This window comes from Jaculus jaculus, chromosome 15 (assembly GCF_020740685.1).
Source record: "Jaculus jaculus isolate mJacJac1 chromosome 15, mJacJac1.mat.Y.cur, whole genome shotgun sequence".
Lineage (NCBI taxonomy): Eukaryota > Metazoa > Chordata > Mammalia > Rodentia > Dipodidae > Jaculus > Jaculus jaculus.
The window spans coordinates 14,685,111-14,757,199 of NC_059116.1; the positions used below are offsets into that span (position 1 = coordinate 14,685,111).

The 72,089-nt window shown below is 36.4% G+C and overlaps 2 pseudogenes; one reads left to right on the forward strand and one right to left on the reverse strand.

The window, feature by feature from the left end:
* Positions 1-26,396: 26,396 nt before the first annotated feature.
* On the forward strand, positions 26,397-26,878 carry LOC123455115 (annotated as a pseudogene).
* A 2,872-nt stretch (positions 26,879-29,750) lies between these two features.
* LOC101602094 lies at positions 29,751-32,057 on the reverse strand (annotated as a pseudogene).
* Positions 32,058-72,089: the final 40,032 nt, after the last annotated feature.

Genomic DNA, 72,089 nt, shown 5'->3' on the forward strand with positions numbered 1-72,089 from the left:
TAAACTTCATAAAGTCTTATTGTCCTTAGACTGTTTAAATTTCTAGGCAAGCAGTTATTATATTCATCATGCAAGTCTTCATACCAACCAGGTAATTATGCACCAAAACGGAATTTAAAATTAAATCCACTACCAAGTCTTTATTCAAAAAACACCCAGTTTAGATATACAGAATAAAATATCTTTTTAATTACATATTATTTAATTGTAACTTTAGATAAAATAATAATGGTTCAATAAAAGAGGTTGAAAGAGATAATAGAAATACTTGACTGGTATATCGAGTTCTACAGTAGATAGAAATTCTCTAAGATCAGGCAAATGCGATGACATTTTCTATGTAATAAAATATGACTGCAAAGAAGTCATTCTCTTGACTGTATTAGCAAGCTTTATAGTTATGGCACAAAATTTACAGTAATAACTGTCCAAGTAATGAAGTGCAAATAAAAATGATGTCAAACTATTCATATTTAATGGAAACTTAAATGTTTTTGACAAAATTAAATTGACTAAACAAAAATAATGAAGTATTTTCTTTTTAATATGATTTAGGATATCCATATTTAGCAAATCTTCAGAGCAAAATTACAATTCCTTTCTTGTCATAACCATTTTACAAAATAGGAAAATAATATGTGTAATCTTAGCCGTTTCCTGAGGAATCATGTGGAATTTATTCAATTGGGAATTGTTATTATTTTAAATTATATTTTATTTATTTGAAATAGATAGAAATAGAGATAATGATTGGAGAGAGATAGAACAGGCACACCAGGGTCTGTAGCCTCTGCAAAAGAATCAAAGAGGCATGAGCCACCATGTGCATCTGGCTTTTGTGGGTTCTGGAGAATGGAACCTGGATATTGAGCTTCACAGACAAGCACCATAAACACTAAACCATTTCTCCAGCCTGAATATTTTTTTCTTTTTTCATGTGCAGTCATTCTGGTTTTTTAGCAATTAGAAATAGCTCATATGTGTTCTCTTGATAAGTAAGCATTTCCTTCCATTCCACTGTCCCATTAAGATTGCATATTCAGGTTAAATGTTCAGGTTGTGCACATGTTTGCAATTAGTTGTTTCCATGTGTAGTCATTACCTCCAGACAATTGTTTAGTAGAGAGCTCTTTTCCATATCCTTATGGAGTTGTGTTTATAAGACTTGGAAGGCTTTCTGCATATTTTACTATAATTTTGACATTCTGCCACTGCTGTCTCTGTGGTCTGATAAGCCAGACTTCATTTCATGTCATTAAGAAATAAAAGTAATTTGAAATGTTCTATCCCTTAGGGCCCATTAAATTAAGAAACAAACATATATGAATAAATATGGATTTGTAACCAATCTAATGTGTATCTCTATATATATATTTTTAATTTTTGGTGTTTTGTAGTAGGGTATGACTCTAACCCATGCTAACCTAGAATTCACACATAGTCCCATGCGGTCACCTCAGAGTGATCCCCCTGCCTCTGCCTCCCAAGTGCTGGGATTAAAGGATTTATTATTCATATATATTGATTTATTTACTTATTATTCATTTTGGTGGAAATATGGTTGAGCTTAGGGCCTCTTGTCTGTTTGGCAAGCATTCAGCCACTGAGGCATATCCTCTATCTCAACCTCAGAGACTTCAAATAATTAAATGCTCAGGTTAAAGAAAAATGATGGTTTCTTGTTCCTCCTATTTTCTTGGGGAAAAATAAAATACCTTGTTTCTCATATAGAATTAAGAGTTTTAGATAGTCTCTTGAAAAATTATGTTTTTTTGGCTGTGTTACTTAGTAATATCCAAGGGTGGAGATGATCCAGAGTAGTGGTCTTGGGGCTGGAGGGATGGCATAGCGGTAGAGGCACTTGCCTGCAAAGCCGAACAACCCAAGTTAGATTCCCCATTACCCACTTAACACCAGATGTACAAAGTGGTCCATGTGTCTGGAGTTCATTTCCATTGGCTGGAGGCCCTGTTATGCCTATTCTCTCTCTCTCATTAATAAAAAAAAAATATTTTTTAAAAAGCAGTGATCTTTAGTTATGTTTGGGAATACTCCAGTACTCCAGACTGTCCAGACTGTAAGTATAGAAAACTAATATTGGACAAGTCAGCAAAGTGTCAAGGGAAAAGGCAAGTTCCAGAACTTATTCTTCAAATGCTATGTGTCTTTCATGTTATAGCTCATAAATGTATTATATTCTTTATAGAAGGCTTCAGATAGGGTAAGACTTAGGGAAAAGAGGATTAATAGCTTATCCTTCACAACCTCCACAATGTCATGTTCAAGTTTATATTGGAAAAGATCTCTCATGTAATTATATTTATTTTATGTATCTAAGCTAGGGAGCTTACAATGGCATGCTTCAAATCAGAATATGCTGGGTGTCTCCCAATCTATACAAGAGTGAAACAGAGAGTGCAACGTCTCCATTTTCAGTCCTTGCTCTCACAGGGCATGGTCCTTTTTTCCATACATATGACCAAAGGAAATTTATTACTCTTTCTGAGTCCATTTTATAGATGTCACATACATTTGTAAAATTAATACAATGAACACTTTTTCCAATCCAAAAATGACAAAGCCTTTCGATGATCTATTTTGGGGGGGAGTATATGCATGTGTGTGGACATATTCATGCCAAGGTAATTAGAGGATAACTTGGAGTTTAGTGTCTCACCATCTACCATACTGCCAATGTGGTCACGAGGTTAGCAGGTCAATGATCTTGTGGGAGATTCTTGTCTCTACAGTCTTTCTTACCATACAAGTCCAAACTCAGGAACTCATGTACATACAACAAGCACTTGATCCATTGAGTTATCTCTCTAGCCTGGCTTTTATTTTTCTAATGAATTGCACTGTTGTGTAATATATGCACTGACATGTAATCCTGGTCTTTCTCTTTGTCTTCCATTCTTCCCTTTTCCCACTGAAACACTGAATTTTAAATGGCCATCTGCCTGAGGTACTTCTGCTGCTCAGACAAAACTGATTTATTTACCAGGCACATCTTGGCAAACATTCTTAGATCTCACCTAGAGTCCCCTGGAAACCGGGAACACTTTCATCATTCATAGGATCAAATGAAAATACTTCACATCACTGTGTCATGGGCCCTGAGCATATGAAAAATTTAGAGAGTATGATAGAGCTAAAATCCTGGTCTGTCAAATTCTTGGCTCTCAACCATTCATACAGCTAAAGCGGAAAGTTAGAACAGCACCTCCTATCTATCTTTCTGTCCAAAAACAAACAAACAAACAAAAAAAAACTATCAATGTTTGCACCATATGAACTGTAGACACTGCTTTAAGTGGCTTCTGTGATACACAACTGCATAGACGTGAGAGGCGATGGCGAGCCCATGCCTGCTTCAGAAGTGATATCACAGGAAGAATCCGAACCATCTTTCACAAGAAAACAATAATACATATAAATGGTTGCAATTGATCATGTAAACTATTTTTGAAATTGTTGCTTTAAATGTTTCTATGTACAAGCAGATGAATGTTTGTTCACCCAGACAGGACACCCTCAATACATGGAAGGACCATACCACTTTAATAAACCAATAACGATATTTGGCCTTTTATTTAAAAAAAAATGTATTTATAGGTTTAAGAAAGAGAGAGAGAGAGGCAGAAATGGAGAGCATAGGCATGCCAGGGTGTCTGGCCACTGCGAACACATGCATCTGGCTTATGTGTGTACTGGGAAATTAAAGCTGCATCCTTAGGCTACACAGACAAGCCCTTTAACCACTAAGCCAGCTCTCCTACTGAGCCTTTGTGAAAAGTTTTGTGGCAAAGGTGTATTTTACTTTTTTTTTTTAAGAAGCAAATTTTTATTATTAGATATGGACATATTTAGTGTGTGAACAGCACATGTTGGTACCATCCTTGTCCTCCCTCCTGCTCCAAGAGGCCTTCCTGTACTAAGAGATGGCTTAGCAGTTAAGCGCTTGCCTGTGACGCTTAAGGACCCGGGTTTGAGGCTCAATTCCCCAGGACCCACCTTAGCCAGATGCACAAGGGGGCGCACGTGTCTGGAGTTCACTGGAGTGGCTGCAAGTCCTAGCATGCCCATTGTCTGTCTCTATCTGCCTCTCTTACTCTCTCTGTCACTCTCAAATAAATAAATAAAAATAAATAAACATTTTAAAAAAGAGGCCTTCCTCCTTTGGGGTGAAGGTCAGCCCCATGGGGATTGTATATAGGGGGAGAAGGAAGTAATATCTCTGGGCAAAATGTCCCAACTTGTAACTCTAACGTTCTTTCTGCCCCCTTTTCCACAAAATTCCCTGAGCCATGTTGGGAGCACTTTAATTCTGCGTCATGAAGGGTACTTAGGAGCCTCTGGATCTCTGCTTTGGTAGGTGCATATCCAGGTCATTTGTACTCTGTCCATCATTATGATGTTCCCTATTATCTCAGAGATGAGCACAGAGCATACTAATGAGCAGGGTGGAGGTATGATATGATGTGGAATAGAGAAACACTCAATCAACAACACAAACCAAAATATGCCAGTCATGAGAGCTAACCCAGCATTTGGTCTCTTCACTAACGAAAATCTTTGGGGTAAAGCGATGGGCAAAATGTACAGAAGTGGAGTGAGATTAATGAGGGGGCATGACGTAGGTCATCAGTTCACTTATCTGCAACTGAGAACATCTGTGAAATTGATGCACAACTTACAAATACCTCAAGTGTTTTAAATGATCTTTTCCACACTATGTATGCAACAGTATGAAGGCAAGTTAATCTGCAAAGCTCTTAGACAGCAGTAGCTAGAGCCCATTTGAAAGTGGCGATTAAGAATACAAATTCAATATTTTGTCTCACATGAGCCTGCCTGACAAGGAGTTTTTCTCTTTGGCAAAAGGTGAGGTTAAAAGAGGGGTAATAGGCTTCAGAGATGGCTTGGTGCTTCAGGCACTTGTCTACAAAGACTTCAGTTTAATTCCCCAGTGTCCATATGAAGCCACATGCACAAGTGGCGCACACATTTGGAATTGATTTGCAGTAACTAGAGGCCCTAGTGTGCCCATCCCCCCACTCTCAATCTCTGTTTCTACTTGTAAATAAATTATATATATAATATATATATACACACATATATATATACACATATATACACATATATACATATATGTACATATATATATATACATATATATAAAATACAGTACAGGACAGTGCATGCATCTGGAGGAATTGGGCAGTGTCTAGAGACCTTGGTGCTCCCATTAAAAGAGACAAGAAAAGAGTAATATCATTTCCATAATTTCCTTTTTATTCTCTCAATTCACTAAGCAACTCAATTAAAAAAAAATATCTTGCTACTATTGTTTCCAAAAAGGCCAGTGTTTTAAATCTTGGTAGACAATTGGTACAGAGTATTTACTAATCTAATATCACAAAGTAATTTTCCAATGAGTTATTTAGATATTAATACAATGGAAAAAAATAAAATTGTAAAGGTAGTAACAGGCCAACTATTTTCTGATAGTTCCATTAACAAAGGCAAAAAAAGCAACAAGTAAATTAGTGTGTATTTCTACTTTGGAATATTGTGAAAATGTCAGATTTAAAATGTAATTATATAGGAAAATCTTTAAAGTCAACACAGTGAGCTTCATTGAAATGCTTAACATACTCCACTGAGAGTTTGAGTCCCAGTGGTGTGTCTGACTCATAAATGCAAGCTGTCACCAAATTCTATACAGGAGAAGATTTGTTTATCCAAGTGAATGACTGGGAATAGAATGCATAAACTGAACGGGAAGCAAATATTTAATCCATCCTACTATCATTGTGAAATGATTGATTCATATAAATATAACTAACAGATTAAAAATTAAGAAAACATGATGATATACAAATTATTTAAAATAAGATGGTCCATTTATTCCAGACATTTACAGTGTTTGGTTTTTGTACAAGATAACATCAGCTTCTTTTTGTGAGAGTAGATTACAGAAATCTGTGGGGATAGGGAAAGCCTATTAGATCAGAGAAAAAAAATGAGTGATAATGGTCAGAATTTAAAGAAAAGTATTGCCAATCAGAACTCTTAGAATTAAGAGATCTGTAATATTGTGACCTAAACAATAGTCAATTGCAAACGGGTTGGAGAGAGAGAAATAAAAATGTATAAAAGCATTTCCCAGAGTATTTCCTGTGCTGATGATTGCTCACATGAATACTGAAGTAAGGAGTCTTTTCAATGCTCTTCCAACCAAAATAACAATGTGTATCATTGATAATTTTCATAGTGTATTCTCTTACCATCATCTCATGCCATCATGACCTTATTTTAGGGGCTAAGGAGATGCCTCAGTGGAAAAAGCACAGGCAGGTTAAGTCTGAGGAGTAGAATTGTATTCTAAGACCCAATTTTAAAATCTAGAAGCCAGGGCTGGTGAGATGGTTCAGCGGTTAAGACATTTGTCTATAAAGCCTAATGACCCTGCTTTTATTCCCCAGTACCTATATAAAGTCAGATGCATAAACTGTCACCTGCATCTGGAGTTTGTTTGCAGTGGCATTTTGCCCTTGGTTGCCAAATCTTTCACTTTCTCTTTCCATATCTGGCTCTGCTTGCAAACAAACCAACCAACCAACATCAAAGAAATAAATAAATAGCTTCAGTTTATAATCTCTTTAAAAAAATCCAGAAACATTGGTGGGCTTCGTAATCCCAGAATTCTGATGAAAACAATATGGGAAGTAGATACAAGGGAATTTCATTTCATGCAAACTCACTGAGGAAAGAAAATAAAAGCTGGAGTGATGGCTTAGCAGTTAAGGTGGCCAGTGAAGCCTTATGAGCTAGGTTTGATTCCCCAGTACCCCTGTAAGCCAGATGTACAAGGTAGAGCATGCATCTGGAGTTTTTTTATAATGGCTAGCCCTGGTGCTCCCATTCTCTACCTCTGTTCTTCCCTCCCTCCCTCCCTTCCTCCTCTTTCTCTCTTTCATTCTCAAGTAAGTAAGTAAATAAATAAATAATTTTTTTAAATGTTAGATGTTATTAAAAACGTGAGCTAAAATTGAGAGAAGCCCTTCTTCAAATGAGTTGGAACCATGAAGATGAAACTGAAGTTGTCCACTCATGTGCCAGGCATCTGCACACCCACGCTTACACATGGACATATTTATACATCCATACTTACACATAGAAAATCAGTTAACAATGAAGTATTTAAACATGTATTATTTGAAAGCTAGTAGTTACCCAGCAATATCTATATGTTATATACATTGTTGGATTGTTGTTAAAATAGTTACTGTCACCCTGATTCAGTAACCTGCTTATGTATTTCAAAAAATGTTATCAGCCAAGTGAGTAGAACATCTAAAACATGTAGAAAACCTACAGATGGCGTAGTATGTGCTCAGCTAAAATTGTTTGCATAAACGGGGTGTGGTGGCACATATCTTTAATCCCAGCACTTGGGAAGCAGAGGTGGGAGGATCACCATGAGTTTAAGGCAAGCCTGAGACTACATAATGAATTTCAGGTTAGCCTGGACTAGGGTGAAACCTTACTGCTAAAAACCAAAATAAAAACAACAAACAAAAGTTGCATAAGAAACACAGCCTATCCTAAGCTACAACAAATGAAATATACTGATTCTCCTATAGGTCAGAACTTCATGCAGCAGATGCTGGGAAGCTACAGGAATTTCATTAGCACTTATATTCCACACTGAAAGCCTGATGATGGCCTGAGAAAGTGCTGACAGCCCTGAGTTTTCATGTCACATGTAAAACGCACATTATTTCTACTATTTTGCAGTTGGGATAACTTGGGAAAAATAAATTACCATCAAAAAGATGACAAGAGGTCTTAAAAGTTTAAGGAAACAAAAATTGCTGGTTTACTTGGATATATTAGCACTCCAAAATGAGCATGTTAATCACTCTGGCACATTTTACTCTTGTCTCCATGAAATATAAATATTCATCTTCATTCTCTTGATTATGTTGATGGTATTTTTTATATATTTATCTTATGCATTCCATTTTATCCTACACATTTTCACTAAAATGGAAATGGTACATTTAATCATAAAAAACTAAATTAATATGGCCTCAAATTGTTTATATCTTACTATTTTGTGTAGTTTCCCAAGGTAAAAAAAAAAAAAAAATCTGGGCTGGAGAGATGGCTTAGTGGTTAAGTGCTTGCCTGTGAAACCTAAGGACTCCGGTTTGAGGCTCAATATCCCTGGACCCACATTAGCCAGATGCACAAGGGGGCGCATGCATCTGGAGTTCGTTTGCAGTGGCTGGAAGCCCTGGCACGCCCATTCTCTCTCTCTCTCTTCCTCTTTCTCTCTGTGTGTTGCTCTCAAATAAATAAATAAAATAAACAAAAATTTTTTTTTAATCTGTCCAGTAATCTGTCTGTGCAGTTAATGACATTTTTTTTAAAAAATCTCCCTGGTGTTCATGCAGTAAATAACATAGTGTGGAAAATGTCCTTTTTGAGGCAAACTGTATTTAATCTGCATAGATGCCATCTATTTTATACAACAAAGCTTTGTTGGTCTGGCTACAATGGAAACAAGAATATTGAAACATTTGCTTTCATTGTACAGTTTAACATTCGATAAGTTTCTAATAGTCTTCTGGTTGTTTGATCTTAAGAATATTAAGGATTATATTTATCCTCTGTCTAGGGAGTACCTCTGTAGTTAGAATGCTGCAGAGAGAGAGATAGAGAGGGAGGGGGAGGGAGGGAGGGAGGGAGGGAGGGAGGGAGGGATGGAGAGGGCGATCTTGACATATAATTTGGTGGTCAGCACTTTCCAAGCATACTTGAAACCTTGGGTTCAATTCCCAGAGCTACAAGGAAACAAAAGCTGTCTGTAATCCTGCAATTATGGTGCTGGTATCTGCCGTTTTGTTTGCTGAATTCTTGTGTACAATCCCCCCAACAGACCAATCATTCATGAACAACAATTACTAGTTTAATTCAACAGTTTATGATGGAAAAGTTACACTATCAAAACACATCTTTTATATAAAATGCCTAAAGTTAAAAATTCTTCATTCATAGAGCAGTTGTTCAATAAAATGAAAGAAGCTAGGGAAAATGTGTTAGTAATAAATGTTGCACTTTGATAAATTATATAATACTCAGACTCCTTATCCATTGCCTATGTTTTACTGAATTTTGCCACATGTTTATTTGTGTCTGATATTAATGCTAAACAAATTATTTAATAAAACATAGTCATACTAAAACTCAAATGTCTTCATTAAATCAATATTCCACGTAATTTTTATTAAAAGAAGTAATCAAGTATAAAATCAAATTATTCTTGGTCATAGCTAATATCTATCTTTATCCCACTGTTCTGTAACAAAAAATAATCTGACAGATCTATAAATTTATCAAATCTACAAATTTATCTATTCCAGAGAAGTTCATTATATTACAAGTAAATAATTCGATTATCCAAAGGAAAATAATTTACAAAAACACAATAAAACATTAGTAGCAATTTTTGAAATAATCTGGAAATTTTTATCTGGTTGAGATCACTAAACAGTAGGATTTAGGAGAGATTTTCAATGAAATTGCAGTAATATCCCAACATATAAAAGCTTGGAAATGTGACTAAGCATTGCTTAAAATTATATATATATATATTTTTTACGTTTTAGTTATGAGAGAGAGAAGGAAGGAAGGAAGGAAGGAAGGAAGGAAGGAAGGAAGGAAGGAAGGAAAGAAAAGAAAGAGACTGAGAGCAAGAAGGTATGGGTGTGCCAGGGACTCTTGCCACTATAAATGAACTCAAGACCCATGTGCTTCTTGGTGCAACTGGTTTTATTTGTTTATTGGGGAATTGAACCCAGGTTGTTAGTTCTGCAGGAAAGCACTTTGAAACACTGAGCTATCTTTCAAGCCCTACAGACTTTTTTTTATAGCATTGATGTTCCTCCACTATTAAAATAACAACAACAACAAAAAATCCAAAATTACTAATGTTCCAATAAGGTAAAATTGACTACATCAAGGCTGGCGTGGTGGCACACACCTTTAACCCCAGCACTTGGGAGGATGAGGTAGGAGGATAGCTGCGATTTCAAGACCAGACTTCATGGTGAATTCCAGGTCAGCCTAGGCTTGAGTGAGATACAACCTAAAAAAAAAAAGAAAAGACTAACTCATGGTTTATGAAGATAGGAGCAATAAAGTCATAAGGATAAGAATTATAAATTAAGCAGGAAAAAAAATCCAAAAGAGTACTTAGGTCAAATGTTGAATTTCATAACATTAACAAATGACAGGAAATGGTCAAGAATATCAACATAAAAATTCACATTGATGAAGTATTTGATCTCATACAAGTACCTAAAAAACAGCAAATATTATTCAAATGAGATTGTGAAAGAGATCAGTAGAATTACAGTGTGTCAAAATTTAAAATAATAATCTTCTGATTATTCAAATAAAATATTCTGATAAACAATTTAACATAAAAATTGATATATGAAGAGTATCATAAATGAAAGAAAATATTTTTAGTAAACACACGCCTTTAATCCCAGTACTTGGGAGGCAGAGGTAGAAGACCACCCTGAGAATGTTGAGTGAATTCCAGGTCAGCCTGAGCTAGAGTGAGACCCTACCTCACAACACCCCCCCAAAAAGGTTAAAATGCATGGTGAGTATATAAACTAATATGTCAAGAGAGACAACTAGAAGGTTTGTCAAATCTGGTTGAATTTAAGCAAAACTCAAAGTATTCTTGGGTGACAAATTAAAATATGGAGTACAATATCACTTTTTATATTTTTCTTCAAAATAAAAGGTGAGGTTAAAAAGAAACCACTTAAAACAATTGAAGTAAGAAGAAAAAAAACACATTTCATATAGCAAGAACAGGAAGCAATTCACACAAGTATCTTCCAAAGTTGTTATGGATTGATGCTTACATTTATTTCTCTTGATGGTACCATAAATATAAATATCAAGTTTTCCTTAAATAAAATGTAGGCATAATGTAAATTACAGAAACCAGAATCTGCATGGGTATATGGAGTAATGAGTAAACCAGTTTCCAGGAAGTGTGACTACCTATGCTAGAATCAAAAAAAAAAAAAAAAAAAAACAGTCTGGCATCCTCATATTTTCATGGCAAAGTAAAATGAGAGGCAGAGGTGGGATTCCTCCAAGTGCGCTGGTGGGTGGTCTGACATTAGCAGACAGTAACAGGGATGGAAAGAGACTCTGCTTCAAGCAAGGTGGATGACAGAAAGGTGCCTAAAATTAATTGTTCTCTGATCTTCCAATGTGTACAGTGGCAAACATTCACCCATGCACACACACTACGGGGTGGGGAAGAGACTTCTAAAATGTGAGGAAAAAAGCAATTGTTACCATTGAATTCCCCCTCCGTTTTAAACATGGCCAGTAATGGGCATGCTTAATAATTTTATATCCAAAGTTGAGATTTGTGTCCCCTGTGTATGTTCAAAATGGTTCAGCAAGTTTTGCCATCTCGACAGACTTGAGTGAGTTAAGAAATTCAGAATTCAATATGAACTCTATTGTCCTATATGTCATTTTATGATTTTCTCTTCAGTGGTATCATTAATTGCACAATATCATTTCTAAGTAAAAGCCTGAAGGAAGAAAGAAGCTTCCAACAGAGGTGATGAACACCCAGGATGCCTTTCTGCTCAGCACATACCTTCTTCAGTTGCAGATGTAAAACCAAAAATCACCAGATTTTTACCAACAAGCTACTTGCTTCTGCTCTGCAATTAAACTCAGTATAACTTCACAAATTAGATTAATATTAAAATTGGAAACATAAATGTCAAATAACATATTAATAAAAATGCTAAGCATAGGTTGCTGATACCACAATAGTTTATGTCTAGCTTGCATGATTATGTGGTGTATGGATACAGAAGGATTTACCTACATGCTTCTGTCCTGTTCCTTTCTATGAAGCAAGTTTATTATAAAAAGGGGTAGACACACTTGTTACCTTAATTATTCTTAGAAAGTCCTTCATTTCCTCATATTGAAATACATCTCTAATATTCTGTCATATACAGGTGTATATGGAAGGCAAGTAGTACTTGATATATCAGACTTTTAAAATTGAAGCATTTGAGAATTTCCTAGCCAGAGTTGCATTTTTATTTATTTAAAGAAATATTCAGCTTTGGTTGCAATAAAAATAAGCTAGTGGAAAAATAGTAAATGTCTAGCAATCAGATTGACAGAAGAATTGTGTAGTTTATGAGTATAAATTCTATGTAACTATAAAACTTATCTTCATATATATATATATATATATATAATTCTGTTGGATTTCTTTGTTCACTAGTTTTCACACAGCAATTCAGATGTTTACAAAGAAATAATTACATTAAATATAAATAGTTATTTGTTCCTATATCCAATATTGTTTCAGCTAGCATCATGTTGCTAGCTCAAAACACTGGACCAAAAGCCACTGATGGTAACAATAGCTTTATTTTAGCTTACAGATTCCAGAGGAAACTCCAAGATGGAAGGGGGAAGCATGCTATGAGCAGTAGCTGGGCATAACCTTCTGGCCAGCATCGCATGGACAACAGCAACAAGAGATTGCACCAAACACTAGTAGGGGGGAATTGGCTATAATACCCATACCCCCCCACCACACACACACAACAAACCTCCTCCTGCAAGGCTCCAATTCCAAAATTGTTACCATGTTGGTATCTATCATCCAAAACACATGTCTCCTGGGAACATCTGAATCAAACCACCACAAATACATTAGTTAAAAGAAGGCCACACATAATTGAGCAGAAATGTCACAATACAATCTTTGCATTACATATAAAATATTTTGTCCTTTACAAGCACTTTTTTTTTTATTTGACAGTGACAGACACAGAGAGAAAGACAGATTGAGGGAGAGAGAGAATGGGTGCGCCAGAGCTTCCAGCCTGTGCAAACGAGCTCCAGATGCATGCGCCCACTTGTGCATCTGGCTAACGTGGGACCTGGGGAACCGAGCCTCGAACCGGGGTCCTTAGGCTTCACAGGCAAGGGCTTAACCGCTAAGCCATCTCTCCAGCCCAGCATTTTTTTTTTTTGAGGTAGGGGCTCACCTGCACAGATTGGATTTGTCCCTTCTACCTTTGTCTCTGAACGTTGAGTTTGAAGAGATGGCCCACTATACCTAGTTTGCTGGCAAGATTTTTTTTTTTTTTAATGAGAAAATGAAAATAACCAATGAATTTTCACTTAGCTCTTTACCAGTAAGGTATTTAAAATTAAGTCTGATTAGTATTTTCATATGGTTACAAGAATGGAGGGATGAAGAAACAGTGCTGGTAACATTTGACCAAAACCCAAAGTGTTATTGGAAGAGCACTTAAACTATGAAATAAGCATTTATTAATTCTCTCCCAATTTAAGTAAGTTGCTGAATAAATAAATAAGGCTGGGAGGAGGGGCAAATCCACGCAGTTGAACTCCTAAGACATTGTACAGGCAGTTCACCTTCTCACACACAACCTCTAACTGTGTCCGTTATCCGCTTCTCCTTCCAGACAGAGCCTAGATGGAATGATGGAAGTGTAGTGGACTCACAGCGAGTAACATGCCAAGCGCTACCCAGTGATTGCTTTGAGCCCAACACAATGATAGGTCCCATGAACATCAGGACTGGTTGACATTATGTGAATTGAATGACTGTTCTGGACTTCCAGAATCCCCTGATTCAAATCAGGGCATGGGACATATTGGAAAAGAATTGAGGCAGTTCTTTATCATGCCAGTCATAAAGATTTCAGAATGAAGAAATACTTGACAAACTTGTCTTAATCCAGAAACATATCAGCTCAAAGGAATGTGATGTCCTGGGATCCTGAAATGGAGACATGACCCTAGGTTAAAAAATAAGAAAACAAAGCTGGGCATGGTGGTACACACCTTTATGCCCAGCACAGGTAGAAGGATTGTCATGAGTTTGAGGCCATCCTGGGAATACAGAGTGAATTCCAGGTCAGTCTGGGCTAGAGTGAGACGCTACCTCGAAAATTAAAAAAAAATAAAATAAAATAAATAAACAAGGAAACTTGAGTGAAGGATGGATGTTATTTCATATTGTAATATCATTACATTGGGCATAATGTGTACTGCATAATAGCATAATCAAAAATGTTATGTATGTTAGAAGCTGAGGGTACATGAATCTCTAGTATACCTGGTTTTATTGTAAATACTCATGTGGACACATTGTTTCCTGTGCACTAGTTCCTTTAATTCTTGCCGTTTTGTATGGTAGATATCCATTTATCCCTGGGAAGAAAATAAGCCCTGGAGAACTTTTGCATTTTACAGGCCATTCAAGTACTGGGCAGGAGAAGAGGGACTTGAGTTCGATCATTCTGAACCTTTCTGAAACCACCCACATCAGGAGCTCTGTTATCTGGCCATCTGTTGGAAAAGTTTATTCAAGTCCCACAGGGATGTACACATCATTGTGTGGCGATGAGTTCCACGTGTTGTCATTTGTGTAAGATGAAAATGTGTGATAGTGATTGCACGTTCTCTGTTCTGAGAGAGGATGGCCAGACTTCAATTCCACTGTGACATTTGGTTGTGAGGTGTCTGCCTCACGTTTTCTGTGGCTTGATAATTGTGCTTAAGGTAGAAATGATGCTATGACACATATTTCAAGTGAGCACCTTTAACCTCAGAGCCATCATCTCACAAAAATGGTACCTATTTCAAAGGGTTGTGGAAACATGGAGTGAGGACATACCAGTTCATATATTTATCTGTGAAGCCTAAGGACCCAGGTTCAATTCCACAGGACCCATGTAAGCCAGATGCTCAAGGGGCCCATGCATCTAGAGTTCATTTGTGGTGGCTGGAGGCCCTGGTACACTTATTATCTCTCTCTCTCTTTGCTGCTTTCTCACACTCTCTTAAACAAGTAAATAAATCAAAATTTTAAAAAGGCTATTCAAAGAATTAAAATTAATATATGTATCATGCTAACATCAACCCTACAGCAAAGATGTGTTAAATAATTACTAATAATTAGTTAGAAAATATTTTCATTAAAATGTCAAGTAAACTGGGCTCTTTCAAAAATCATCAGTCTGGAAATGTTAAAGAACAGCACTGATGGTAAAACAGTAAGTAAGCGGATTAAAAACACAATTACAAAAAGAAACAGTAGGAAATGTAGTAAAATAGATGTCAGGCTCTGCCTCATAAATCAAATAAAATACTTGGTATCCCAGGGGCAATCAAGAGCTATTTGATTCCTTATTGAAATGAATAACATTATGAATGCTTTGTAATAACTCCAAGGAACGAGATTTTTGACTGTAACCTGTGTCATTTTAAACTTATACAAAAGTGATGATTTTGACTGATATTTCTAATTGAGTCAATTATTTCCCATACAGTAGTGTCCAGAGGATTATAAGGCTCCTACTAAATGTTTGTCTCAAAGGCATTAAAATGCACTTGAACCTGCAGGATGTGCTCTATATTCAATATGCTGACAGTAAGAACTCAAATGGAACTTGTTTGCCCTCAGAGTAACAGCTTTTCACGTGCTAGTCAGCAACTTGAGACACAAACTGATGAGGAAGATGTTTGCTCACCTACCATGATGACATGCACATTAACTGGAGATTCGCTTCTGTGAATGTAATTCCGCAGTAGGATTCATATAGTTAAATTTGGATAAAACTATGCCTGGTTTACTATAATATAACTTGTTAGTTAAATAGTCATCAATTTAGAAAATCCATACCTTTCTCTTCTATTTTCCTATTCATCTTCTGTTGACCCATCATTCAAATATCAACAATCATGATCATATATATATATATATATATATATATATATATATATATATATATATAATTTTCCTGCTAAGGTTGATACCCTTAACTGTGCTTTGTCCCATTTGAAATTACTATTTCCTGAATGCTACTTAAAATTCATTACTTATTTTTCTCATTTTATAAGATTTTCCTGGGATGTAGCGATGACTTAGTGGTTAAGGTGCTTGCCTACAAAGTCAATAGACCCAGGTTTGATTTCCCAGGACCCATATAAGAGGGTGGTACATGTATCTGGATTTTATTTGCAATGGCTTAGGGCCCTGCATCACCTTCTCTCTCTCCCTCTCTCTCTCTCTAACAAAATAAAAATAAGAAAAACTATAAAACTTTGCCACATTCTTATAAACAAGTTATATAACTTCAAATTAATAAACTGATGGCCAATATTTCCTTAACTATTACATTTACTTTAAATTTAAGACTTAATTTGGAATTTGTGTATTTGATAAACTGAATTATCTAAATTTATAACCAAAATAATATGTCCATATTTTTCTTGTGAAACAGGTATTATTTAAATACATCTTCTCAAATTGCTCAAATATATTCTCCACAGGCTGAAAAGATGGATCAGTAGGAAAAATACTTCTTTGCAAAACCTGCCATCCCAGGTTAAATTCTCTAGTACACACATGAAGATAGAGGTACAAAATAATACAAGTGTCTATGTGTCTGGCGTTCATTTACAATGGAGTTCATGTAAAAATATGTGTTTTCTACAGTTGTACATTGTGGTGGTTTGATTCAGGTGTCCCCAATAAACTTAAGTGTTCTGAATGTTAGGTTCCGAGCTGATGGAGATTTGGGAATTAATGCCTCCTGGAGGCAGTGTATTATAGCCAGTTTCCCTTTGCCAGTGTTTGGCAAACTCTTCTGCTGCAGTCATCCAGCTGATGTTGGCCAGAAGGTGATGTCCACCCTCTGCTCATCTCATTGTTTTCCCCTTGCCTTGAGGGGAAGCCTCAAGTCTGTCAGCCAAAATAACCCCCCCTTTTTTCCCCTCAAGCTGCTCTTGGTCAGGCGTTTTCTGCCAGCAATACAAACCTGACTGCAACAGAGATATTGCATTATTATTGTATGACATACACATTTTATTATGATATATAATTGCAACTGTTTGTCATAGCCAAATATATGTTTAATAGCTATTGGATAATTATTCATTCACTTATATACAAATGTCTAGTCATGCATATGCTATCTCATTTTTTTCCTCAGTGAACTCCAGTGTTTGAGAACATACTTTATGGGCTGTGGAAGTGGTTCAGCAGGTAAGAGTTCCATCATGAGGGCTGAATTAGGACTGGCTTCAAACTAAAGCACCTACATGAACATCTGGCCTTTACTGCGCATGCCTGTAATTTCAGTCCTGTGGGGCGCAGAGGACACTAAGCCACCGAGGCTCACTGGTAAGCCAGTCTCAGTGAGAGACTGTCTCAGTGAAACAGGAGGATTAACAATAGATAATCCCGTTTTGGCTTCCCCGTGCATGCACAATCGTTACATGCATCTTCACGTATGTGTGCAAAAAACACCAACATGTATCACCCACACATGCTCCATGTTGTACACACTATGCTTACTTATGTACATGAAACTTCAAACAACTGGTGTAATTGCCACTCAAATGAAACACATCTTGTAATTTATTTATTCCCTTTTTTTGAATTAAGAATATTTATATTTTTCCAACTCTTTACACTTTTATTAACACACTTACAAAGAATAACATTCAAACACTGAAAAGAACTAAATAACTTTGGACGCAGATACGTAGATTTCTGCTTGCATATAAGTGAGAATTCTGGGCCGTTGACACAAAATAATCAACATTCATAAACCCTTAGTATTATATATCAAACATAAACTAAAACCATGGGCACCAGTTTATAAAATCCACATTTCTTCGGTAAGATTAACCACAGTAAATCTTTAAGTTCTCCAAACCAGAAAAGCTGGCCATGCACAAAGGCTTTGTGGTAAAAAGGCAATTTTTCTCTGTAGGAAGCTAAAAGTCAATAAGCGGTGGCAGTGCAACAGGGGAAAACAATGTCCCCAAACTCAGCAATTCCAAAATACATTTTCTTACTTGTTCATTTTTTTTTAAACATTCTTACAGCATGCTGCTTAAGTTGTTTGTGATCCAATGAACTTATATGTAATTAGGGAAACAATTTTCACCTTCTAAGAACTAAGTGAGAGAATATATACCTTGTGTAGAATGGGTCAGCACCTGGTAAATAGTAAAAGGAGTATGATTGAAGTGTTAACATGAAGTGTTAACTAAAGACTATTAATGATATTGGCACTGTGTTTGTTTGTTTGTTTGTTTGTTTGTTTGTTTGTTGTTTTTCAAGGTAGGGACTCACTCTAACTCAGGCTGACCTGCAATTCACCATGAAGTCTCAGGCTGGCCTTGAACTCACGCTCCTCCTACCTCTACCTCCGCAGTGCTGGGATTAAAGATGTACACTACCATGCCTGGCTGTATTTTTATTTTTTAATTTGCATGGATAAAGAAAGAGAGACAGAGACTAAGAGAGAGGAGGAGGAGAAAGAGAGAGAGAGGAGAAAGAGAGAGACAGAGAGAGAGACATAGAACAACTTGCCACAGCAAACAATTTCCAGACACATATGCAACTTCATACATCTGACTTGATGCAGATAATGGAGAACAGAATCCAGGGTGGTTGGCTTTTCAAGCAAATACCTTGAACTATGCATCCATCTCCCCAGTCCTGCATTGTTTTTAAAAATCATTTTTGTGGGCTGGGGAATTGGCTGAGTGGTTAAGGTGTCGGCCTGTGAAGCCTAAGGACCCCGGTTTGATTCCCCAGGACCCATATAAGCCACATACACAAAGGGGAGCACGCATCTGGAGTTCATTTGCAGTGGCTAGAGGTCCTGGCATGCCCATTCTCTCTTTTTCTCTATCTGCCTCATCCTCTCTCTCAAATATAAAATATAAATAATTTATAATATAAATATAATAATAATAATATAATAATATAATTTTTATATAATAATATTATATATATATATACACACACACATATATATGTTAACACATACACATAACACCCAATTTAGAATTAGTCACATTAATTGGGAATTTGCCTATGAAAAGGAATGCATGTAATTACAAATGTACTGAAAATAAAACATTTATCCTGATTCTGATAAAAGTGTAACATATTTTAATGTCTCTAAGTGTATCTGGGCCAGAGAGTGTCAGAAAATGTGTCACTCTGTTCTGTCAGGTAGTCAGATACTGGACAGAACAAGTTGAAGAGCAGTGATGTCTCTCATCCCCATTTTTATTTTTATTTTTTAATTAATTAATTAGTTTATTTATTTGTCAGTGAGAAAGTGGCAGAGAGAGAAAGAGAGAGGGAGAGAATTGGCACACGAGTGCCTCCAGCCACTTCAAATGAACTCCAGATTCACGTGCCCCCATGTGCATCTGGCTTACGTGGGTCCTGGAGAATCAAACCAGGATCCTTTGGCTTTGCAGGCAAATGCCTTAACTGCTAAACCATCTCTCTAGCCATCATCCCCAGTTTTAAACCGAAACCTCAAATAGTACAGTGACCTAGGATCATTTCCTCCATCACTCAAAAAACAAAGGAAAAGGAAAAACAAAGGAAAAGGAAATTCCTGGGAAATAATTCCATCATGATGAATACATGAGGGAAATTCTCAGTGTGCATTTAAATGATGCAGCTACTAGATCTTTTCTGGCTGTGAGAAGTCATTGGCTCAGAAGGGTATCTGTCATGATTGACCCATGACAAAGGCCTAGAATTCTATTACATTGCTTTCGTCTGGCTCCAGGTTGTCCATAAGTCATGGAACACCCTCAGTGAGCTAGTGAGAAAACACATCTTCCCACAGTATATACATAGCCATACCTGAGAACAGATATTGTTTGTGCCAAACAAGGGATGGGATGGTTTGTTCTGCGGAGGTTAGAGGGCACATGGGGGAAGTGATATTTAATATACATTATATGCATGTTGCTTCTTTGGAATGGAGTTTCCTGACTCCTTTAACCTCTTCTGTAACATTTCACTTTAGCACACTTGATTTTATTTCATTTTTCATGGAAGATGTGCATCGACATATAAGCAGTCACATTATTCCTAAACATTTTAAATTTCCAAGAGCCAAATATTTCAAAGGTCAGTTTATGCCTTAATGCAAATCCAAACCATTTATTTACTTATTGGAATGCAGGGCTTTATTGCATGTATGTGAGTGTGTCTGTGCTCTGTGTGCATGTATATATTAATGTTTATATGTGTGGAGTGTATGTGCTTATGCTTAAGGAGATGAGATGTCAATAGTTAAGTGTCTTTTTCAGTCACTCTCCAACTTAGTTTATTGTATCTTATTAATTTTATTGATTTGACAGAGTGCGAGACAGAGACAGAGGGAGAGAGCACGTGGGCATGCCCGAGCCTCAGAGGGATGTGCTGTCTTTTGTATCCTGCTCATGTGGGTTTTGGGGAATTGAACCTGGGTCCTTGTGCTTCACAGGCAAGCAACTTAACCATGAAGCCATCTCTCCAGACCTCCACTTTAGTTTTTGATTCAGGTTCTCACTAATGCTGGAGTCCCAAGTTTCTGCTGCATTAGCTGGCCAGTGAGCCCTAGGGATCCTCTTGCTCCTGCCTCTCCAGTGTGGGATTACAGATCTGGATTTTTCTCGGGTGTGTGGAACCCATTTTCAGGTCCCAACAATTGCACAGCAAGAGAACTTTCTTCTCCTTAGCTACAATAGCATCATTAATGAGTTTTTTGTTTGTTTTCACTTAAATATTCATTTATGTGCTGGAGAGATTGCTCAGTGGTTAAGGCACTTGCCTGTAAAGACTAATGACCTGGGTGTGATTCAGCAGTGCCCATGTGAAGCTAGAAGCACAAAGTGGTGTGGGCATCTGGAGTTTGTTTACATGCTGGAAGCCCTGCTGCACCCATTTCCTCACTGTCTCTCTCTGTCTCTGTGTGCAAATAAATAAGTAAAACATTTAATAAAATCATGTACCGTTTGCTTCTATCAATTTGGGTTTCCACTTGGAATCACATGTCTTAGTTGACGTGTTATGACATTGACAGGCATTGACGGGGTCAAGCTCTATAAGAAGGAAGATTGTCTCAGAAAAATCAAGCAAGGCCTTAACTGAGGATCAAAGGAGAAAGAGATAATCAGCAGGTTGTCCTGTGAAATTCCTGGTTTTTATATACATATGATTGCAATCTGAAATAGGCTACTGACTGCTTCATAATGTCAGAGTTTCTTCTGCAAGTCTTAATGGTTTCCCAAGTCACACAGGCTTTCCAGAATTATTTAGTAATCCAGGTAGCAATGAAACAATTTGTTTCAGACTCACTATATTAGCATATTTGTTATAGCCTTGGGTTCAATTACGTGTATGCATTCATGTCCCAGATTAATGATGCCTTCTTGATTACATGAATTTTTTTCCCAAAGTGTACTTATTGAATTGACTAAAATGTGTAGATAACTGAAAAAAAAACAAAAAAAAACTTTGTGATCAGTACCTTAATATGGCTTTAGATAAATGATGACAATTATGTATGGACTTAAGGACTAGCTTAATTTGTGAGTATGTGGAAGAAAAACATAGTCTTTGTCCTTGACTTGGAAGCAGAAAAAACAAAAAAAAAAAACAAAAAAAAAAAAACCTTACTTACTAGTTCTCATAATGCCGGGAGGAGCTGTGCAGGCTGGCATTATGAGAACTGAGCAGCCAGGAGCTTTCTTTGAAAATTTAAATTTAAATTTAAAAATTTTGGCGGTGCTTGGGGGTAGATTCTTGCTCTATTCTGGGCTGACCTAGAATTCACTATGAGTCTCAGGGTAGCCTTTAACCCACAGTGATCCTCCTACTGATGCCTCCTAAGTGCTGGAATTAAAGGCGTGTGCCACCACGCCTGGCCACACCAGCTTTTTTATGCCTGAACTCTTCAGGTGTGCTCTCTGCATCAGTATGGTCTTACTTCTTAGTTCTAGTGGACAGAAAAGGGCTATGGCAATAGGTATGATTATTTTGGGGTCCTCAGAGGTTTTCTTGTTAAAAAGCTCATTGGGGATTCTACTGTTCCTGACACTGATGCTATTGTTTGATAACCCATGACCCCTAGGAGCCCTGTTATTCATCTGTGTAAGGTACCACCATTCATTTTATCTCCTTCTACTTATAATATGGTTTGAATAAAAACTTTAGGATAAGAATCTGAGCTCAGGCTTACAGGGTTCCAGGCTCCTCTTTATCATGCCTCAGAATGGTCTTGGTGTTTGGAACCTTGATTGCTAGAACTCACCAGTCACATTGACCCATGTTTTATTTCACAGTGATGAGTAGATATTCATCACTTGACTATTCCAGAAGTTTTGTAATTGTTGTTCTGGTTATTATGACACTTTTGCCATTATCTGCACTGAAATGGTCACAGTGTATATTTTTTACTATACCATCAAAAACAAAAAACAAAACAAACAAAAAAAAATGTGGCTTCAGAAGCCGGGTTGTCATTGCATTAGGGTCTGGTATTGTATTCGGTTGGAGTGCTGTCTACTGAAACATAAATCTCTAACAAGAAGGTGGTGTAATATTTTTTAATAAATTTCTTTTGTTAGAAAAGAAAATTACTTAAAGCATGGAAGGAATAAGTATAAACAAATTTTCTTCTTACCTTTAAAAATTTATGAGTGTCTTCCAAAGTAGTAAATGGAAGTATATTGTACTATGAATAAAGCAGTTGTCATATAAAAATTATAAGATGTATTTTTTGAAACATAATTCTATCATTCTAAATTGAAGTTAAAGTTTTACAATTTGCATATTTTAATTATTTTAACAGCTAGTGATATTTTATGAGTAAGGCAGTGATATGTTTTTAGATTGAGTAATTTTTTCCATTGAATTTGTCTTTCATTGAATCCATAAAACCATTGATTTATTGTTAGATCACTCAGTCTCTCACGTACAAAGAGGCTGTAAACTACTGAAACCAAAAATAATGTCTAAGAAAAAATATTGAATAAACATGTCAAAACATTTTCTGAAAATGATTTTTCGTTCAGAGTCTAGGGAAGCATCCGTTTGGTAGTGTTTGTTTTCTGTTTTTACTGGGATAAAATATTTAGTGTTAGCACTGTGAACTGTATTCCTTGAGAACTACAGCTAAAATGGCGTGTAGCTCAGATACTTAGGATGTACTTAAAGGGAGTAACTTGGAGAACCCTTCATCTCTACTATAAATTATTACTAGAAAAATACAAAATTACAAATTTGAGAAGAAATATTGGACTTTGTAATGAAGATTAAATGTAGTTTGAAAAGTTCTGTTGCCCTACAATTAATAGAAATAATTGTTAGGATTAACACATTTACTATCTACATGATGGGGAAATCCACAGTAGGCACTATGTGATAAATTACAAGTAAACACCACTATGATTGATACAACTCTGTATTCATGGTGATTCAACAATCGTATGAGAGTCATGGATATTATTTTAGTGTGTGACTATGTAGTCATGGAGAGAAATCATCTTACACTAGTAATAGAGAAGAGTGAAGGAGAAGTTGAAGTGTAAGGAGCAAGACTCAGTCTTCAAGGCCTTAATGCTAAGGACGTGGCAGTATGATTGAAATTAAAGAATTGTGTTGGTTAATGGATCCTCTCAGTGGAAGGGAACCTAAAGCTGGAACTTCAAAACAAGTCAAAATCATATCCAAAAAGCAAGCCCACACTACTTTATCAAGGTCTTACCAATCATGGGCTACCAGAGGGCCTGCACCTATTAAATTCTCTCTAAAATAATAATGGTTATCCCATTTATCTGGTGCTGACTTCACTCTCTGTTGGAGAATTTGCTTCTTTTTTTCAGATGGATGCAGAACCTGATGAGATAATCAGCTCATCACACTTAACCAGGGCCTCAGCTGAAACCATAGAGTAATCAGGGAAATAAGCAAGAGTGCTGTTTTCTTGGTGAACCTGGTACCAGTACAAGGGTGAAGGAGATCAGCACACAGAAAACACTCAACTCCTACCAAACCAGAGATCCAGAGACACAGAAGCTTCTAAGACCTCATCACTGAAGTAGACCTAAAATGAACCCAACATGGCTCAGGGAAATTCATGGGAGAGGCGATGGAAAGATTGTTAGAGCCACATGTTGGGACACTATACACAGAGACATTGCCTCTTACCCATAACTGATGGCTACCCTCATAATGCACAACCAATATTCCCCAGTGAGGAGGGTCCCTGTGGAGGGGGGAGGACAGGTAGGAGGCTAATGATGGTATCAACATGGCTATTTACACACTTTATACATAGCTAATAAAAAAATTAGATTCTCCAGGTCTCATATAAGCCAGATGCACAAATTGGCACATGAATCTGTGGTTAGCTTGCAGTGGCTAGAGGCCCTGGCATGCCCATTCTCTCTCCCTGTCTCTCTCTCAAAAATTAATTAATTAATTAATAATTGAAAATTCCATTTCCTATAATATACCATAGCTAAGATTAAACCTAGAGGAGAAGAAATAGTCAGAATTTTATCTTGAGTAGGATAAAGTTAAAATACTTATTAAGTAACCACTGTCAATTTTCTTAGATGGAAGTGAGGTTTGGATCCATTCCTTGTAACAGTATTCAACATAAGTAAAAATGCCCTGGAAATGAATTGCTTCAGTATTTCAATAAACATAGGATGACGGTCAAATGGAAATGTCATTAAGTGGAGTGTCTGGGGTATTTATTGCATATGTACCATCTCCCCTGTCCTGATAGCCAGGGAGACACTTTTGGCTTGAGGACCATCTGTGTCTGCTAATCTTGTTGCTCCCTATCCACACCAACATCATTCTACCCTGTATTCCATTCTCAACTTGAAGCAATGGGTCTGTCCCACATTCAATTAGATGAAAATCTCCCCTACTCCTTCTGACACAAGCAATCATAGGTTGGCTTAAGACATAGAATCCCTGGGGAATGAAACAGAGGAAAACTGCATAGAACTTATTTCTTAAGGGTCCCCAGGAATTCACAAAGATGATGAGTTAAATTTTCAAAGTTATGCAGAAAATACATTCAGAGAAAATAAGATATTGTATGTATGTAAGTAGAAGAATAGATTAATGGGGGTGAAAATGCCCAAGTGAGGTCAGCAGAAGAGATTGAATAAAGGAAAGGTGGAGGAAGGGCTAATCAAAATCTAAGAAGATATAAATAAATCATATGGAAACTTACTTCTTAGGACAATGGAACACTCAGGACAGGTAGATTGTTGCTAGAATATTTTCAGTGCCAGGGATGGGATTCCTTCTTGGCCAAGAAGGTCCCTGATGCCCCAAAACATTATAGGCCATTGCTGAGGCCCTTGGTTTCCCACCAGGAATATATGGTAAGACCCTATTTCTGAAGACTCCACATATGTGGGCTGCAAAACAATGAGAAAGCCTGTTGGAACTGAGCTGATAACCTCCTCCATGTAGACCAGCTGACAGAAAGCCGGAAGAAGCCATTCTGCATGCAGTTTAATAGAAGAGAGAGAGAGAGAGAGAGAGAGAGAGAGAGAGAGAGAGAGAGAGAGAGAAATGATCAATGAAGATACTCAACCATGGACACTGCAAGTCTTAAATTTTGCCAGCCAGGCCAAATGAGCCAACATCTGTCATGGTGGAAACCAACTGCCTTCTAATTGGACTGAAAGCCCACTCCATATGAGGGAATAAATCCTTAATTCTGAAAACTTAAAACAGGGGTAGTCATGAGCCCTCCGGGTGTAACATCTGCTGCTGTCTGGATAAATGTATATACTATGCTTATCCAACTGCCCAGTTAGCACTTATCTTAGTGTTCATACCCTTATATTAATGCTACTCTCACTTCTGGTAGAGAATCTTCTCTTTTCAGATGGCAGTGACCTTGGGAAGACTCAGAAGGTATCATAGTTCTGGAAAGTGACTAGAGTACTGAGTTACATCTCGATCACACTTTCCAAGGCTCAGGGTCTAATGCGGAAGAGGTGGCTGAAACAATGTGAGAGCCAAAGGAAGGGTAGTACTCCTTACAACATGTTCCCTCCAGACATAAAATGGCCTGGATATCCATGACCTCATAGTGTCTAATACTACCTACACAAGACCACCATAATAGGTGGAAAATAACATTACATTGAAATAAAAGGGACTGATTGAGATGGGGAGGGGATATGATGGAGAATGGGGTTTCAAAGGAGAAAGTAGGGTGAGGGGAGGGAGGGTATTACCATGTGATATTGTTTACAATCATGGAAGTTGTTACTACAAAAAAGAGAGAAAATAAAATAAACTTATGTTACCATTGAAGAAAAATAAATGACACTTTCATTTTTTTCCTTGATGTGAGTTTATAAGGAAAACAATACATTAATCATTGAAAATATTTTCTCAGAAATTGCAACAGGAAAAAACGATGAGCCAGTTAAAAATTCTATTTAAAGAGAGCCTGTGCTCACCTCCTCCGCTGTTGCCTCACTGCTCTTTGTCCCATTGCCGCTGCCATGCCACGGGTAAGCGTTGGGCAGCCCGGGCAGCCAGCCGCCAAGCCCATCCTCCTGCGCACCCACTGCCTTCTGCGTCCTCCCTGGCTCGTGCCCCCTCGGGCCAGCCTGGCCTCATGGCACAGATGGCGCCCACAGCCTCGGGGATGGCCGTGGGGTAAGCTGTTGGACACGTCGTGGGCAGTGCCCTGACCTGCGCTTTCAGCGGGGGGAAGCTCAGGCCTGGCCAACCTGCTGACCAGCAGGCCCCTCTCCCTACAGATGGGGCCCTGCTCCTATGAGATCAAGCAGTTCCTGGACTGCTCCCCCGCTCAGAGTGACCTGACCGTGTGTGGGCTTCAGCGAGGCCCTAAAGCAGTGCAAATACAACCACGGCCTGAGCTCCCTGCCTTGAAGAGTCCTCCTAGGACCCAATCCCTCACGAATAGCTGGAGCATGATGAGATTGTTGCACCAGGGAGAGTAAGGTGCGGGTTTCTTACCCCACAAGATAACACGGGACACAAATGTGCAATTAAAGAGCTTATTTAAAAAAAAAAAAAAAGTATCTCAAATTAGATTCTTAAAAATATTGAAGGAGGGCTGGAGAGTTGGCTTAGCGGTTAAGCGCTTGCCTGTGAAGCCTAAGGACCCCGGTTCGAGGCTCGGTTCCCCAGGTCCCACGTTAGCCAGATGCACAAGGGGGCACACGCGTCTGGAGTTCATTTGCAGAGGCTGGAAGCCCTGGCGCGCCCATTCTCTCTCTCTCCCTCTATCTGTCTTTCTCTCTGTGTCTGTCACTCTCAAATAAATAAATAAAAAAAAATTAAAAAAAATATTGAAGGACAAATTCTAATTATTCTTCATCCATCAAATATCATTACATAAATTTTGGCATACAAATGAGAAATGACATACACTGAAGTCTTATTTCTGAAAATTACATTCAATTTTTTATGATATTACTTGCGAAAATATATTTTATCAATTCTCCAAACAATATACAAATTTTGGGATAGAATTGATGTTGAGATCCATCTCATTCTCAGAGTAATAAACAAAATGAGTTGGAAATTCCTGCTGTCTCATTAAGGGATGCAGCTCAAATAATATTTTCTCTTTTCTGTTTCATAGTTATTCATCAACACATGCTATTTTTTTAGTCAAATATATTATATGGAAATGGAAATTCAGTGAAAAAGAAACTAATCTGAGAATCTGTAGTGAATGGAATTGTAAAGAGTAACACTTGATACATCCTCATTAATGTCTAAAATCAGATACTGCACTAGATCTTATATACATTGATTTTTTTTCTACATATACCTATCTGTAAAATTTATAATGTAGGCAAGGAAATATATGTAGAGATTATTAATAAAATATGTCATTATTACAGAATCCTTTGTTATTGTTATTTAAATATGGATATTTTCAAAATATGTTGCCTTGCATTGATGTTTTACTCCAGGCAATATGTCTATGTCTACTTGATGGCATATTTAAATGGCTATATGCCATCTCTGTGTTGGGGAACATTATTAATTAAAAGAGTATACCACCAGTGGATCTGATAACAAAGAACACCACTGAGTGACTATTGTCAAGTGATATAAACAGAACATTTGCAAACCTTAGATGAGCTGGGTAGTTGAAATACGAGCAAGGGAAGTCATTTACAATAGTCTGTATGTGTGTAGGTTGGGGGCCAGATTGTTGTTTTATACGAAGGTTCCAGTTAGATCAAAGAGAAATGATTCTGTATTTTCTCTTACTGTGCCGATACTTTTATATCAACTAGATGATGGAATCATTTTTAACTTTATTCAAAATATCTAGATTTTAAAGAGAAATATTTAAGAACATATTTTTTTTAGTTTTATATCCAATTTAATTTCTTATTTGGTTTTTGTTTTTCTCTTTTTTAAAACTTTTTGTTTATTTTTATTTATTTATTTGAAAGCAACAGAGAGAGAGAGAGAGAGAGAGAGAGAGAGAGAGAGAGAGAGAGAGAGGGAGAGAGAGGGAGAGAGAATGGGCTGCCAGGGCCTCCAGCCAGTCTAAATGAAATCCAGAAGCGTGTACCCCCTTGTGCATCAGGCTAACGTGGGTACTGGGGAATCGAGCCTTGAACTAGGGTCCTTAGGCTTTACAGGCAAGCGCTTAACTGCTAAGCCTTCTCTCCACCCCTATTTTTGTTTTTTCAAGGTAGGGTCTCACTCTAGCCCAGTCTGACCTGGAATTCCCTATGTACTCTCAGGGTGGCCTTGAATTTATGGTAATCCTTCTACCTCTGCCTCCCAATTGCTGTGAGTAATAAAATGAAAATATAGCAGAGTCAAAACACTTAGGTAAATTCACTACCCACACTCCAACAATTCATTCAGGTCATATCAAGTAAAATATGAAAAATAAATTTGGAAATGTAATTACTTTAAAAACATTACTTCTACATTTACCATTATTTTTATGTATATATTCTATAGTGGAAGCAGAAATTCTCTCTCAAAACCATAATCTCCTTAAAATTTTGAGATGCATCTTAGTGTCAATGGAAATATTTTGACATACAAAATTGCAGTATAGGCCTTTCAAATTTGGCATTTAAGTGGTATAATACAATGACCAAAGTACATAATTGTACAGTATCTAAAAGTTCCTGTAAGAGCCATTATTTTATTTAATGTATAATAATTAATACATATACTACAAGGGGCAATGAAGTTAGTGATTATATAGGGTATCTTCTTACTTGATTTTCAAATTGTACAATAGTAAAAACAACTGTGCCAAGACCATGTTTTATTTGCTGATTAACAGACAAAAGGGCATTGTAATTTAATTTTCAAGTATTTTCATAAGATTCTGTGCTCATAAAAATTATAAAAGATTGAAAAAAGACTGTTAAATCACTGAAACTTTATACTATATCTTACACAATCTCATTTGTACAACAATACATGATAGCATAACCATAAAGGAGTTATGGTGACTTTATGCAAATTTGTTTTTGTTATCTTTAGTAATATATAAAAGTTCCTTTGTTCTTTTAATTTTGAAAAGCTCAAGATCAGATTGAGTCACTAACTATTGGCAAAGGACCCTAAAATTCTCTGTTAGCATTAATATTTTACATGGTTGTACGTTTCCTGATTTGAAATCACCCATGCACTTGGAAAATAGGAAAAAAAAATAAAAGAGCAATATGTTTATAAACCAAAAAAATAATTCGTCTGTAATGTATCATAAAACACAAGAAATCCCACACATGTGCATAATGGACATGTATCACTTACACACGGGTATACCCATGATTGGATGTGTGTGTGCATGTATACACACACTACAAGCACAGTGATGAGACTTAAACAGAGCCAAAGGTGGTTTCACTCTCATATTCAGCTTTATGGTTTTTCTGACTTCATCAAATTAATAGGTTATTGGTACCTTACTATTCTTGAAATCAGGCTGGAGAATATCAGGACCATATTCCTCAAAGTCTCCTCCTTTTCCTTCCTCAAGTGTAACAAAATTCCCTGCTGCTGTCCTGTGTAAAGATAAGGAGCCTGTTTTGGACTTTTTGTTTTGAACAGCAACTGGGTCCTTGAAGACATTAAGCCCAAAGCCACTGGTCACACCGTAGCTACACTTGATGGAGCAGTTCAGCAGGTCTCTTGTTAACTTATGAAGCAAAGCTACACCAGAACTGAAGGAAAAATTTCCATACTCCACTTTTTAATATATTTTTTTGGTTTCATGCCCTTTATAACCTCTTGAAAGGTATTAATATCTACTCCATTCCACTGAATAACTCTAAGATAAGTTGGCAGCAACCTGTAGCCCTTTGAGTTCTCAGTAATATGAAACTCCTACCTGAAATATCTGAAACCTTTAGGACAGTGGTAAGATTTCCAGAATTGGGTCTGATTATTATGACTGCTGTCTCTATGCTTCTTGATAACATCAAAGGTCTCAGATCATCACGCCTATTTTCTACCCACATTATTAATCTCACAGTGTTGTGGAATTTTCTCTGAAATGATTGCCCCCACACCGATGAGAGTGGAAGGGAGGAGTTTGTTTATCCAGGGACCAGCACTGGGATCACTCCCAAAGAGAAAACTCCACCTGGAGCTTAACCTGCACTTTCGTTTTATACTCTCTCAGCGATGTGGAGCCCATAGCAGCAGGACAGATACGACAGCCAAGACAGACCTGCCTGGCAAGAAGAGCAGGCAAGCACAGTCTCTACAAAGGCATGCCTGGCAGGTAGCAGTGGGGCCCCGTGGCAATGGGCTACCTGGGAAGTTTGGCAAGCACAATCTCCATTCCTCCTTGAGCATTTCCTCCTTCCGACCACTCTGGGATGGCAGGAAGATGACCGTGGGCTGCTTGTTCAGGATTTTTTGCTTCATTGACCAAGGAGAGGTAGGGTCTTAGCAACCGTCAGCACCTGCTATAAATGAGCATTTAGCAAGTGGTCTTTTCTACCTCAACAGTTATAACTGACCACAGGTATAGGCAAACTGAGATGACTATACATTCCAAGGCATCTTTTTCATGGTCTTTCTCCCAAACTGTTATAGTATTATGACCTGCCGCTAGGATAAAATAGCCTGGAATAGGATCTTTCATTCCAATATAATAATATGTATAACAATAATAATATAATATATACTATATTAATATTATGTAAAATGCATTATAATGTAATAATCAAAAATCATATAAATTTATATAATAAATTGTATAAAATCATATAAATATAACTATAAACAATTTATAAGCAATATATAATATAAATAATATAAACAATTATATATATTATATATATGTACATATAATATATATGTATATATGTATATATAATTGTTTATATTGCTTATATTATAAATATATTATATATTATTTTAATAAAATATAATATTTTTATATTATAATTATAATTATATATTATAATTACAACATAAATATTATATATATATGTATATGTATAAAACAATTTCTGCTACTGAATCTATTCCTCTGCAGTTAACCAAATTATCAGAGGGTCTCTATGACAACAGTGTCTTGTGAAGAGACACTCCTCTGTAAGCCGAAAGCATGTAACTTGCACTCTAGACCATCTAGATTTCCAGAAGTTTTGAACAAGTGTTTGGCCAATATTTTCTTTCCGTCTCTAGAATTTGTGACGACTGTGATTGGATACCAGGACTGAACAAGAATATTCTCACATGAATTTGTTAGCCAGTCAAACCCAGGGTCTGTGTTTTCCACTGTGAAGAGAATATTCCTCTGGGAATGACAGAGTCCTCAGTAACAGCCTTTAGTTCTATTGGACGATGACCATCGTATTTCTCAAGAATGTAGTTCCATCCCTTTTCATTGAAGACATCATTGTGAAATGTTCTTTGTACAGTATTTGGATTTTATCTTTGGCTACTACTTTGGATTTTTCCTGTCTTTTTTTTTTTTTTCACAGCATTCTAAGCAGGAATAAACTTTGCTTGTCTTGGGTGGGTATTGTTTATACTGGGTGACTTTGTGGCAGCTGGTGGCCAAGTGATGTTGAATTGTCCTATGCTGCACGTTCATCTTTGGCCAGCATGGAGGGAGCCCATGGGCCGCAGAGGCTTGATGGTGTTGTGAGGAAGAATGAAATCGGGCTTCATTGCACTCTGTTCCTTAAGTCACCACTCAAAGATGTGCTATATAAACACAGATGATGCAATTATAGATAGATAAATAAAATATGTGGAGACGGCTTAGCAGTTTAGGGACTTGCCAGCAGAGCCTAAGGCACCAGGTTCAGTTTATCAGTATCCCTGTAAAGCCAGATACACAGGGCAGTACATGCATGTGGAGCTTGTTTATGGCAGCTAGAGGCCCAGGTGTGCCCATTTCTTTCTCTCTCCTTGAAAATAAATAAATAAAATATATAGCCATTAAAACTCTATGGATCACTTGGCTTCAAAGTTCAACTGTTACTCTTAAGCTTCTCTTAATACCTATAGAAAAAGTTGACAAAATTACATATGATAAATAGGAGTAATTACCATAGCTTTAAAACTACTTTTCAAATCATGTTGAAAACTGTCTGTAAAATGTTAGTTACATCAGGTATTAAGCATGGGAGTGCTATAAACTTCTAAATTTCCATCCTCAACTTTTCTGTTTTTGTACAAATAAGGCCAAAAGCAACAGAGATTTTAAGTAGGATTAGTACAAATGCCGACAGAGTTGTCACTGATTGACAAATACGTTGAACTTACATGTTTCACAAATCAACTACTCTATTAAAACACAATTAATTCTGTGAACATGTATCAATGGCAGAATCATGACGGGGTTATGGTAGATTGCACCGGAAATTGCTGGTTAAATGTTAAAATTTAGAATCTGCAGAAAACTAACAAGCCCATGTTTTCAATAAAATTACACGTTGCCTCTTCAGTTCTACATAAGCTGGCAAAGTTCAATAACACAAGAGGAACACCTAATCAGTAGATATTTAAAATGAGACTGTTTTATTTCATGCCCCGTTGAAATTCTAGTCATGTCATGCCATCACTTTAAAAATATTATAAAATATCTACCCTGGAGAAGAATTTATTAAGATAATACTAAGAATAGTGTCAAAATTTTCATTACTTAGTTCATATTAAACTTTAATCTTATGTTTCAATTTTCACAGCATATGAAAAGTAAGGTAGCCAAGTCAACCGCTGTTAAATGAAATTGATGGTACTTGGGTATTTCAGCTTAACAGTGGTCATTATTATTCTTGCACATAAAAAGCATGGCTAACATTTATCATCTTGCTATGGGAACTGACTCACTTTCATGCATGGCCATATCTGACGAGAAAATAGAATTAATCCTTTTGAGGGGCGAACGAATGTTAGAGGCACATTTGGGTCATTATGCACAGAGACATCGCCTCTTCCCCATAACTGATGGCTAACACCACAAGGCACGACCCACCTTCCCCAGTGAGGAGGGTCCCAGCAGAGGGGGAGGAAAGGCAGGAGGCGCACCGTGGTACTGACATGGCTATATACACACTGTACATAACCAGAAAAAAAGAAAGGAAGAAAGAAAGAAAGAAAGAAAGAAAGAAAGAAAGAAAGAAAGAAAGAAAGAAAGAAAGAAGGAAAGAAAAAAAAAAGAAAAAAAGAAAGAAACAAAGAAACAAAGAAAGAAAGGGGCAATGAAATCACAGACTTTTGGTTAGATAGTTGGAGGTTAAAACTCCAGTGGTCAGTATGTCATATATAAGGAATCCATAATATAATAGAAATTTATAAAATATATTAAAATGAATAAATGTCATATTACAGATTTATGTACTGTAAAATATATCATGAAAAGTAACGAACATAGCTTCTTCATAAAATATTTTCTCTTATTAATCAAATTCTTTTTTAGGAGTTTGCTATGTCAGAAATATTGACCTAGCATTAAATGACTAAGTTACGTCTGAGTCATGGCACAGTGCCCATTGCCACTTTGCTTACTACTCTCTAGGTATGTTCATTTTATAATGGTTCCTATTATATAACTGAAGAAGTAGTAAGTTGGCAATGCTTAAATTCGCCTGGCATTTAAAACCAGCTGCAGGATGCTGATGTGGGCAGGGAGAGCTGGTGTTGGAGACTGGGGTACTGCTGGCCTTCAAGGAGCGGAGCAGCCATTGACAGAACTTAAATAATCCAGAGAAGGCACACTATGAAATACAGTCCACACTCTTCCTCTTCCTGTTCGCTCAGCGCTGAGGTTTCCATCTCTTGTCTAAGCAGTCTTGTATTTACAAATATGCCTTCAGATAGGCAAAATGACCTTTGAACTCAGTGTTTTTGACTGCTTTTTGTGGGCTTACCAGTACTCAGTAGCATGCTCAATACACAAGAATTATCCTATATAAGTTCATGGACACTTGACAAAGGCAATGATGGTTGTACTAATGTTTGAAAATTAATATCACATATTGTAAACCTACAGGAAATATAAAATAACACAGTATTTACAGATGCTAAGAAGGTAGGTGATTATTTTCCTCTTATGTGTTATTCAATTTTGGAGCATTAACTATTCTTCCAAGTGTGTGTGAACTCAAGAAGCTGGCAAATTTTGGAAGGTATGGAATGATAAAATTTTTAAAATTTATTTTATTTTTTTTTATTTTTATTTATTTATTTTAGAGTGACAGACAGAGAGAGAAAGAGGCAGATAGAGAGAGAGGGAGCGAATAGGCGCGCCAGGGCTTCCAGCCACTGCAAACGAACTCCAGATGCGCGTGCCCCCTTGTGCATCTGGCTAACGTGGGTCCTGGGGAGTCGAGTCTCAAACTGGGGTCCTCAGGCTTCACAGGCAAGCGCTTAACCGCTAAGCCATCTCTCCAGCCCGGAATGATAAAATTTAAGGTAACAAAAATCTGGCAAAGAAGCCCTTCCTGCCAGCACGTCTCCATCACTGTGTCACATTATTTTACAGAACGTGATTCTGTGGGGTATCTGTTACCCAGACAGCCAAGCACATTCCAGAATCCAACCAATGGCTTTGTCTAGTAACTAGAGACTCGATTTTTCTCCAGATCTGATTTACTTCTACTTCATGAGGCAGAGAAAGGAACAAGGGGTCCAATACACAGACCTGATTCACCAGGGTAACATGTCTTCACAATCTTGTGTCTTTTGAAGAAACTTTGGGTTTAGAGCAAGGGGATTAAAATAATGATATCTTGAAATATAAGAATACAATTGACATATATCAAAAAATGTGCTCTGTAAAAACAAGTAGTGGCAAACAAAATGATCACACTAAAATCTTTCTGTTTAGAAAATATTTATTCACTAGACATATATTTTATGCTTCATAAAATAGCAAAATACTAGTAGTTACTGAGACATTTAACATAGGAAGTATCATACACTTAAGGTGATAACTGATTTCAACATTCCCAGTAATAACATAAAATCATGCTCCAAACAATACCACATTCAAGTCTGTACAAATGTGAGATGTTTCCATAAACTACAAGCATACATATAATTGTAAACCATTAACATCTTTCACTGAAAGCATATTATATATACTGTTGAGATATTTAAAAGCTTATATATTTGAATGCTGAGAAAATTAAGATGAAAATATTTAAATATATTACCTCATTTAGATTATAAAATTATAATTACAAACATATTTTAAAACCATTATGGTATTTTGTCATTCATTTTTCAAAGGAAATCAAAATATACTTTTTTCTCTAAGAAATATGTGTGCATTCAGCAATTGTACTAGTAGAACAAAATGGTTCATTTATTTTTAAAATTCATGTCAAATCATAGTCATTTATAGACAATGAATAGTTTTATGGTGCTTTGATAACTATCTCCTTCAAAATATTTGAAATATGATTTTAATTTAACTTTGCAACTTTTATTTTTTTCAGCTTTGTGAATAACTGGGCTGGCCTTGTTATTCATAAATTCATACAACAAAAATGCACAATCAATTTTTAATTTGAATAGTATTATATAGTTAAAAGACACCTGAATAAAAATCTATGCAAATGAAAGTTAAGATCATATATATATATATATATATATATATATATATATATATATATATATATATGTATAGTATACACACGGAGAGAGAGAGAGAGAGAGAGAGAGAGAGAGAGAGAGAGAGAGAGAGAGAGAACTCCATGAATAAGGGAAAATAAGAATTCATCTGACTCTTACTTTTATATTTTCCAGGCATTGGTCATGGTATATCAATCTGTCAATACCCTGTCTGTGCATGTAGGGTCATCTGCAGAGGGGTGGAGAAGTTGTTCAGAGACTAGGACTGGGTCAGAGTGTGAGGAGAGAAGGTACCCCACATGGGTGTCCACAACATAATGTCCTGTGGCAACTAGAAGGACTTGAAACACATGCCTACAGAAAAGGACGCTGTGGTTCTCACCCATCACTTCCCTAGATCCAATAACTTTGGAAATCATGAGGGATCTTGAGATTCCTGACATTGAAGTCTGAGGTACACAAAGAAATGCACATGGATTCCAAAACTAGAAATCTGTTGGATGCCACCCCACCTGCTCTAAGGTCATGGAAGGTCCCACATGATATTTGTAAACATTCACATATATTTATCTATGCTTATGTCAGAACCCGAGGGTCTGGGTTCATACATGTAGAATTTACAGGTAAACCATAAATACTTTTGAATTTATATTTGAATAAGTAGCAAACAAATATCTCAAATAAATGACTTTTTTGTGCAATAGAATATTTTCCCTACAAAAAATAGAAGGTTATGCATTATTAAAATGTTAACATTAGAAGGTACGGGTATTCATTTTGAAAAGTGACAGCAAAAAGGAACACAGCTTTCTTTTCTTCCACAGAAAATGATGCTCAGTGGAATTTCAGCGCCCAAATACCTTGATAACCAAAGGGCAGACTCTTTCAGGAGAATATATGCACATTTTATCTGTCACTTTTGAACAGTATTAATGAGCAATAGGTTGTATTTTTAAAGTTGTACTTTTATGGATTAAAAAGTCAAAGGTATAATTTTACAAAATTGTACTTTCTCATTTTCTCTCTGTTTCAAGGGCAGGCAGGCTCTTGAAGCTCCCAAAATGCTTTGGCATATTGCCACTACTCTGGGATGCGCACCATCACTGCATGATAAGGTCATATCACTGAACATACCACATGCTTTGACTATAGGACACAGAGAATTCCCATTGAAACCGAGCTGGAGCCAGGCGTGATGGCACAGATCTTTAAGGCCAGCACTAAAGAGGCAGAGGTTAGGGTGATTGCCATGAGTCTGAGGCCACCCTGACGCTACACAGTGAATTCCAGATCAGCCTGGGCTAGTGCAAGACCCTACCTCAAAAACAATAAATAAATAAATAAAGACCAAAGGAAACAAAAACAAAAAGAGCTGGAAGCTTCCTCTCTGCTAGCTCGGTGTCATAGTGCTGAAGATGCCATGCAAATAGCTAGGACAGAAAAGACATCACGTCTTACCCAGGGGCAGTGGATACTCTATGTAACCCAATTGATAAGCCAAGCCAAGTGTCCCAGATGGAACAGAGTCATGGCTGAGTTACCAGCTGCTTTCTCATTGGATCTGAGGCCTTTCTACATAGTTGTCAAGTTATGCCACCCCCCCCACACCCCTTACAAGTAAAACATAATTAAGAGTCTATGGTTGAGGTCATATACCCTAGTAGTGAAGATACTTTTTTTATTTTATTGAGCTAAATAGATACATTGTGACCATGAAATTGATGTCAAAATATTTGCATGTATTCCCATAGATTTGCTGTTCTCAGCTTTATCAGAGAAGCTCCTTCACCTTTCTTCCTCCAGCGGGCAGCTACTACTGGGAGATAGGAAACGCATTAAATGCCGAGGCATCACTACCACACGTCCAATGCTCAGGGAACATAGGAAATAAGGGCTCTGAAAGACGTTTGAGTAATAGCATGAAGAGAGTTTTATGGGATGCTGTCTTCCACACGTGATATTACCATTGTATTAGTGACTTCATTACTAACTGTCGCTACCTTTACAAGATGGGCACATGGACATTCCAGCATGCACTACTTGTAAGTGACACAGCCATTGATAAGTAACTCCCTGCTAACACTCATGAAAGCAACCATTACAACATTCAGTGAGTAGCAAAACATGACATCAAAGTTGAAGTAAGAAGAGCTGGGAGGGAAAATGTATTCAGTAGGAGGGGAGGAGGCTGCATCAAGAAGAGGTTAATATGAACAAAATACCAATAAAATAGATTGAAGAATATTTCCATTTAATTTCTGAAAGTTATCTTCATATCCATGTTTAAGAATATAGAAAATAATTTAACTTCAAAAGAATAATTCATACAAAATATATACACTTCATTTCATGTATATCTTCAGGCATTTTTTCTCTAAGTGGAAATAAGTTTCCTACCAATTATTTGTTTCATTATTTAATCTAATTAACAAATTAATTTTGTTTTTTCAAGGTAGGGTCAATTTTGAGAGCAATTTAACTACTGAAAATATGCCACTATTGACAATTCTCCATATCATAAACTCTATAAATATGCAAAAATACATACAAACAATATTTTACATATTAATTCTTTTCATAGGTTATGAGTTTCAAAAGAAGGTGCTCCCCATATACTAAAATATTTCCTCAGAAAGGCACATATTAATTTGAATTAAAAAAATCAAAGGTGCTTATATAATAAAACTAATTTTATTTGCTTAATATAGAAATTCAGACTTTTTATCTGTATTATTCAGTTTATTTAATATATCACAGTAGCTTCATAACAAACATATTAAAAAGGACACTAGGTATATATAATATATAATCCATGTCATTAAAATATATGTTTAGTTTAATGACAGAAATAAATAACAACAATGTCTGTTAATGTTTCTTCCTAATGTTGCAATGAAATTTCAATATGGGGCTAAATTTAGATCTTATCTCAAAATGTGCATTATCAACACATAAAGGAAGTAGAATGTAAGACATGTTGAACTTCCTTATTTTATGCTAACATTTAAATGAGGTCTTTTAGATATATCTGTTGATATAAAGAACAGTTTATATAGGCTGTGTATCCAAAGAGAGCAAAGTGGGTGCAATTATGACCTAGGACTTAAGCTCCATTAGTTCCTGGAAAAATTTCAGTGGGAAATGTATGTAGTTCTCTACATTATCTCCTGAAAAGGACAGATAATTACGAAGCCATTGATTTTCTTCTTTTCTTTTATGTATATGTATATGTATATGTGTATATATATATATATGTATATATATATATGTGTGTGTGTGTGTATAATTACATTAAGTAATTCTTTCACATATTTATACCTATTCATTAAATGTTATTGCCTTCAAAAAACATTTAATTATGCATAAATGACATTCACTTTCTGCTTTCACATAACCAATATTTGAAGTGTACTAAGGAGAAAAATATCTTGAAAGTCTTTAAAGTCAAAGGCAAAATGCACAGAGCAAATATTTCATATTGTATATATAAATACATACTTTATGGAAAAATGATATGTTAAACAACCATCATGTATGTTTATAAAAAGCATTAACTATAAAAAAAATCCAATCTTTTCACCAGAAATCACAATATGTAGAAAACAACTATTAGAGTTTTAAGGTAAAGTATACAATAGTACTCTATATAAAAATCATTATTTTTAAAAGTCCTAATAGTTCCTCTAACTCTGGCATTTTCTCTCTAGTCTTTAGAAGGTCAGATAAATGTCAATTCCTGTTTCAGAACTAATTTCAGGTAAGTAGTTGTAACAAAAGATTTTATAGCTCCTGCTTACAGAACTTTGTTCAGGTAGGTAGTTGTATTGAAAGATTCCATAGCTCCTGCTTACAGAGCTTTGTTCAGGTAGGTAGTTGTATTGAAAGATTTTATAGCTCCTGCTTACAGAGCTGTGTTCAGGTAGGTAGTTGCATTGAAAGATTCCATAGCTCCTGCTTACCACAGTCACACCCGTAGCTTCCTCTAAGCATTGATAGCTCCTTTAATACAACACACATTTTCATGTGTTCTAAGCTGTGAAACAATTACCCACCTGACACCCTTTCAAGTTGAGGAAGTGACCATCCTGAAATACACTTATGTTGTCTCTGTACCTCACCTGTATTTCCAAGGGCACACTTTAGAGCACTTCCATTGTTATTTCTCTTTCAGCATCTCAATAGTAGAGTTTGTGTAACTATACCCATTCTTTTATCACAAAGTACATAGTCGAAAAAATGAGCCTCATACAAATGGACTAAATACATAATATTCAAAGTAATTGCTTTCTGTCTTGTCAATTTCAATTCATATTTTCTAGTATGCTGGTTCCATGCCTTTCCAACTGAGCTACAATTGAATGACTGCTTGCTAAGCCTTGAGGTTCAGGTTTTTTCTTCAAACCCCTTGGACTGATGCATTTTACCCATACTTTTCTGATAAGTTCATGACCACTCAAAGTGCTTCTAGTTAGACTGACTCATATTCCTTCCATGAGGTCCTTTTGATTTTATTCCTTCTATTACAACTGTCTTTCTATTGCTGTTGCTGAGTACTGAAATTTGCTCCTTGCACATGCTAGATAAAAACACTATCATGATTATTTTCACCTATATCCCTTTAGCCTTACAGAGTCTAAGAAATGTGTAGGGGGAGAAGAAGATAATGTAAGAGGAAGAAGTGGAAGTAGACAGGTGTAAGAGAGAAGGATGGAGAGAAATAACCTATTTATGTATAACCAGAATGCAGGTAGTGCAAGAGATAAAACCACAGTTCACACAGTCACAAATATATATACTTGTCACTAATGCATACCAGAGAAAAGCCTTCCACAAGCAGTTTTTTATGCCTCAAATTATATATATATAATTATATATAATATATATAATATATATATATGTATGTATGTATGTGTATGTGTGTGTGTGTGTATATATATATATATATATATATATATGACAAACTGCTTGTGGAAGGCATAACAAACTGCTTGTGGAAAAAATATATATGTATATAAATATATATTTTCATTGTTTGTGTGTTGTCATGAAGTTTAATTACCTTTCAAAACTGGCCACATCTTCCACAAAGAGTTATCTTATTACCTAATGTTAAAAGATTTAAATTAATCAACCTCTGAAAACTAACATTACTTTATATCATTGTTTTAACCTCACACTTGTTCAGTGAATATTCTTCACAATTGCTGTGAAACTTTTTACCTCATAGTAATTGGCTTCTCCCTCATCACGTTATATAAAGTGGTGCTATTGTGGTAATTAGACATAAAGATTGGTTCTTGATGTTTTTTCAGTGACTCTGCAATCCTAAATAGCATTGTTAATTCTACCCATCAAACACAGTTTTGTTAGCTTTAATGATAATGTATTCTGAGGTTTTCCTTGTGCAAGTTTTCTCTCATATTATCGCTCTCCCTTTCTAATCTTTCTAAATACAATTACAATTATCTTTTTAAAAGATTTATTAGTTTAGTTTAGAGAGATATAGAGGTGAGGTCCTAGGATTCACAGGCAAGCAATTAACCACTAAGCCATCTCTCCAGCCCTATTTTTACACTTTTTAAATGATTCTTTTGAGGATATCTCTAATATTCTACTCATTTTTTTCTATCTTATTTTAGCAAACTTGTTCATAATTTCACTTGCCTGCTGGATATTATCATATTTAATTCCTGATATTAATCTCATACTGTTAATTATAATTATAAACATCATAAATGTATATGTTATGTTTCTAGTCAATGAAAAATAATAGTCACAATTTAGTGGCTGGACATTAGGATGGTGTGGTTAATGGGTTAGAATCTTACCATATACAAGTTAGGTTTTTTTATAAGTTTAACATTTATTCCATTTTGATTTAGTAGAAATTCCTCAGTTCAAATCTGCAATATACATAAGTGCTAAAGTTCTCTAGAAAGTATTATAAATTCCATGAAATAATTATGAATCACAGAGTTCTTTGATGACTAGTGTTCACATTGTTGTGTATATGAATACATATGAAGATTTATATAGATTTGTAGGATTGGACACTTTTGTAATTCATGAATTAGAAATATTGCAAAGATGTTGACATATTACAATAAATTTCTTCATCAATCAAATTAAATTAAAAGTATCTTTGCATGCCATCTTCATAATGCCTTAATACAGTACCCATGTAACACATGTTATATATTAAATTGCTACTTATATTAACAAAATATGAGATTCCTATATAATAATTTATCAAATTTAAAGTTGACACTTCAACATTTTTATGAAATCAACTTCATATAAAAGTTTTATAGATAAAAGTATGACTTAAATTACTATAACTGCATATAGATGGGACATTTGCTTCTCCATTATATTAAAGAAGTAAATTTAATTTTAAAAGTTTTTCAAACAAAATATATTCTAAATATGTTTTTGAAAAAATAAATTTTAAACATAATCTTGATATCCAAAATTTATTGGAATGCTCACTCCCAGCATTATTATACTGAAAATGTATTGAAATTCAAAGGAAAATGTTTAACTTTCTTTTCCAATGTAGCACACACTAATGAAATAACTTCATAACTAATTAAGATTGAGACAATTTAATCTATAAATATTATCCTTTAATTCAGCAAGTACCTCACAAAGTGTGGGAATTATACACTATTTGCACAAACAAATTATAGACAGACAACTGAATTCGCCTTGGTTTGTAGTAACATGACACAGAAAAATGATCAATACACCCAAAAGAAATTTAGGTCCTCTATTTTTAATTTCCATACAACCATCCTAGTATCTGAGGATCTTATATCAAGACTTTCTGCTCCAGAAGAAATAAATACAAAATACACATCTCTTCCATTAAATTGTGGTTACATTCACCGGAAAAGCAATGTTATGTTTTCCTATGAATGTCAGAAACATAGACAGAATAAATATATTATTAGATTACTGCAGTCTAGAGTCTCCATTTCAATTTACATAATTAAGTATTACTAAAATCTGTGATATTTTATACTAAATATGACACGACAAATTGTAGGTTAAGTACTTCTGACATTAATAGGAAAACATAACATTCAGGTAATGTTAATATTTGTGGGACAGAGGTGGAGTTGTGAAAGAAAGTGGGGGAAAGGAAGGGAAGGAGAGAGAGGAGAGAGAGAGAGAGAGAGAAAAGTAGAGACTAAGGCAGATAAACAGAGATGGTATAATTCACATGGCCCTTTTGTTGTTGAAGTAAAATTTTTTAAAGATTATATTCTTTGTGAATTTCAGCTATAAAATAAAGCATAATTAACTATAGTACACTTATTTCTCCAAGGTAACCATAAAATAAACAGTCTAATTACAAAATATCCTTTTGTCATCATATACAACATTCAGTGGTATGTGGTTCTTATATTTGAGTGTTTCTCTAGAAAGTAATGTGTAATTGTGGCTAAATTAAAAGGACTTGTTAGGGCTGGAGAGATGGCTTAGCGGTTAAGCTCTTGTAGCGGTTAAATGCTTGTCTGTGAAGTCTAAGGACCCCAGTTCGAGGCTCGGTTCCCCAGGACCCACGTTAGCCAGATGCACAAGGGGGTGCAAGTGTCTGAAATTCCTTTGCAGTGGCTGGAGGCCCTGGCATGTCCATTTTCTCTCTCTCTCTCTCTCTCTCTGTCACTCTCAAATAAATAAATAAAAATGAACAAAAAAAAAATGTAAAGGACTTGTTAAAGAGTTCTGAATACTTGCTTTTTTATATATTATGTTATGTGAAATACTAACAAAAACTATGGGCTGCTCAGGTACACTTTAAAGATCAGGTTATGTCTGTGTAACACTAGAACACTGGATAACAGCACGTTTTTATGGTTTAAAATATGTATGATATGTAAAAAGCAACGTGGGCACAACTTGTAAATGCTGAATTATTCTTTTTTTTCCATATCAGAGCACATGAAATTAACCTAACTCATAGTGAAATATTTAGCCATTATTGAGAAAACAGTACAACTGAGGAACATGGAAAAATAATGTTATTTTGCATAGAGATCACATCTTTTTTTCTAAATTTTTCACAATCCTTGAAGCTATTTTGCATACAACCTATTTTAGAATATTTCTATTGAATGCATTATACTATAAAATTACATAGAATAGAACAAAACTATGAAGAAATAGAAAAAAAAATCTTTGTCCTTAAAATAATCATCAATTTTCTTCATTAAAAGGTGTATCTCCAAGTGCTAGAAAGGGAATCTTGGTGACTAGTTATCAGAAAACATTTTTAAAAGTGTATTTTTATTATTTAGGTGTGAAAGTGAGAGAAAGAGAGACAGAGAGAGAGAGGGAGAGGGAGAGAGGGAGAATGAATCAGTGTACCAGGGCCTCTAGCCACTGCAAACAAATTCCAGAAGCATGTGCAACCTGGAGAATCAAACCTGGGACCTTAGGCTCTGTAGGCAAGGATGTTTGCCATGGAGATATCTCTCAAGACTATCATCAAACAAAAAATAAATACCAATGCTTTTTATCTATGAACATAATTATCCAAAAACGCCTTTAAAATTCTTAATATCTTGAGATATATGCACACTGGCATATGTTGCATTGATATGCATATATGCTTACAAAATGATTATACATTTAACCTTACCTATTTATGCCCTGTACATTCCATGTTACATATTTTGTAAAAAGAAAGATACTACCAGTATTTTTCCATTGAAAAAGCAAATTAATAGAGTGTCCGATATTTTCAGCTTTTCTCAATTCATGCACTAGATTTAATAAATACATCAGGTTAGCCTGACTCAAGAAAATAATTCAGAATCACACACTATTCTGCTAAGTTAATAGTGCTAATGCAGAAAGTACTCTGAAGTGACTCTGACATAAGAGACTGAGTAGAAGGTTGTAGAAATGTTATTAAGCTGAACAACAAAGGGTAAAAGTGGGCATGACAAAGAGATTTGATGGAAACAATAGATCTTATTGATTTATTGCTTTAGCAAGAATTAAAGGTAACATTCCATATGCGCTCATACTTAATATATATATTTAGCTTAACTTTATTTTTATATCCATTACATTCCTTGATTTAAGTTGTCATTCTGTACATGTTAACTTCTTTTTTTTCTTTTTTAATTAATTAATTTATTTATTTGAGAGAGAGAGAAAGAGGCAGATAGAGAGAAAGAGAGAATGGGTACACAAGGGCCTCTAGCTCCTGCAAACTAATTCCAGACACATGTGCTCCCTTGTGCATCTGGCTTATGTGGGTGTTGGGGAATCAAACAAGAGTCCTTAGCCTTCACAGGCAAATGTCTTAACCAACAAGCCATTTCCCCAGCACACTTTTCTTCTTCTTCCTCCTCTTCCTCCTCCTCTTCTTCTTTTTTATTATGTAGAAACTTTGATTGGATAAATCATGTATTGTTACCATTCCCCTCATCCTTCTCCCCATTCCAGTGAGGGCCCTCCTCATTGCAGTTACTCATATTCCCCATGGTGTTATGTGTTATGAGTTGTGAGAGCAAGAGAGCCTAAATTTTAATGGATAATTAGAAAAGTAGTGAGAATTTGATAAATTTCAGAAAGGTTTGTGAGAGTCACCAATGGAATAATTGCATTCTGTAATCTAAGAACTGAAAAATTTCAACTACATGTATACTTTTAAGATTATTTTTCTTGAGTTTTAAATGATAGGTAACATTCATATTGAAATGAAAAGACTAACAGGAAAGGCATATATATATATATATATATATATATATATATATATATATATATATGATATCCTGGTTGCATAATATGAGAAAGTCAAATATACACAATGATTTTCCTTACATACTGAATTTAGAGAATAATGGGAATAAATATTTTCTGTGTCATAAGAATGAATTATGGAAATGGGGCTGGAGAGATGGCTTAGCGGTTAAGCGCTTGCCTGTGAAGCCTAAGGACCCCGGTTCGAGGCTCGGTTCCCCAGGTCCCACGTTAGCCAGATGCACAAGGGGGCGCACGTGTCTGGAGTTCGTTTGCAGTGGCTAGAAGCCCTGGCGCGTCCATTCTCTCTCTCTCCCTCTATCTGTCTTTCTCTCTATGTCTGCCGCTCTCAAATAAATAAATAAATAATGAACAAAAAAAAAGAATGAATTATGGAAATGAATGAAAGATGTTTTCTGTGTGATGATTTAACCTGTTTTTTTAAGAAAAAAAAAAACTATACAGTGGATAATGGTGTAATTTTTAAGTAAACAGTCCCACTGCGTTTTTCATGGTAACAAATGATATTTAACTGCATAAACTAGAATATGACATATCTTCCTCTAAAAAATAAAAGGCACCTCAATTTCTAAAACAAAATTAGATTTATACAATATATTTCTAATCAAAAATTTTCCAAATGCTGAGAATTTTAATTGTCTCTTGGTTTACCATGCACCTATAAAATAACGATTGTTTTCTCAAATATCACAAAAAAAAAATCCGATAAATTAAGAAAGTTGTATCCTCAAGCTTGTTTTAAAAATCTAGCCAGGAGTGGTGGTGCATGATTCTAATCCCTGCAGTCCAGAGGCAGAGTAGGAGGATCACCATGAGTTCAAGGCCAGCTTGCAGCTACAACATGAGTTCCAGGTCAGCCCAGGCTGGAGTGATGCCCTCAGAGAAGCAAAGCAAAACATAAAATTCTGTATGACATGTAAAATTGTACTATGCATGAAAACACTTTAGATACAAATGCATAATGCAGGTATGTACAAACCATAAAATGTAAAATATAATATGGCATTTATGTTCAAGAAAAACTCACATAGGTTTAGTAATTTTTCACCTATACCAGAATTTAATGGGTTTGTGCTTTGTTAAGAAAAAGAATATTACAGAGAAAAATATTCCTTACGCTTTAGTCATGTCTTTTTATTTTATGTAAATTAATAATAAGTTTTTAAAACAGCATTGATAAACCTTAGTAAGGAAATAGATTAATCTACATATGTAACAACTATTGAATTATACACATTGATGCACTATAACTACATTCATAAAACTGTTAAATGTAGTACTTAAACAGCAATGTTTCCACTATATTTGGGTGAACCAGATTTATATTTGCCTTAAACACTGAAAAAAAATTAGATCAATACTGGTAATAAATCTTTAAATGCTTTTTAACCTTACAAGCTCTTTACCAGCTGACGTATAATCAATAAACAGGGCAGAAAAACTATTTGTGATTCATCTTTTAAGGCAGTGCTATTCTATGACTTAATGCCAATATCTCTGAATACAAATGCCAAAATCAATTTTGTTTCTGAAAAAATATGTGAACATAATGGACGTATGAAATTAACACTCTTATTCATGTATAACTTAGATTAATAAATATGTTTTTTGTGATATTAAATAAAAGAATATAATTTTATTCTACTATGATTTTTTTATCTCTGATATCAAAGAAATGTGTGATTTTTAATTACAAAAATTTTAAAAATCACACAAATAATGCATCTGACTCTGTTGGGAATTATATTACAAAGAATGAAAGGCAAATTCAGAGACAGTGAGCCAACGTTGAGTTTTTGGTATTTTATATCAGTTCAACATGTCTTTGAAGTGAATTTTATATTATTTCATAGATAGTTATATAAAATAATCAAGAGTGAATCCTGTGACAGATATATTATGCAAATAAAAATTCATATATTTTTCTAGAATCCTACTATAGCAACAGTCTCATTGATAAAATTAAAATTCCATATTTGCTTTAAGTTTTGCCCAAATATAGAAAAAACAAAAACAAAGAAAAAAACAAAAACAAAGAAAAAAAACAACTTTGGACTCCTTCAAAATACATACATTTTACAGGATAGTGAATGAGACCTATTTGTAAAACATTATTTAGGATTAACAATAACAAAATACAATGCCAGCCTTGGGAATTGATCTGTTTATTAGAAATATCCCAGAAAAGCACATGAGAAAAACTGTAGCTGATCTAGGTGACTTTGGAGTTAAGGAATGTCACGGGAAGTACCTGGCAGAAATATGGAGTCATTCTGACTCATTAATATGCATGCTGTAATTTAGAACTGAAGGCCCTACATGGTAGGATGTGGCAGCCAGCTTTTTGCTCCTTATATTGGGAGATGGAACACAAACAAAATAGCCAGAGAGTAACAACATCTATGTACTGAAATCAATTTAGATTCATCTATATCTATTATTGATACTTACTAAGTGCACCACTCTGCCTGGCATCTTGGAACTGGAAGCAACTCTTGCTGGAGTGCCTGGAATCTGTGCTGGTCATTCTCCATCAACATCATAATCCAAATTATGGAAGTGCTGACATAAAATCTCCTAAACTCGGGCTGGAGAGATGGCTTAGCGGTTAAGCGCTCACCTGTGAAGCCTAAGGACCCTGGTTCGAGGCTCGATTCCCCAGGACCCATGTTAGCCAGGTGCACAAGGGTCGCACATGTCTGGAGTTCGTTTGCAGTGTCTGGAGGCCCTGGTGTGCCCATTCTCTCTCTCTCTCTCTCTCTCTCTCTCTCTCTCTCTCTGACTCTTCCTCTCTCTCTGTGGCTCTCAAATAAAAATAAAACAAAAATAATTAAAAAAAAAAACTCCTAAACTCAATGTTCCTCAAACTCACAACCTGAAAAGCTATGTCTTTGATTGTTGAAAGGTTGAATGCCAGCATCAAAAAAAAAAAAAAACTTAAATTTACAATAGCAGAAAAGGGACATAAGTTATGACATCTGAGAAACAGACAGAGTTGACACGGATTTGATCATCACGTTTTCCTATGACTTGGAAAATAAGCAATTTAATATTGCTTATATGTGAGTGTCATCCTGCAGATTCACCCTGAATGGCTACTTTTCAAATGAGAACAGAATAAAGTTTGAAAAATCAATGCAGTATCCTTGTTAGAATGTGGCAAGTACTTATTGATTTTGGACATTGCCCTTTCTTTCCAATCACACAATGCTTTCCACATTTTTTTTCAATTTAATATTATACTACACCTGCTAAATGACAGTGGGCTTATTGAGTTTTCTTACCCATCATGTTAGTGTTTCAGTAATACCTTAATTAGGATAATTTTACTTGTTACCGTGTCCATAATAAAAGAAAAATCATATAAAATACTACACTGCTCTTTGTTATGGAGCTCACATTATTTTTTCGCTTCTTTCATGAATGAACTCTATAAAAATTTGGATCTGATGACCAAAAAGTGACACCATTGTTACAGAGCTTGTATGGCATGCATGGAGCCACGGGTACTGACAACTGCATGGCATGGTGTGTTGGACCATCCCTTCAATTCCAGAAATCAAGAGGTAAAGGTAGGAGGATTGTACGTTATTAAAGTCATTCTCAAGGACAAAGCAACTTTGAGAATGGTTTGCCTCATATTAAGAGTCTGTCAACAACAAAAAGTAACTCTGTGCTCTCCTTTCTTAGGATAGGGAACATCCACTTTAAAAAAAAGATTAAATATATAGATCTAAATATTTCTTTTTCTTAACAGAAAATAGATTTTGTATTCTAACATAAATTAAAGTGTGCAAGTTTGAGAATAGATACACATCTCCAAAGTTACCCAGTACTGAGTTAGAGAGATATCTTAGCAATTGTAACTCTTGCCTGCAAATCCTAAGGACACCAGTTCAAGTACCCTGTATCCATGTAAAGCCAGATGCACATGGTGGTACATGCTTCTAGAGTTAGTTTGCAGTGGCTAGAGGCCCTGGTGCATGCATTCTCTCTCTCTCATTAATAACCATAAATAAACTTAAAAATGATTACGCACTAATGTCACAATTGCCTCAGAAGCCACCACATCTGGGTTTGCAGGCACACGCTGCCATTCCTGGGTGGTGGGATACAATCCAGGGCATCACGTTTGTGCAGCGTGTATGCTTATCTGCTGAGCAATCTCCCTGGCCCTGTAATTTTCCATCATAGATATATGTTACTTTCCTCTGAGCCCCATAAATATTCTAGTTTAAAATATTTTGGAAATTGTCAAGAAACTCATTTGTTCTGTGTACACATGGATGTTTATCTAAGAGCTCTCTCTGTTAAGGGATATGTACCCACCATTACAACAAGGCTATTATTGATGCCCCAGACTTCATCATTCTACTGTCTCAACCTCCACTTCCAACAATTCTGTTTCTGCCCTTCTCATTGAATCCAGATAAAGATATGTATGGATAAATTAAGAGCGACTTTCCCCTGAGCAATATAGGAGAAACAGGGAAACTATGACAAACAGCAAACATGGTCAATAATTTTAAAAATTCTCAGCAAGGTTTGGTGGTGCAATTTTTTTTAATTCCAGCACTCAGGAGGCAGAGGTAAAAGGATTGCTATGAGTTCAAAGGTAGCCTAAGATTGCATAGTGAATTCCAGGTCAGCCTGGGCTACAGTAACACCCTAACTGAAAAAAAATAAAATAAAAACTTCTTATCTAAATTGAAATATAATTAGTGGTTTCTCTCACAGAGTTAAAAGTATAAATCTGTATCACCCAGAGGTGGGCTGCCTTAAAAACCTGCTTTGGAGTAGACATGCCAACACTATTTGGTATCATATGGGTAAACCCAAGTGTTAAGGCACTATGCATGTGTATTCAGACAAACGTGTATGAGGATAATTTGGCTTTTATATCAAGCCTCATTTTGTTTTGAATTTTGGAAGTAAGGGCTAGGGAAATGACATCAAAGAATTGTTTAAGTGCCACTTTTGTGATCTTTTCAATGTGTTGGTATTTTTAACAACTTCATATTATTTCAAAAGGTAATTCATAAAATATTAGAATGTTAATGCAATGGCTTACTTATTTTGAATATAAATTATATAGTTTCATCCATAACCTTCAAGGTGAAAAGATTCAAAGATATTTTATTTTTAAATAAAAATTATAATTAAAACATGTTGGACTTAACTTCATGTATCTTGCTTTTTTAACAATAATAATTTTCCAAAATACATAATATGACAGTAAGTGCAAAAACAAGGGAAGGAGATCAACACAGAGAAAAATCAACTCCTACCAAATCAGAGAGCCAGAGACCCAGAGGCAACCAACACTTCATCACTGAAGCAGACCAAAAATGAACCCAACGTGCCTCAGGGAAATTTTGTGGAAGAGGGGGCAGAAAGAATGTCAGAGCCACATGTTGGGTCATGATATGCAGAGCCATTTACCTAACCCATAACTGTGGGCTAACCCTACAATGCACGACCCATATACCTCAACAAGGAGGGGCCAAGGGGAGAGGATAGGTCACAGATGAGCTTAATAATGGTGCCAAACTGACTGTATTTGCTGAATACAAAACTAATTAATAAAATAAAATAAGTTAGGTTGTATGGACACTTTATCTTACAATAGCCACTTAACATGCTTGCATGAAACTAAAGGACATTATGATGGAAGGTAAGCCAGGGCTGCAATTATCGCTCTGCCAGGGTGCTCACTACAATACACAAGGCAGGCCTAGAGAGGTGGCTCAGCAGTTGAAGGCTCTACAAAGCCTGACAGCTTGGTTTGGTTCCCCAGGCCTCATGTCATCCAGGTGCACAAAACAGTGTATGCGTCTGGAGTTCTTTGCAGTGGCAGTGAGATCTAGTGCACCAATACTGCCTCTCTCTTTCTTTCTCTTCATCTCTCTCTCCTTCATGCTGCCTCTTTGTCTCCGTCTCTCTCAACTACATTAAAAAAATATTTTAAAAATGAAATAAATAAGAGAACATGAAACAGAGCAGTACCCAAACCATGGTCTACAGACACAACACTAAAAACAGTAGGTATTTTGTAAAACTAAGCCAAGCATGTGCTTGCATTTGCAAAATGGGGGTTAAAACTAAAGGGAAATTCGTGACAGAGGCAATGTGTGGTATGCTACGCCTGAACTGATTGCTATCAAGTGCTTTACAGGGAAAGTTGTTGACCCTAAAGCACTCGGGAAGAAGTGGCAGCCACGAGCCCACCTGGCAGCCTGCGCGCTCTTCTGTCAGGCCACAGTGTAAATGCAGCAGCAGCAACAGTGACCATGTGGTCACCGTGGTCAAGCACCATTGCAGTCAGGTTCGCGTTGCTGATCAAAATCACCCAACCGAGAGTAACTTGTGGGGGAAAAAAAAAAAAGAAGATATTTACTTTGGTTTACAGACTCCATGGGGAAGCTGCGATGGCAGGGGAAAATGAAAACATGAGTAGAGGCTGGATATCACCCCCTGGCTGGACATCACCCCCTGGCCAACATCAGGGGGACCATAGCAACAGGAGAGTGTGCCAAACACTGGCAAGGGGACAAATATTATAACACCCATAAGCCTGCCCCCAACAATTCACTACCTCCAGGAGGCTTTCATTCCCAAATCTCCAACAGCTGGGAACCTAGCAGTGAGAACACCTGAGCTTATGGGAAACACCTGAATCAAACAGCCCCAGGCATCGACTTTGAAGTGACTTGTTTTACAACAAGGTTCGACACCCCAGTATCCAGTAAACCAGATACAAATGGTGGCACATGTGTCTGGAGTTGATTTGTAGTGCCTAGAAACCTTGGCATGCTCATTCTCTCTCCCTCATCTGTCTCTTTTTCTTTCTCTCAAACAAGTAAATAAGAATGAAATACTTTTAAAAAGATACAATATACAATTTTTAGCTGGGCGTGGTGGCTCACGCCTTTAATCCAAGCCTTTGGGAGGCAGAGGAAGGAGGATTGTCCAGGCCACTCTGAGATTGCATAGTGAATTCCAGGTCATCCTGGCCTAGAGTGAGATCCTACCTTGGAAAAACAAAAACAAAACAAAACAAAAATAGGTACAATATGCAATTAAAAAAAAAATCAAGTTGGAATCAAATTTTTGTTGGTCATCCTCACTTGAAGGTGTCTTTTGCTCATTGGCTCAGTATTAGTAATCAAGTGGTACACATTTAGGTTTTGTCCAAATGTTTTGTGACCTTATAACATCATAACAAGTCTATCCAACTGTCCATTTGGGCAAGATGCTCTAGTTGCTTTCCCTTCTGTTTCCTTGAGTCATCCAATTCTCATGTAGCTGCTGTTTTGTGCTCTGTGTTTCTTTTCATGTGGGGGAGGTGCATACACTTCTCACACAGATTATGCAAGGGTGTGCTAGGCTCTTGGTTACCAATTAAATACCACCAGTGTTTTCTCATGACTTTTTTTTTTTATTCATAATGCTTGAAAAGATACCTACTTTAAAATCTACTTGCTTGGAATGTAATTGTTACTATGAAAGTTAATATGACTTAAAAGAGCTATCATATTGAATGAACAGATGAAAGTCAATTGTTCCAGTGACTATTCTTACCCTAAATAAAATTTTATTTTTTGAACATACAAGCATTGGTAGAGCTACAGACCCAAATCTATTATCTTCTGTTTAAAGTATTTATACAGAAATTAGAATTAATTTATTCATTGTTCACATGGAAAAGAACTTAATTTCTTTTGAAATCTTCATGCCTATTTGTTTCATCATGTCTTCCCTTTTCCTTTCCTCCTTCCTCTTTCATTATTTATCTTTCTTTCTCTCTGTTTTTTCTTCCACTCTCCTCCCTTCCTTCCATTTTTCCTTCTTTTTATCCTTTCTTTTTTAAATAAGATATTTCATTGATTATTTGATTGATTTTCAATGAGCTAAAAAGAGGAGGAGAGAGAGAATGGGCATGCCAGGGCCTTCAGTCATTGCAAGCAAATTCAAGACGCATGTGTCACCTTCCTTTTGCATCTGGCTTACTTGGCTACTAGGGAGTAGAACCTATGTCCTTTGGCTATAAAACAAGTGCATTAACTGCTAAGCCAGCCCTCTAGACCTCCTTTCTTATTCCTCTTCCCTCTTTCTTTTTTCCTTCCTTCCTTCCTTCCTTCCTTCCTTCCTTCCTTCCTTCCTTCCTTCCTTCCTTTCTTTCTTTCTTTCTTTCTTTCTTTCTTTCTTTCTTCCTTCCTTTCCCCAAGCTAACCTGGAATTCCGTATGTGCTCTCAGTTTGGCCATGAACTCATGACAATCCTACATTTGCCTCCTGAGTGCTGGCTACTTTCTTATTTCTATGTCTCACCTCTGTAACACAGGTTTACCTTGAATTCATTGTGATCCTCCTGCCTCAGCCTCCTGATACTGAGGTTATAGGAGTAAGATATCACACCTGACTAGAAATCTTGTTTTCTTTCATCTTCCTTAAGGAAGGTTTCAAAGACACAACTGTATTATGTACATATGTAAAACCGCACATATAAAACCATGTTTTCAAATAATCAGAAAGATGATGATGATATATCTTGAAGATTCTTCCCAGTCCCTAATGAAAGACCAACCATCAAATATTTTTTTTTTCTTGTTCAACATCAAAACTTTCATGTAGAAAGTAAACCTTTTGGAAGAAAAATAATGCATACACATATGACTGTAGCATTCTTAAACCTCTTTTAATTCTCTGTTATTAACTACAGCTTAAATGTAAAAAAGAGTAAAATGTTCTCAGTATATCATTATATGTTAATGACAACAAATATCTTATTTTTTTTTACATTTTATATTTGTATTTAAGAATACATATAACATAAAGTTTTTATCTCATATAATTTTTTTATTGTTGGTTTTCAAGGCAGGATCTCACTCTAGCCCAGGGTGACCTGGAATTCATTCTGTAGTCCTAAACTGGCCTGGAACTCACAGCTATCCTCCTATGTCTATCTGTAGAACTCTGGGATTAAAGGAATGTACTACCATGCCTGGCTTCACAATTTTAAGGATATAAATTTTACTCCCATAGTGGAAAACCCAAAATCTGCAGGTGAGGGCAGGGGCGACAGGGAGAAGGCTAATGATGCTACCATCATGGCTGTATACTCATTATATACATAAATAATAAAAAATGCATATATGATGCTTCCTATAGGGTTGATCCATTATCTTGAGTCCTTATAGACTCTCAACCCTGGTTTCCTCTCCTAAAGCTTCATGCTGAATACAAGCGCATCCAAGGAACAAAGGATTAAGAAATTAAGGAATCGAGGGAGACCCATTTTTTTCCACATAATTTGACAATGCTTAGAGGAATATGGTACAATGAATACATTATTCAAACATACATGAAACAATTCATGTAGAATAAGTTTCATATCATTCTAGATTTCCCTATGAATAAGCCACACACATGATACTGAAGTAGTTCTGATTCCTCTGTGATCTCATCAGTACCCAGCTTCCAGTCTCCACTCTTTAAAGTCCTGCTCCACTGTGCCTGGAAATTTCAGCATGCCAATGTGTACAGCAGGGATGATTTCCTGGGGCTTCAGCCACTGGACAAAGTGTTTCATCTCTAGGTAGCTGCTGTGCTCACTGTAAGGAATCCCACATATTGAAATGCTTCCTTTGTTCTGGGTAGACACATACACCATACTAGAAAACTTGTTCGAGTGTATCCATCCCATGGGTCAAAAAGCTATAATCTGATTATATTTCTCACCACACGTCTTCAAATGACTTTGTAAGCCGTTCACATTAATCTGCATCTTCGGGAGAAGGTGCACCACAAAATTGCACATGTCTGTAGTGATGAGGAAATTAACTTCTGCTATGTTGAGGCACTGTAATGTTTTATATTTTTCTTGGGACATACCAACTTTTGAGCCCAAAAGATCAGCCATGGCCAGGAAGACTTTCTCTCTTTTCCAAAACAATAGGGGACACAGACAAGAAGAGTGCGTGGGTTTAGAGTTAGGGCCCCAAAGGCAGTGTGGATGGCAAACGGGATAATCTCTTGCTGAGATGGAAAGGGATATTGTAGAATACAATACATAGTGTCAAAGCAGAGGGTGTGGACCTTCTGGCCTGCAAGAAGATTTTGGACTTTTAACCATTTTTCTTTCTCTTTTATAACAGGAATTTAAAAAGGAATCTAATTAAGCCTCCCCCGGATCTCTGAAAGCCACAGAGGGAGCACTTCATAGGAGTAAAAACACCTGTTTTCACTCTTCAAATCTGGAAATGAGCATTGCACATCTGAGTTCCAGCAACAGCATGTGTTGACAAAGAACCCTATTTGTCTTTGCCAAGAGGGGGATGTTGTTAAGGGATTCCTTTCAGAGGTTCATTAATGTGATTAGCGAAAATGCCATTTCACTGAGTTGGGTTAACAAAACATTTATAAACACAAACAACTATAAATATTCATCAGTTATTGTAACTAATTCACCTTCTGATAAGAAAGACATGAATTTGCAGGTGAGGGCCTTACCCTAATTTATAAAATTTAAAATTACTCATCAGAAAACATCAGGGCTAAAGTCTTGAATTCCTTATATAAACTATGCATTGCTAAGAAGAATAGTAATTTTAACTTATGAGTTCAAGGCAAATTTTCCTATATTACGTGTGTCTAGGAGGCAAATCCAAGAATGAAGAGCAAAATGTAAATTATTGATAAAGCTGTGAATGATATTATCATTTGATCTTGAATCCCAATTCTGCTCTCATCCTGAAGCATATCTGAAACCTTATATGCACTTATGCTTGCTCATATCAATCTTATGCCTCTGGTAAAGGCATTGCAAACTGACCAACAGTATTTAAAGGGTACGTTCTGGTGAAATGTTCAGAGTTTCTCTCCCATTTAACTTACAATGAACTCTATACTTCCCCAATTTCAGTGGGGAGAATATTTCTCCCTATCTGAGACCTGAGTATCAGTGTCAAACTTACCCTGCAGTGGTTTTAAGCATGGCAATATTGTTATATCTCCTGCCCTTTAGTTTCCCTGAGTTCATGAGCAGGGCACTGAGCTATAGTTCACAATAGAAAGCCAATCATGCATTGCAGATAGTAATAAAAAAAAAATGAGCAGAAACCATTAACTTTGATGTCTTCACTTGAGAGTATTCACATGTGTGCATAGCTATCAGGATTTACATGTGTGTGTGTGTGTGTGTGTGTGTGTGTGTGTATACAATATATATATATATAATTGTGAAACATCATTTAACAGAAATTTTCAGAATATCTCATAGTTTGGTCTAATTTAGACTAAATTATTGAATCAAAACATTTCAATAACTCTATCTTAAATTCTCCTCTAATTTTTAGACAACATAGAAAAAAAGACATAATATTGACAACACCCCCACAGTCAACTTCATGATGTAATGCTTACATTTTGGATAATGACTCCCCGTTTTGAGTGTTTTCCTGTTTTGGACCATGGGAATTTTGGAATTGACACAAATATAATCATGTGTGGTGTAGTAATTTTCATCTCATCATTATTCAATCTTAATACACATATCCATCTAATTTATTGCATTTATCAGAAGCTTGCAGTTTTATGAATATTCAGTATTATTTAATGTACATATACAATGAATTATTTATCTTAAAAATGAAGTGGCACTTAATATTTGCAAATTTCTTTATAAAACTTAAACTTATTAGGTAATAAATGAATTTTTAGAACATTTTTTCCGCTAAATTTCAACCAAGTAAAATGAGCTTTGCATTCTCCAAATATTATTTCTCTGCTGCTGACAGGCAAGCCTCCTGGCACTGAGCTACACTCCTCAGTTCCTCCCTTTCTGTTTTGGTGACAGTTGGCATTCTGAATTATTTTACAGAAATTATTTTAATTTGAAAGTTTAATATGATAAGTATTTCCCTATGGGCTTTTTGGCCACTTGCAAAATCTCCTTGTTAAAATGTCTGGTCTGTATGCACATCTTACTCTACTGTTCTTCTTTACTATTTTACAGCCACAATTTATATCATCTGCACTTTAATATGTAGGAATAACAAATATATCCCCATAGGAATTTAACTGTTTTAATAATGCATCTTATCAGAGAAAATTCTGATATCAATGTTTTTCAATTCATTAATGTTTTATAGTTAGCTAGTCATCCAAATGTACAAAAGCTCTTCTAAGATTTGCAAAGATATTTACCTAAAAGTTCATTAAAAGTCTCCACTAGTTTTCCTTTTACATGTAGGTGCCTAACCCATTTTAGCTTAGGTTTCACACGTGGCTAGTAGTAGGAAGTGGGGGTCTCTTTCTGAGATGTGTGTACTAAGACCTACTTCCCTACACTCACATTAATACCAAGCCAATTCCATAGACAAGTTTAAAGTAATGATTAACACCTCATGATGAGCATTTTCCATCCTTGCTACTTTTAAAAATGTTTTATATATATATATTGGAGGAGAGAGACAACACGGGTGTACCAAGTCCTTTTGCTACTGCACACCACAAACTCCGCATGCATAGATAACACTGTGCATCTGGCTTCGTGTGGATTCTGGGGAGTTCAACGTAGGATGACAGGCTTTGAGAGCAAGTGCCTTGACTGCTTAGCCACCTCCACAGCCCTCTTTGCTATTGCTTGTAAGCCTTGTTCTGTCTTACTGAGTTCCATATAAGTTCAGTACTGTGGATTGAAATCACACTTAATCTGTCAGTATATTTGGGGATAATTCATATCTTTGTATTATGGCCTATTTAATTCATTACCATTTTATATGTTGGTGAATTTATCTCTTTATTTGAAAAAATATCACTTGAGGTTATTAGTGTATATATCTGAGCTACCATTTATGAGATTTAATTATTTCTGTATATTTACAGAAACATCTTTCTAATTTCACTTTCTAATTTTATAATGATGAAAAATGAAATTGATTTTTACAGATAGTACTTTACATTAGAGGCCTTGGCTAATGAGTTTGAGGAACAATCCAATATTACACATTACCTAAACACATTTACTGGTTAGTTGATGATATATTGCTTCTTAGAATGATATTCAGAGGAATACAGTTTTATAACTATTGAAATATTGGGTTTTGTCAATAAAATAATGGTAATATTTAATTTTAATGTTACCAAAAACAAGATCACTTATCTTGTTTTTAACATATATGTTTTCTCAAACTTTCATTTCTCTTAAAATAAAAGGGACAAAGAAATATCTGTTGTTGAAAGTAACTGTAAATTGACATATATAAAAATGTATATATATATACATACATGATGGAAACTTCTAAGGAGTAAAATTTTCCACCAGGCATCTCAGTGGTTATTGTGAGACTCAGAGAGAGAGAAAAAAAAATAGTTGATATTACACAAGCCCTTGCAGATAAATTACTTTGGCATGAACCATACCCAGTCAATGTTTTGGACCGTATCCTATGATTCTGTGCAACAGTTACCACCCAGAGCAAGGACCAGAGAAAGAAAATGAAGAAATTGACATGACACCTAAGATACATTCAATGTTGGCATTATTCATGAAAATTGAATCGAGTTCTATCCACAGATGCAACTCTGGTTTAATTTTCAAACCCCCAATAGTTTTCTAATGCTTCAAAAGAAGACCCAGGGGCCTGAAGAGATGGCTTAGCAGTTAAGGCACTTGACTTGGAAGCCTAAGGACCCAGATTTGATTCCTCAGTACTCATTTAACCATATTTTCATCTCAGAGAAGTGCATAGGATTTGTTTAGAGCACATCCTTGACTGCATCTGGATGTTGATGTGCTTAACATGTTCTTAAAATATTCATAAAAACAAGGAGGGTGGAAGGAAAATGTAAAGAGAAGAAGAAGTTAGACAATTGAATGTGTAAAAGCGGTGAGGGAACTGAAGCATTTCTATAACCTCTTGTATTCAATAATATATTGTAAAAAAATTATAAAAATATTGGAGCAAAAGGATTATGTGTCATGAAAAGTTTGAATAAAAAGTTTCTTAAAAGCTCAAGGGGGCTTCTTTATACCTATATCAAGTATCTTAAAAAGGGACCATATTTATTTGAAAAAAATAATTTCCCTAGTTATTCTGCTATTAAGAAATGTTTTATTCAAACTTCTTTTGTTAGAGGTGCTCCTGTGTGTGTGTGGGGGGGGGTGCTTGGTTTTTTGTTCTCATTCTATCCCAGTCTGACTTGGAATTCACTATGTACTCTCATGCTGGCCTTAAACTTCAACTCATTGTGGCCTTAAGCTCCTGCCACAGCCTCCTGAGTGCTGTGATGAAAAGTATGTGCACTCCTGATTTCACTGCAAAGGGGAAAGTCTGGCTACAGGCAGGAACTGGGCAATTGCAGGGTTGAGTCACTATCCAGTGGTTTCTCAGTGACACGATTACATAAGGCAGACTAAAGAAGAGTGAAGAGGTGACATTGTTCTTATATTAAAAACTTCAACTTGGAGCTGGAAGATGGCTAAGAAGATAGTATTTGCTTTATAAGCATGAATATCTGAACTGAGATTCCCCATAATCCACATTAAAGTTTTAAAAGGTTATAGTAATAGCATTTGAAAGCTCAGCAAAGGGAAGCAGAGACAGGAGGAGTGCCAGGAAGCTCCCAATTAACATACAGTGAACAGCGAAGGACCCTGCCTCACAGGGCGAAAGGTGAGGCTCATCGCTTGAAGTCATCCTCCAACTTGCACATGAACACTGTAGCAGAGATGTGCTGGCAAACATGAACTTACACACACACACACACACACACACACACACACACACACACTCATACAACCACAAAAAAAGGTGACCTGCACATGTTCTTATGCCAAAACTCACACAGATAAACACATTGTAACAATACATTGCAGGCTTCAAAAAAGCTAAAAGTAATATAAATATCCTCACTATGAAGAAAAGCTGAACATATGCCACCTACATCTTCCAAACCCTGCCATTTGATCATGCTGTCTTGCTCATGTATGTGGAAATGCCACATTACCATCTCAGAAATAAGCACACACATTGTTTGTCAATTAAAAATAAAAACTTCATGAGATTACTGAAATTGTACCGCCTTTTAGCCTAAATCATCTACTTAGCATTTGTTCTGGAATAAGAAAGATAATATGGCCTCAATAATGATGGCTGAATATCATGCCATCTCTTTCTTAGCAATGAGCTCCCCAGGATAGGTCTCCCTTCCTCTTCCTTCCTTCCTTTTCTGTCCCTGCTCTGCCTATTGAGAAACCATGGAGAACAAAAGAGAAGACTCCAAGAGACCAGCATGTGATGTTGAGCTCAAGTCCAAGAACTCAGTTGAAACACTCAATTCCTATGTACAGTGTCACCATGAATTAAATGTCCTTGACTGCCAAGGGTTTCATTTCTTTGTGGTGAAAATGAAAGTTATGCAGTTAGAACTCTAGGGCAATTTCCCTTGACATTTCTTATGTTGTGAATAACTTTACCATTCCTTTAAAAAAATAGGTTAACATACCTTTTATTCATACGACAAAGGATTATGAGTATACTTGAATAAAATATTTTGAGTTTCTCAAGAAATATAAATAAAACATAACTTTGTTTGGTCTAGAATATTATAAATTTTTGAAGTGTTATTGTAAAAAGGCAAAGTTTTCTAAGCACAAGGGTAAATTCAGAATAAAATCTTTAAGTATATATGCTTTATAAACAGGAAGAATGAGGCAGATGTTACCAAAATATGAACTTATATATTCATTGCCTTCTCAAAGTAGACATAGACAAAATTTACAGATCAATTTGTAATTTTAATTTATTTGACTGAAATATATTCAGCAATTGTCTTCCAAAGGGCATGAGACTATAAATAATAAAACTATGCATTGGTGAAATTCTGTATGCAGCCACTCGACTGGGCTTTGACCATAGAATATTCTCACATGTAACTGAATCTTTGAGGTGACATCTCACAAATAAATTCACTGCCAATTTATTCTGAGCACAATTACATGAATAGTTATCCAAGATAAAATAATCTTCCAGATGGAAATGTTTTCAGGAAAGCGAATGTCATAAGAGATGTTCAGATTAAAGAAGGAAGACAATTTCACCATTACCCAGATCATAAGTTAATAGATTGTTAACATTCATTTCAAATAGAATCTTTCAGAAATGTTAACTACAGCAAAATGCATCTTGTAAGAACCCACAGCTAGCTGTACACATTAAACTCGTTCTCTGGCATGTTTGCCTTAATGCTTGGATTGTTGGCTTTCATGGAACCTTCGGTTCAACTGCACAACTCATGTTATTTCCAGAGATTTTTTTAACTACTTTTTTTATTTGTTGGCATTTGTATTCCAACAGAGAGAGGGAGAGGGAGAGAGAGAGAGAGAGAGAGAGAGAGAGAGAGGGAGTCTGTCAGGGCTTTTGTCTTGGCTAAGAATGTCAGGTGGGTACACTCACTACCTTGTGTATCTGGCTTTATGGAAATACTGGGGAAATCAAACCTGGGATGGTATACTACAAGCAAGTGCTTTTTAAATGTTCATTTTTACTATTTATTTTTAACATGTGTTGCATGGAAGCATCATATTTTGGTAGCTTGTTTTCCCTGTCCCTGCCCCCATAACAACTAAGCCATCATCAAGGTGATGTGTATGTGTGCTCTGCCTATTTGGATGGCTTAAAATAGGCATAGGTCAGGGCTGAGGAAATTGCTCTGTGCATAAGAGTGCTTGTGCCTAAAGCATAAGGGGCACTTGGGGCCAGTGAACTCCATGCTGGACTCCCTAGAACCCATGCAAAAATCTGGGTACTATCACACATGTCTGTAACTCCTATCCAAGAGGAGAGGACAAAGACTGGAGAATCACAGGGGCTCTGATAGATAGCAGCCCTGAGAACAAGGGAGGGAGGGAGGAGAAAAGACAGAGGGAGAGAGATTTGATCTCAAGAAAATAAATATGCAAAGCCAGGCGTGGTGGTGCACACCATTAATCCCAGCACCCGGGAGGCAGAGGTAGGAAGATCGCTGTGAGTTCAAGGCTACCTGTGACTACATAGTGAATTCAAGGTCAGCCTGAGGTAGAATGAGACCCTAGCTCAAAAAACCAATAAATAGATAAATAAATAAATAAAATATGCAGATGCGTGATAAGAGAAGGACACCCAACATTCCTCTCTGACATCCCACATGCATGGGACACATACACCGGCACACATATACATGTATACAGATGTATCAGGCACACACATACATGTATACAGATGTATCAGGCACACACATACATGTATACACATGTATCAGGCACACACACATGTATACACATGTATCAGGCACACACATACATGTATACACATGTATCAGGCACACACCTACATGTATACACATGTATCAGGCACACATATACATGTATACACATGTATCAGGCACACACATACGAATCCATATAAATCAATAAATAAGAAATCAAGTATAGGAAATTTAGGGGACGATACATGAGACACTGTTTGACACAGCAAAAACCATAATGTTTTCAGAGGCTTGTCCAAAGGGTCAGTATCCTAAGGAACTATAATCCTATTAGACAAGACAGAGCATAGGAACTATGAAAAAACCTGCTACAAATATTCTGCAAAATACAGTTTAATAATCTATGGTCTCCTTTAGTTTAGTGCCCCATAGTTAATCACATGTACATGTAACATCGAGACAAAATGCAAATTTTAATTCAAATCACAAAATATATTTTAGTTTCACATTCTGCATGCAAATATGTATTTTAGTAAGTATGTAGCTGCTGGAGAGGGCAAACATGCCAGTTCAGGATCACAAGGAATCGAGCGCTAAAGAGCTGCTTGACACAGTTCCAGCCCAGCTGTCTCTTCCTTGAAGTCCAATGTGCCCCCTCTATAGAAAAATCTTTGGCTCTCTACGCCACAGAAGTATGTGGTTTTCTGTATAATGTTTGTCTTTGTCTTTCGTTTGGTGTCCCAATCTCTAAGTTAACTTTTCCAGTAATAATTGGCGTTAGTGAAGTGTTGGTCAATGTATCTTAAAGAGGCTCTGGCATAGAATTGGAAAAACAAGAAAATGGGTCCGAGATAATTGCTTCCCTTAAAGGCCTTAAAGAAAGTCAGGTATGGAGTACAGTACACTTAGGAGGAAACAATGAACCTCCTGGAACAATGTAAAAATTGTTCTATGACTAATTTTTCTAAATGGTGGCAATTGCAATTGACTCTTTACCAAGAATCCTTACAGAAAAACAACTGAAGTCAGAAAGAGTTCAATCGGGGGGACCAAAGTCTAAGTATTGGAGGGACATGAAAAGGAAAATTCAAAATAAATAATTAAAGGATAAATGGATCTACTGGATCAGTGATTAATGATGGGAAGCCCCATTTATTGTTGTTTTGCCTCTCACCTTTAATCGAGTAATTGAAAGTAGAAGTTCAGGTAATCACAAGTTCTTGACCACACATACATGGAGAAAAGTGTGAAAACAGTTAATCATTATAGGGGCCTGACGGCTTTACTTGAGGTGAATAATTATGGGATTGTTTGATGATAAGGAATAACAAAAAGTTTCTATGAATTCTGTGAAATTGTACCTTTCTTGAAATTTGTTCTTACATGACATGATCAGAAAATAAAAGATTGAGGCTAAGAGCTGTGGCAAGGAAGAAAGAAAGAAAAAAAAGAGAGAAAGATGGACAAACTCAGCTGCCTTCAGCATTAGCCTTTCAGCTTGAACCAGAACTTGACTTTGAGTCGTTGTTTTGCCGATCCCTTTCACACCTTTCTTCGGGGACCCTCTTTCAAGCCAGGGCTGGACCCCGGCATGTAGCCTTCCATCATATATAAGTAACATACTTTTTGAAGGCATAAGGAGCTTTGTAGTAAGCCTCTGTTGCGTAGCAGATTCCTTAGAACTGGAATATTCCCTCCTGAAGAGAGGAAGGAGGCCCTGAGGATTCAGGAAGTAAAGTCTAGGAGACCTGAAAGTTAAAAGATCACAGGTCCATTCCTCAAAGTTATAGGTATGACTAAGGTCAGACTTTGATCAATGTTAATTGAAATGGAAACATTCCTTCCTGGTGGAAGGAAGGAAGGAAGGAAGGAAGGAAGGAAGGAAGGAAGGAAGGAAGGAAGGAAGGAGGAAGGAAGGAAGGAAGGAAGGAAGAGAGGGTGCACAGGAGACTCAGAAATTCAACAGAGGGAAAAGTTTGAAAGACCTCCTCTTAAGGCTCTACAAATAGAAAGCAATTTCTTGGATATGACCAGGCATAGTGAAACATGTTTGTTGCCCTGGTCCTCAAGTTGAGGCAGGAGAATCGTTTAAGTGAGGCTAGCCTGAGCAAGAGAAGGAGCCCTTGTTTGAAACAACAAAGAACAACAACAACAACAAAAAAAAAAACATTAAAAATGATAACAAGATGTGTGCAGCAAAGTCATGGGAGATGAGGTGGCCACGGAAGGGATGTTGGGATCATGCTGACCAGGCCATCAGATCAGAGCATCATGGGAGGAGACTGCAAGCGTAATGGTTTGGAGTGGGGCTGGACAGGAACATTGAAGGGAACAGTGCCACTTGCAGTTCAGAAATCAGCAGTGGGTTGTGGTTGGTTAGGCAGATATAGCAAAAGACCTAAAGAAAAGGATGCCATATACCTTTTGAAGTTATGCATTGGTGGAGAATATTACTAAAATAAATATAAATAAAATTTCAGAGAGTTGATCTGGGGTTAGATACATAAATGATTCAATGATCACGTTGTTGGATTTTATTTATTTTTTGCCTTCACAGAGATCTTTTCTTATTTATTGCAAGTTTGCTCAGTTGTACAGAAAAGAGTAATAAAATTAATCACTAGAGGTTGTGTTGAGATCATACCTTAATTCTATTTTTGTTTTGAGCATATAACATAGCAATGGAAATCAGAAGAACTTTTGCAACAGACATAAATATAGACCCTTTTTACACGTGAATAACGACCCATGAGGTAAGTCCAGCAATGAAGAGACACAGGTGAGCCACTGGACTAGCATTGAATGACATTGTCTGTGGGGGTCTTTTGGGCTTCTGGAAATGTCTCCTCTTTGATTATTTTAATCATATTTTATTTTTTGTTTATTCCAAAAGAGAGAACTTCATAGGTAACAGGTTCTATGCTCTATTTTGCTAAAGGGAAGGAATAGGCCATAAATGCATAAGTACAATTTGTTGAGCACCTTCTGTGCTATTGACTATCATTAGATAGGACAAAATATTATTCATTTTGACCCAATAATATTTACGAGTTCTTTTCTCCCACATATTTCTCTCTATATATCCGTATATTACAAATTTTGTATGGACACATCATATGTTTGCACCATATTTCCTTCCTCCCTGCCCCCTCTCCACTTAGAGTCCTCCTCAGTGGGATTATTGTTATTCACCATGTAGTAATAGGCTATGAGTTTTGAGAGCATCAGTCTATCATTATGGCAAGAGCCATCTCTCTGGATATTGCACTCACCCTGTTTCTCTTACATTCTCTGGGGCCCCTTTTCCACAAACCATATTAAAAAATATTTACTTATTTACTTATGAGAGATAAAGAGAGAAAGGGATGGAGACAGAGAGATAATGGGCCTGCCAGGGCCTCTAGCCACTGCAAACAAACTTCAGACACATGCAGCACCTTTATATGGCTTATGTGAGTCATGGAGAATCATACCTGGGACCTTAGGTTTCACAGACAAACACCTCAACCACTATGCAATCTCCCTAGTCCCTTTTTTTTTTTTACTGATTTTTTAAATGAGACTGAAATTTCCTCACTGCAATGAAACCTCCATATAGTTTATATATAGTTAGCAGAATTAAAGCCAAATCTGGGCCTTGAAACATCGTCATGCTATCACTAAAATACATCACAGGAAGTCATCTGAAATGTAGCTGTGACTCTCTTATCTAAAAAATGAATCAAATACATATATGATCATTTCAAGCCAAATAGATTATGCACAATTTGAAAGAAAAAGTGAACATTGCAAATATGCTTTGATGCTTACAGAGCTAATATGGCATATATTCAACCTGTAGTGAATGCACGAAGGACTGTCCTATTTATAAACAAAGGTGTGTCTAGTGAGATGAATCTCATCCATCATACCATATGATTGCTGTTTTATAGGTCCCTTAATATACACTTAATGTGATACGTGAAGCTTAGTGTCCATTCATCAAGTTGTATTAGAATTGTTGTTTGTTGTTACTTTAATTAAGCTAACACAATCCAGGTCTTAGTATAACACTTTCAAACCCATACAGAACAGTGGCATTAATATGAAGAGAGTTTCAGAGGCATTTCCCCATGCTCTGTGAATCTTATGTGGGCCAAGATGCAATAAGAAGTTCAGAAATATCCATTGAGATTGCAAGAATATCCTTGAGGGAACATTATGAATCTGATATCCTTGGCATTCTGATGCCATTCCCACATGAGCCTGGAAATTGACTTTAAGGGTTAATGATATTTTCCACCCCAAATTTTATATAGAGAGAAATAATTCTACTCATGAAAAAAAAAAAAAAGTAGGCCATGAATTTATCTTCCTGGGATCTATTTTGCATTTGTTTCCTATTTTCCATATAGGAAATGAAATTCTACCTCAGCAGATAAAGAGGACACAAAAATTGGGGACTCATTATCCCCCGACCTGTCTCCTTATTAGCAAGTCCAACAGGCCCAAACACAATTGGAGGTTAAAAAAAAAAAACAAAACATGAATTAAAAAAATAGTAAGTACGCATTATTTTATCTGAAAAGATTTTAAGAAAGTAATGAGATAGATTATTCATATTGTCTCAAGGCAAGTTCTTGCAGATGGGAAGTTACGTGGCAAAGCAATGTGTACATGAGAAAGGTGGAGACAGAGTGAACACCATGTGTATGCACATATGCATGTGCTTCTCATCGCAACATTTACAGTCTTGAGCATGCTAATGAACCACTCTGTAATTGAATTAACTGCCAAGCACCAAACCTGTTCTTGTATTGTGGTCTTTCTTACTGTTAGGATAACATGTTAAACACATCAGCATCTTTCAACAGAGATTACCTTAACCAGGCGGGCGGCCTCGGTAACTGAATCAAACACCTTTATGGCAAACAGGTCTATGGCAATGGACATGGAGGAACTGACACTCCGAAGTCAATGGAGAAAGGAAGGATCACAGGATCCCTAAATGGGAGTCCAGCCATTACTCTCTCCTGCCCTCCCTCTGCTGTGCATGGCTGAGGGCAATGCTGAAATATTTAGGAAGAAGGTTAACTGAAAATGAGTCCGTATGATGTAGCTTCAATAAGGCCATCATCCCTGATGGGAGGTAGCTTTGTGGTGCTACAGCAGTTTTGAGGGGGATCGATGCTCCTGTAAGTAACCCCTCACACATATGCTACAAGCCCACTACACTATGGTTTGTGAAGTCAGACTTGGTGGAATTGTTACTCGATGTGGTGTTGGTCTTTATCTAGGGTGGAGAGATGCTTGCTCTTGTCACCTCAGGAAAATCTAGTGGGACATTTGGATGGTGTGAGTCATAACAATGATCACTTAGCTGCTTTCTAAGTAGGACTCATGCTTTGTAAATAGGAACTTTAGGGAAGTAGAAGTGGATTAATTTTTGAAAATAATCTTCTAGAAATCTGTCAATCAATTTCAAGTTCATTTGTATGGTGTTGAGCAGAAAATTATTTTAAGTTTCAAATTATGTAAGTGACATAAGGTTATAACAGGCAATATAGAAAATGTTCTATAAAAGATGTAAATATATAGCCTAGGTTACCCCACAGTTAAGAAAAGGATAAAATGAGGGCTGGAGAGATGGTTTAGCTGTTAAGCACTTGCCTGTGAAGCCTAAGGACCCCGGTTGAAGGCTCAATTTCCCAGGACCCACGTTAGCTAGATGCACAAGGGGGCACATGCGTCTGGAGTTTGTTTGCAGTGGCTGGAGGCCCTGGCGTGCCCTTTCTCCCTCTCTCTCTCTCTCTCTCTCTCTCTCTCTCTCTCTCTCCCCCTGCCTCTTTCTCTCTCTGACTGTTGCTATCAAATAAATAAATAAAAATAAAAATAAACAAAAAAAACTTTAAAAAAGAAAAGGGTAAAATGAAATTTTGTAATGTATAAGGAAATATATATCCATATATATATATTTATCTGTATTATATATACCTCTATATAATCTATATATATATATATATATATATATATGTTATAAATACATATATAATATATCTGTATACAATATTTTATATACATATATATATATATATATATATATATATATATATATATATATATGTATGTATTACACAGAGAGAGACTATCAGAACTATCTGGATTTTCCTAACAAAGAATATGAACACCAATTGTGTACAGTACTCTGCAAACTAAAATTATTAGGGGAGGGAAAATGGGGAGTTTATATTATACTCTGAAACATTGATGGAGTCATACCAAACTGACTTAAACTGATCCAATAAAAACAAATTTATGGGATCAATTTTGGTTGTGAACATTGATTTTTCAATCCAGTGAAAACTGTAGTCATAGCTTAGAATCAACTAGAGAAAGAATTGACAAAAGAGTCAGTTCAGAAGGTCAAGGATACTTTGCCTCCCATTTATGAGGCTGCAAAAACATATATTCTCATATGGGGTGGAAATCACATCATTTGCAAAGAGAATGCCTGGAAAACCACATTTTTCACATGTGCTGTTAACATGGAGATTTTCTTGAATTAGGTACATAAAATGCAAAAGCCAGTTCCAATACCATAAAATTGCAAAGCTGCTGCAGTAGAAGGAAATCACCATATATTATTTTCACTATTTTCAATATTGTCCTGAGCAGAAATGATAGAGAATATACTATTTATAGACCTCATTTCTTATGGTACCAAATATTTTATTGAATTTTTGACACTTACTTAGATCAACACTTTAGGTGAAATAGTTCTTTTTTTTTTTCCTTTACATGGCCCACTGTGTAGAACAGCTTTACTGATGTCAGAAAGTATGATATATCTAACCCTCAGTGTCTTATGAAGAATGTGTCTGGTCAAAGAGTAAGGGAATCACATCTGGTCCCATGTGTTGTGAGAGAAGATGGTTTTCTACCTCACAGTATGACTGAAGTGATTACACTAGACATCCATTTTTATTTCTCTTCATTTAAGACCGACAATATTACCCTGAGCAAAGGGAACTCAACCTATGTTTGCAGTAACCCTGGTGTGTGTGTGTGTGCGTGTGTGCATGCATGTGTGTGTTTAGGATAGAACTTGATAAGGTGCTTGCCCAGCATGCATGAGAAACTGATTTCAACCCCTCACCCCACAAACCCAGGTAAAACAAATCTGGGGGATGTGGTAGTTTGAATATATGTCCCCCATAGACTCGATGGTTTTATTAAAGCCTGGGTCTCCAGCTGCCTGGCTGGGGAAGGTGGGCAGATCGCCGGGGCCAGCCCTAAGGTGTATGTGAGGTGAAGATCTGATTTCCAATCAAAAGGTGTGCAGAGAGATCTGAGCTCCGAAAGGGTTCTCTGCTGAATGCTGCCGGCTTGCGCTTGTGTTTTTAGTGTTTGTCGGGTGGGTAGGGATGGTTTCTGTCTCTGCTTGGGATTTATGAATGCAAGACGGCTTCTTCTGTCACAGATTGAACTCCTCCCCTGGATCTGTACGATTGAAACAAACCACTTACTGCTATAAACTATGTCTGGTTTGAATGTTCATCCCAGCAACATGGATCTGTCTACAGCAGTTAACATCATTGAACTAAACCACGAAGTCAAAGTTCAGGCAGGAAATCAGTTTGCAAAGCCTATGGCTCCACGCAGACACCAGCAGCACAGGGTTCAGTGGATCACTGGGAGCCTCACCCCCAGGCCACCTGCAGAGAGAGGACTCAGCTCCTGCACATATGTCTTCATATAATTCGTTGTTCACTGTGACCCGGTGGGGAGACAAAGAGGGAGACGATACTTTTGACACCCCACCTTTGATCAGGACGTCTCTGTCTTCACTGCCCCATAAATATGCCCTGATTGTTGGTTTTTTTGGCTCCACTGCACTGCCCCTTATGAGGCCTCTTTTATCCCATGTCTGTCTATGTGCCTCTTTCTGTAGCATTTATGCACAGTGAAACAATAGCGTGAAGACCATCCCCTGCCTGAAATGCTGATGTGGGTTTTGCTTCTTGTGGGAATGTAGAAACACTAAAAACAAAGCTGAGTGAGGTGTTTTATATCCATTCCACACTTGCCATCAACGTCTAGCCCCTTGTGTCAGAAAATCATTAGGACTGGGAGCTGCTATACATGAAATGGTTCTCAAAGGCCAGTATGAGGTACAGAGAGCAGTGGGGACCAACACCATTCAAATCTTTGCAGGAGAAAGAGCACAGAGGTTGGGGATGGGGATATGGCTCAGTTGTTAAAAGGTGCTTGCTTGTAAACCTGCTGATTCAACTTCCATCTTCCCCAGGTGTCCACATAAGATAGAAGAAAAGTGGCCCACGGGTCTGTCATCCCATCCTACTTAGGCAATGAGAAATGGCAATAGGCGAGAGCAGAACTTTGAGACATATATATATATATATATATATATTGAGAGAGAGAGAGAGAGAGAGAGAGAGAGAGAGAGAGAGAGAGAGAGAGATTGAGCATACCAGGGCCTCCAGACCCTACAAACATATTTCAGACACACATACCACCTTGTGCATTTAACTTATATGGGTACTGGAGAATCAAACCTGGGTTGCGAGGATTCATAGGCAAAAAAAAACCTTAACCACTAAGCCATCTCTCCAGCCCTACTATGCATTTGTCATGGTACCTTACACTTGAATTTTTATCAAAGGGTCTCACATTGGGATTTTCCACTCTGCATATTGGAATATGTAGCTATTTCAGTCATACCAGGTGGTCTCATCCTTGGTACTAGTATATGTAATGTCATCGAATCTAACTGCCCTGCTTGTGCTAAGGGTTCGTGGCTTCCTCCTATAGTTTGCCCATGAACTGCCTCATTTTCCACCCCAACAAAGATTTTCCAGCAATAAGAGGAGGTTTGTAGGCTAATATTGCTAGTAGAACAACAACTTAGAAGGGTTGATTTCCTGTGTTGACCCTGGATGCTGGGATGAAAATATGAACAATTGAAGAAATTGCAGAAATATTTACTATGTGATCCTTAAATTGTATTTAAT